At 43.5% G+C, this 71737-nt stretch overlaps 1 protein-coding gene across 2 annotated transcripts; it reads right to left on the bottom strand.

The window, feature by feature from the left end:
- Positions 1-27306: 27306 nt before the first annotated feature.
- Positions 27307-40548, bottom strand: LOC124685323 (protein DETOXIFICATION 16-like). 2 transcript variants are annotated; one of them, XM_047219669.1, is made up of 9 exons: positions 31572-31926; positions 31091-31336; positions 28983-29530; positions 28805-28891; positions 28654-28710; positions 28335-28573; positions 28093-28211; positions 27917-28003; positions 27307-27765 (listed from the first exon to the last, which is right to left on the bottom strand). In XM_047219669.1, the coding sequence occupies exons 2-9, from the start codon at positions 31334-31336 to the stop codon at positions 27706-27708; spliced, it is 1443 nt and encodes a 480-aa protein (XP_047075625.1). In that variant the 5' UTR covers positions 31572-31926; the 3' UTR covers positions 27307-27705. The 2 variants fall into 2 exon arrangements, with proteins under 2 accessions (XP_047075625.1, XP_047075624.1); XM_047219668.1 differs by lacking the exons at positions 31091-31336; positions 31572-31926 and adding an exon at positions 40159-40548.
- Between the last annotated feature and the right edge of the window lie 31189 nt (positions 40549-71737).

Raw genomic sequence — 71737 nt, 5'->3', positions numbered from 1 at the left:
ATAAACCCTAATTTGAAAAAGTTTAATTTTCTATTTTCTTAAATAATAATAAATCAAGAAAATATTAAAAGCCAATATTAATTTGGTAGCTTAAATATTGTGAACTCAAACATTTTTAATTAACAAGTTATTATTTGTATAAACCTAATAACACTTGTTAAACCCTAATTTTTTAATTAAACCTAATTAAGAGTTAATCTAATTATTAACACTTTTAAAAATTAACAAAATGTCAAACCATTATTAATTTTGTTTCAAAGTAATTAGTAACCACACCTATATTATTAATTATCATTTTAAGAGTTGTACCATAATTTAGAAACCCTAGTTTTAAGTAAGACCTTGATTGCATTATTTTATGTGTTCATCCTTAATAATTGCAATCCTAAAACCCTAGGGGTTTAGCCATATGATTATATAAGCTTCACCTATACCTATAGAACCCTAGTTAGAAACAAATGCATGCATGATCATGATCTATTAACTTAAAACAAAATCATTTCACATGTGGTTATCATTTCATGTCTTTATTTTTGGTTAACACCTATATGATCTAATTAGTGCCACCTAGGTATAAACCCTAGCTTGTTAATATGTTAGCACCATTGATCGTCATGCCAGACCATTAAAATCAACCTCAACCATCATATCCTAGTAGAACCATAGTGATAAACCCTAATACCAATCTTGTGTAGTTATGCACATCAGATACTCCTATTCAACTAAACCTACTTAAGGAATCTTAAGCCACCTAGCTTAGAAACCCTTAGTGATTACTTAGTGAATCAAATAGGAAGATATAGTAAACCCTAGCTCATAGCACCACCTTGACCATCATCCTTTGATATGATGCTTATGAGAAACCATAGTAATGAACCTACCAATACTTGCTACATATAACCCATTCTACTTAAGAACCCAACTAATCCCTATTGGAGAACTAAAAGAATCCAATAGTAAACCCTAGAAGCCATAGCTCCTATTTGTAGTAGTTCTTATTCTTATTTAACCTCGTTCTTCAAAAGTTATTCTTTTGAAGTAGATATCAAGTAAACCATAGAAGGCCATAGTTCTTATTTGAGATACTTACTATCTCTTAATCAATATGTTCTTCAAAAGATGTTCTTTTGAAGTATAATATAAGTAATCATCAACCATGTCCCGTAGAACTTAAAATTGACAACTGCTTTGTACATATTGTTCAACTACAAGTCCTTTATGTATGTGCTTGTTATGATGTCTTATATATCATTTGTTATGATGCATTATATCACTTGTTTATGCTATAATATAACCAAACCCTAATAAGAACCTTGTTTGAGAACCATCCTAAAAGTGCAACACATCCTAAAGAAATATTTACAATTAAATCAAACTTAAATCATCGAGGTTAGGTTACGCTCGGACGATTGCATCTCATACTATACATTATAGCATCTTTGCCAGCTTTTAAACATTGTCTTTACCGGACAATGATGGTATTTCAGAATTTGGAGTTCTCACGTATCGAAGCTTTTGCCTCGCATAATCTTGCAATCAAGAAAGGCAAGTTCATCGCTTGCTCATGTCATTTGATTATTTTTATCAAATTATATGCAAAGTACTATACTTATCACTCTTGCATGGAAAAGCAAATATTATTTTACAATTATGAATATGACTATGTGGTGGGCAATGGAACCATGGTATGTGATGATTGGTGGAGGTTCCATTGCACGGGTACTATTCATCTAGGACTAAGTACCAATGCCGTCCAGATGATTCTAGCGCCGTACATACCGCGTTGACCATAAGATCTATAATGGCTCCGGGGAAGCCAGCTGTATCTTTTCCCTCCCGCACGCCAACGGACTTGATAGAGCCCGGCGGGGTGCCGGAGGCACCGCCGTAGGTTGGGATAGCCTTTAAAATCCCCATCCGGACGTTTGGATGAGAGGCTCTACCGTCTATGAAGGATTGTCCGACGTACACCGTGGGTAAAGCCGTATGATCGGGAGATGTCTACCGGGGTGTACGGATGGACAAAAGGGTGGGTTTGCAGTGGTCGCGGAGAAGGCGGTGTGGGCTTGGATCTTTATACCTGGCCTCACACCAAGGAAGTGTGAACGGGGGCAAGTCCCCGCGGATGGCAAAAAGGGTGAGATCTCTTATGGGAAAAGTAACGCACCTCCGCAGAGTGTATCAAATTGTGGCTGTCACTCCCTGTTCCGGGAAGGAACTGCGAACGCGGCAGAAAGGAACTCCGTGAAGTTCTAGTCAACCTCGTGAAGACCGACGGGCATAGTTTTCGGAATAAAATAAACCTTTTGAAGAAATGTTTACGAAAACTTGCATTGCCTATGACTTTCTCGGTCCGTGGCTGTAGCTAGTGCATGATACACTTATTTCCCTAATATGAACTTGCCGAGTACGCTCGTACTCATCCCACTCTTAAATCCCCGCTTAGCTATGGAGGCACCGGAGGATAAACTACCGTGGAACTCGAAGACAAAGGAGTCAACTCGCAACAAGACGAAGAATCCAAAGAAGTCAATGAAGTCAACTCGCTGTAGCAACTAGAGTGGAAACTTAGACTAGTAATAGAAGGGAGCCTTTCCCTAATCTTAGCACCTAAGTAGCTAGATTTCTATAGCAAGCCTTGTGCTCTGAAGCTTTAGTTAGCAATAAGTTAGACTACGAGTCATTCTTCCGGAGCTTTATTTGAAGTTTTACCTCACCGTAAAGTAGGAGGCTGTGTTGATCTTCTGTAAACATGCTTGTGTATCCTTCTATAGACATACCTTGGACTCGCATATGTTTCGTTGTACCACTCGAGGGATGTAATATGAGTGGAACGGTGTTTCACTTGTGTTATGTCAACGACTTGTGTACTACACCATGCGAGTGGTACGCTGGGTCACCACAGCTGGTATCGTAGCAAATGCTTTGACCCTAGGATTAAAACCCTTTAAAGGAGACCTATAGGTTTGGTAGTGTCTATAGGAAGTTGTATTAGCCAAGTTAACTATGCTAAACCAACTATTCTTTTGACTTGAGATGGGTATTCACTTGAGAATAATCCTGACACACTTAAGTCAAAAAATTCTTATCTATCTTTCTTAAGTAAAGTTAGTTAGTTATCTTGCTTCATTCCAAATAATTAGAACACCATTGGAGCTTAAGATAATGGGTGGTAGTAGACCACAGCTTGGTATACAATACATGGTAGTCCAAAGAGAGGATACAACCATAAGGAAGATATCCTATTGGAAGAAGTATACCAACGCAAGTTATGGTTAAGTAAGAGTCATTTAAAATGTCAAATGACTAATGTTAAGTAATGTAGATAAGTAATATGAGGTAGTATATGCCTATGATGAGTCAATCATAGGAGGTAAGGAAGAGTGATAGGAGTCATATAAGTCTACTTTTCATGGTAGAGTTGGTAATCATATATGATTCACTTGAGAGTCATGATGTGATGGAGTAGAACATCATAAGTACGATAACAGAAGTATGATAAGGAGTAGGATTTAAGGAATAGTTCGAAAACTTAGGCCTTAAAATCATGTTAACTATGTCAAATATGCTAGAACCATAATCCTTAGTTTAAAGAAGGCTTATTTAGAGCATATCACATAGAGAAATCCTGGAGTTATAGGTGGTATATTCTAAACAAACATGTGCTTAGAGTAGACATGTTAGAACTAATTGTATTATAGGAAGTAGTCCTGAATAGCACATATATATGATATCCTATTTTGTTAGTACTTCCAAAGAAAACTAGGTTAACTTCAACTATCCCAAGCCATTTTGTTTCAAGTTTGTCTCATTGCAAATGTGCAATTAAGATAAATGTTGAGACAAATAGTAGAAATTCACGTATTTGTGCTAAGTATCACAACCAAAACCTATCTTATGTGGTGTTATATACTACACATCCGTGCCCGATGTTTAGGGATGTCTTACCCAACTATTATACTCAGTGCCTATAAGGATGTGTATTATAAGCACAAAGCTGGATTTTCTTGGATTTTATTGGATTTTCATTGATTGACTAGATCCATACATGAAGTTTGACTTTGATATGCAAATGCATGTTGCTATATCAAGCTCTTACTTGATGTTATAGGTCTAGAGGGTAAAGGTATTCGTGTGAGGAAGTGACGAATTCGAAGATTTTGAAGAAAAATGAAGGTTCACTAGAAGAAGGAAGTAAAGTTGTGGGAAGTCACCACAATAATTTGAAGAAAGGACCAATCAAACCTCATTTTTATCCTCAATTGAGGAGTACTTCAACATGGAAGTACCATGAAAGTGAGAAAATAGTGAATATGGAGCAAGAGGAGTGGAGCCATATTCATTATGAAAGAAGGTAATGCTAATGAAGTCACTTAAGATACTATTTTCATAGTGTCAACAAGTGGTTATCTTGCAAAACAAACCTTAGAAGAAGGAAAATAGACAAGTGAAGTCGCAGCTGGTATCATCAGACCGCAGCTGATATAGGATAATCATGAAGAGAAAGTAGGTGAAGTGAGGTATATCTTAACTAAAACCATAAAAGTATCCGCATCTGGTAGGTAGATGTGGACTAGAACCATAACATAGCCACAACTGGTATCCAATAAGCCACATCTTGTGTTAGATAGCTTGCAGCTGGTAACAAATAGTCCACAGCTTAATCGTTCTTTCACTCTAAAGGAAAGAGGGATTCCGTAGCTGGTATTCCGTAGCTAATAAATATTTAGTCGGAGGATTCACATCGGATACCCACAACTGTGTGGATACACCGCAAAGAATTCTTCGTGAGACTTTAGAAAGGTACAAAATATAAACCAGACTTAAACCAATCTTCTACCTTGGAGTTTAATGATTAGAAGAAAAGGAGTTGCAGATCATTAGTAAACTCCAAGGGGGAGAGGAAGATTGAAGGAGAAGTATTAAGATATGATTTGGAGTATGAAAGAAGAAGAAGAAGGTCTGAACTGAGAGGAAGTCCGATCCTATTTTCATAAGATTGGTGGAAGTATCCATATAATAGTACTCTCAGGAGGTTGTCAGACCAGAAGCCGAGGTTCATATCTCGAGGAAGTAAGGGTTATACTTTAACTTGAGTGGGTAATTGATAATTACTCGTAAGCGTAAGAGCTCAAGTAAGTCTAAGCTAATGAAGTTGGATGAAGAAGATGTCGGAGGACAATCAAAGTCTAAGATAACAAAAGACCGAAGGGTTTGACCATACCAAAACATAAGCCTATTAGAAAGATTCCTTTCATGGAACCTAAAGAAATCGAAAAGGAGGATAACTAGCATAAACTAGAAGCCCTGATTGGATGGACTAAATAAATCCAATCCATTCGTAGGAATAAACCTCAAGACCATGCCTATTGTAAATACCTTACTAAGTACCATTACTTTCGTTATGGTAGTAAGGGAAAAACAATACCTTACTTTAAACCAATCCTTTAGACTTAAGGTTTGGGCACCGCAGCTGGATTACCGCAGCTGGTAGAACCAAGCTTTGAGTACCCAAATAGAAAGATGTCACCACAACCATTAGTAAAATCCATTAGCATAATAAGATGTCCTAATCCAAGAATCTTTGGAGAGTAAGCCTATAAGCTTAGAGTGTTGGAAGAAATCATAGAATTGAAGAAAGTATCAGTGCTAGACATCAGAAGACTTCATGAAGGATCGAGACAAGGGATATATTCAATTATATCTAATGAGATCACTAGGGAGTTTGAAAGGATTGTGATCTGTTCAAGTCAGTTCCACATTCCGAAACCTGAGAGCGTTCGAACTTCGGGACGAAGTTCAGTTTAAGGGGGAGAGGCTGTAATATCCCAGGTTTAGAGGCTATAAAATGAGAGAAGACCAAAGTGTGCATTGCATTCATGCATAGAAAATCCGGGGAATTTTCGCGCTTTCAAATAAAACTTACCACAGTAACTGAAGTTTCACTTGACTTGCTGGAATTGAAGTAGATCATCAAGTCAAGCGCTATAAACTTCACTGTGATATTTACTAAAACCCTATTTTGGGTAGAGAGGATTTGATCTATGAGTTAGATCAAATGGATTTAGTTTTATAACAAACAACACCTTAAGTAAGGGTCAACTACAAGATCTTATAAAAGATCTCAACATGGCATTCCTTACTACAACACATCCTTTAAGAATCAAACTCTAACTTAATAGTGCTTAAGAGTTAGCAACTATCTTTGGGTGTAATTTAATTCACTTCTAAATAAGGTAAACCATAGGGTTTAAAGTGCATAAAAGCCACACATTCTTAATTAAATCATAACTTATTAGATATATGGAATATCATAAAACTGAATCCATTTACATTACAAGTTATAGTTCAAACTATTTGAATAAATTACTCATGAGTATTTTGAAACTCATATGATCATGCCTTGGTGCAATCAAACACCAACTATTCAAAATTGAGGAATAACCTTCAACCTTGATTTTTTGACTAATATTATAATATAAATCCAATCAAATATGATATAGTGACTCATCCACAATAATAAAACCATCCACAAGATATTTAGTAACAAATGCCACTTGGCTATCCAAATATAATTCATATGAGAGGATAATGATCATGCCACATAGGATGAAAATATCTACATGACTTGCATCCCAAGACTTGCCACCTCATGCTCAATGGATTGCTATGGATGAGGGCATGACAACCAAGCACCTTACTCATCAAAACAAAACAAGAGTCACCCACCTATGTGTCATGACACTAGAGCTTGCCCAAGCCTATAAAAGGAGCCACACTCTTCATCCATTTGATCATCTTGTAGTATGATACAAGGAAACCAACCCATAGAGCCACTCCATACATTAGCTAGGATCAAGATGAAGAAGCTAGGAGGTGGAGGCATACCACAAGATGCAGGTTTATCGTAATTCCGGAAGAACAAGCTACATAAGATATCAAGGTAGAAATTCCTAGGCAAACCATGAATTTAGAGGATCATATCATCATCTCTTGAGTAGGACCTTAGGTTATTAAAAGACATTGAGAAGTGAGAGAGATTATAGATGCTAACCATATCCATGACTATCTTAGAGAATATTAGAGTAGTATTAAATCTTACTTGTTCAAACCAGCCTTTAATCTTGGAGGTGAGAGCCATGCTCTATTAGTGAAACTACTAAAACCCTAGACCTCATTTGAATTTCAATCCAAGTACCACTTTGGATCATAAATAGAACCCTGCCATACCTCATGCCTATTTATACTTCAATTTAGTGAAGCTTATGCAAAACCCCGAACCTTTCACATAGGATTCACTCCACATAAAATATTAAGCCCTAACTTGTGCATCATGGATCACAAGTATAAACCAAGCAAGTTATAATTAAGCTTAAATGATATTTAAGTGATTAGAATGAAACCAATATCTAATTCTATTTTGCCTTCCAAGTACTTTGGTTAGTGGACCAAATAAAATAATATGTTATAGCTTGGACCATCATTTTAGAGAGTTAATTGACCATGATAATTATAGGATCTACCCTAAGTAATCCAAGCTAGAATTTGCTAAGCATGATTATTAAAGATAGAGTTTCTCCAACTATTTCTAAAACCTTTAGAAACAATTCTCCACATAAAATCATGAACCAATCCCATTCTCAATATCATCTATTTTAAAACTTTAGCCATAATTAAAATATATAGGAACAATCAATAGTGTTAAGTAATAACAAAACCTAATAATATGTTTACCATGCACCTGGTTATAAGTTTCAAATCAATTAAATAGATCTGGTTCCTAAGTTAAAAGGAAATTAAAATAAATACCTAAATCAATTTTATTTTATTCAAGTCTCACAAGATCTCAATTAAATCCAAACCAAACTAGTTGTTTAAAATAATAAAACCATTCAGTAAGTATGATTATCAAATTATCTTGATACTCAAATATTTTAGAACCTGCAAAACAAAACAGAATTCAAATTTGAATTCAAACAACAAAATAGAAAACAGAAAATATAAAATAGAATTTGAAAAAGGAAAAGAGAGGGAAACTTACCAGACCTGGCCGCAGCAGCCCACCGCAGCAGCCCAACAGTCAGCCCAGTAGCAACCCAGCCCAAACCAAATACCGTTACGCTTGCTTTAAGAATCGTGCGTGGAGAAATGACTTCACCGTCGTCGTCTCCGAGCTCGACAGCGCGGCGGAGCCAGTAGGCCACGACCTCGTCGTCGATAAGCATGCCCCGGACGTCGCCGGACACTCGAACCACGCCCAACCTCTCTCGCGTCCGAGCTTATCCGCGGACGAGCAAATCCTTGCCGGATAGAAGCTTCCGCGAGACCGCCACCTCCCGACCATGGCCGTCACCGTGTCGAGGCCACAGGGCTTCCCTTGACCTATAAATAGGTGGAGGGCATCGCCGTGCACGCCTTGCTCGCCTCCGCCACTTCAAATCTTCTCAGACGATCCCTATCTCTCAAACTCGTCCACTCTCTGTCACCGGAGTCGAAGACGAAGCCGACGGAGGAGGCCACCCCAGCCTCCGGCGCGTGGTCCAGGAGGAGCGCATGGACTCAAGGAGCATCTGGGAGGAGCCTAGCATCCAGGGGAGCCGTGTGGAGGATCAATTTCCTTGTTCCCTTCTGCAGCACATCGCCGGGAAATCTCCAATCCCCGTCGTCTCCGTCGACCATCGCCGGAGCCGACCACACCTTGAGCTTCGGTGGTGAGTTTGCGCATCTCCGTAACCCACTAGTTCTTCCCGCCATCGTCCGTAGCCTATTTTAGCATGTTGGCCGGAGCTCACCGCCGCAGACACCTCTCGCCGGAGCTAGTTCCGATGATCCCCCGAGCAAACCACCACCACCATTCGATTCGTCGTGTTGTTCTCGTTCGTAAACACCTAGCCGCACATCCCGGAGGCCGTAAATCGGCGGCGCCACCGTCCGCCGACCGCCGGCGTTTAACCGCCAGGTGAGGTCAAAGGTTCCGGTCAACTTTGACCAGTCCTTGCTTGCGTGGCAGCCACCGTGGAGACAAGCCCCACCGATCGGTGTCTAGGGCTAGATCCGAATCGGTACATTTAGTTTTTCTGTTTAATTTTAAAAACCGATAAATAGTTGAAACTTTGTAAAATCATATAAAATTCATTTCAACTCAGAAAAATATGAATAAGATATCAAAATGCTCACAAAAATAAACTCTATTCAAATAAAGTATAAAATAAAAATGTGTGTCAAAATAAAAATTCACTTATTTTATTCTTTGTTAATTATGTCTTTCTAATTGTTTTCAAAACAAATTGAATTCAATAAATAATCAAGTTTCAAAAATTAAATTTTAACTATTTAAATAACTAAGTAAAATATTAAGATAAACTTTCTTTATCATATTGCATTAACTTAATTATTAGTGGTAATTCATAAACCCTAATTTGAAAAAGTTTAATTTTCTATTTTCTTAAATAATAATAAATCAAGAAAATATTAAAAGCCAATATTAATTTGGTAGCTTAAATATTGTGAACTCAAACATTTTTAATTAACAAGTTATTATTTGTATAAACCTAATAACACTTGTTAAACCCTAATTTTTTAATTAAACTTAATTAAGAGTTAATCTAATTATTAACACTTTTAAAAATTAACAAAATGTCAAACCATTATTAATTTTGTTTCAAAGTAATTAGTAACCACACCTATATTATTAATTATCATTTTAAGAGTTGTACCATAATTTAGAAACCCTAGTTTTAAGTAAGACCTTGATTGCATTATTTTATGTGTTCATCCTTAATAATTGCAATCCTAAAACCCTAGGGGTTTAGCCATATGATTATATAAGCTTCACCTATACCTATAGAACCCTAGTTAGAAACAAATGCATGCATGATCATGATCTATTAACTTAAAACAAAATCATTTCACATGTGGTTATCATTTCATGTCTTTATTTTTGGTTAACACCTATATGATCTAATTAGTGCCACCTAGGTATAAACCCTAGCTTGTTAATATGTTAGCACCATTGATCGTCATGCCAGACCATTAAAATCAACCTCAACCATCATATCCTAGTAGAACCATAGTGATAAACCCTAATACCAATCTTGTGTAGTTATGCACATCAGATACTCCTATTCAACTAAACCTACTTAAGGAATCTTAAGCCACCTAGCTTAGAAACCCTTAGTGATTACTTAGTGAATCAAATAGGAAGATATAGTAAACCCTAGCTCATAGCACCACCTTGACCATCATCCTTTGATATGATGCTTATGAGAAACCATAGTAATGAACCTACCAATACTTGCTACATATAACCCATTCTACTTAAGAACCCAACTAATCCCTATTGGAGAACTAAAAGAATCCAATAGTAAACCCTATAAGCCATAGCTCCTATTTGTAGTAGTTCTTATTCTTATTTAACCTGTTCTTCAAAAGTTATTCTTTTGAAGTAGATATCAAGTAAACCATAGAAGGCCATAGTTCTTATTTGAGATACTTACTATCTCTTAATCAATATGTTCTTCAAAAGATGTTCTTTTGAAGTATAATATAAGTAATCATCAACCATGTCCTGTAGAACTTAAAATTGACAACTGCTTTGTACATATTGTTCAACTACAAGTCCTTTATGTATGTGCTTGTTATGATGTCTTATATATCATTTGTTATGATGCATTATATCGCTTGTTTATGCTATAATATAACCAAACCCTAATAAGAACCTTGTTTGAGAACCATCCTAAAAGTGCAACACATCCTAAAGAAATATTTACAATTAAATCAAACTTAAATCATCGAGGTTAGGTTACGCTCGGGACGATTGCATCTCATACTATACATTATAGCATCTTTGCCAGTTCTTTAAACATTGTCTTTACCGGACAATGATGGTATTTCAGAATTTGGAGTTCTCACGTATCGAAGCTTTTGCCTGCATAATCTTGCAGTCAAGAAAGGCAAGTTCATCGCTTGCTCATGTCATTTGATTATTTTTATCAAATTATATGCAAAGTACTATACTTATCACTCTTGCATGGAAAAGCAAATATTATTTTACAATTATGAATATGACTATGTGGTGGGCAATGGAACCATGGTATGTGATGATTGGTGGAGGTTCCATTGCACGGGTACTATTCATCTAGGACTAAGTACCAATGCCGTCCAGGTGATTCTAGCGCCGTACATACCGCGTTGACCATAAGATCTATAATGGCTCGGGGAAGCCAGTCTGTATCTTTTCCCTCCCGCACGCCAACGGACTTGATAGAGCCTGGCGGGGTGCTGGAGGCACTGCCGTAGGTTGGGATAGCCTTTAAAATCCCCATCCGGACGTTTGGATGAGAGGCTCTACCGTCTATGAAGGATTGTCCGACGTACACCGTGGGTAAAGCCGTATGATCGGGAGATGTCTACCGGGGGTGTACGGATGGACAAAAGGGTGGGTTTGCAGGGTCGCGGAGAAGGCGGTGTGGGCTTGGATCTTTATACCTGGCCTCACACCAAGGAAGTGTGAACGGGGGCAAGTCCCTGCGGATGGCAAAAAGGGTGAGATCTCTTATGGGAAAAGTAACGCACCTCTGCAGAGTGTATCAAATTGTGGCTGTCACTCCCTGTTCCGGGAGGGAACCGCGAACGCGGCAGAAAGGAACTCCGTGAAGTTCTAGTCAACCTGTGAAGACTGACGGGCATAGTTTTCAGAATAAAATAAACCTTTTGAAGAAATGTTTACGAAAACTTGCATTGCCTATGACTTTCTGGTCTGTGGCTGTAGCTAGTGCATGATACACTTATTTCCCTAATATGAACTTGCTGAGTACGCTCGTACACATCCCACTCTTAAATCCCCTGCTTAGCTATGGAGGCACCGGAGGATAAACTACCGTGGAACTCGAAGACAAAGGAGTCAACTGCAACAAGACGAAGAATCCAAGCAATGAAGTCAACTGCTGTAGCAACTAGAGTGGAAACTTAGACTAGTAATAGAAGGGAGCCTTTCCCTAATCTTAGCACCTAAGTAGCTAGATTTCTATAGCAAGCCTTTTTGCTCGAAGCTTTAGTTAGCAATAAGTTAGACTACGAGTCATTCTTCTGAAGCTTTATTTGAAGTTTTACCTCACCTGTAAAGTAGGAGGCTGTGTTGATCTTCTCGTAAACAGCTTGTGTATCCTTCTATAGACATACCTTGGACTCGCATATGTTTCTGTTGTACCACTCTGAGGGATGTAATATGAGTGGAACGGTGTTTCACTTGTGTTATGTCAACGACTTGTGTACTACACCATGCTGTGGTACGCTGGGTCACCACAAAGAGTTACCATCAGTGCTGTGGAGTTTGCGTACCACGCCTAACAGGTCGACGCAGTACACCCCATTTTTTTTGGTACATGGAGCCGAAGCAGTCTTACCAGCTGATGTTCGATTCGAAGCACCTCGAGTGACGGCATACATAGAAACTTCCTCCAACATCGCACTGCAAGATACTGTAGACCTACTAGATGAAGCTCGAGACATTGCTTTGGCCAGGACCACGGTATACCAGCAGGCACTGAAGAACTACCACATACGACGAATACGCAATCGATGCTTCAGCGTTGGAGATATGGTACTGCGGCTGAAACAAAAAAGACCCTCGAAACTCGAGTCTCCATGGGAAGGACCTTACATCGTCACCGAAGTGATACCAGGAGGAGCGTACAGGCTCAAAAATCCAACTTCGGGAAAAGATGTCGAAAACCCATGGAATATCGCACACCTGCGACGGTTCTATACATAGGGCACGATTGTTTTTATTATTTCAATAAGCCTTCAAGGTCGATTTTTCTTTATGAATAAAGTTTTAATCAGGTTCTCTGCCTCCTTTTTCTTAAATTTAGGCCCTACCACCTGAACAGGTCGACTACGGCCCCTACCTTCGGCTCTTACTCCCATCGGAAGCGCTGGCCTAGAAAACACGCAGTGTCATTAATTAAATACTCTCAACGGGAGCTAAGATTAATGACACACGAAAAGAAAACAACCAATCCAAGCCTCGAGAGAATACGCGAGTGCTGCAGTCGATGGTTACATTACCACAAAATAAGGCTCAAACCGGTGCACCGTGTGATGATGCCAAGCGTCTAATTCCCTCGACTAAGTCGACGGGTCTCGCTCTTACAAAACTGATCACTCAGCCGGCCCCGGCAAATGAAATATCAATCGAATTAACATAGCGTACAACGTATGCGATAAATTTATACAAAATAATCTTGTGCAGGAATTAAAGCTATCACATTCATAGTCGGGCTCCTCGGTCCCAATGGGCCTTCAGATCCTTCTCAAGGCACGACTCCATTCGGGAAACAATGGTGTATGCAGGACCTCTGGCGGCATCATAATATTGGCCCAAGTTCTTGTCAGTATTTGCTACGACTTCCAAGTCTAGAGACGGGTAACATGCCAATATTGAAGCAAAAGCAAGCTCCGCACCCGCAAAGAGTTCCTTCCGCACCAATTGCCGAATCCTTTCGGGAGACTTGAATCGGGTGAACAGAGCAGATAAGGTTTCAGGTGCTTGGTCTAGGGGAAACAAGGTGTTCCAAACCATCGTGAGATGAGCGTGGAACTTATCAAAGTAATAATGTGCCTTCCCCACCCGATACTTGAACTTCGCCATGACGACAGCCTTCGGACGATGCAGCCACAAGCCATGATTCGGGTGCGCAACGTCAGTCATTGCTTCAACCTCTTCGTGGATCTTTTTGTTCTCCTCAGCCGCATCTGAAGCTACAACTGGAAAGGAATAAGAACCAGTTAAGGGAATATTCGAAACTGTTACAGAAAGCAGAAACATGGGTTAATACTTACAGCCTAAACTTTCGGTAGCAACATGGAGACCATCAAGAGCATACTGTTCGATAGTTGTCGCCATCTCCCCTTTTTTCTTCACCAAGGCCGCCAATGCACGAAGAGAAGTAATATCTTTGTCTAAACTAGACACCTGGTCACGCAAGCGGCGAACGAGGCCGGATTCATCATTACTTGAAGGATTCGACAAAAGCCCGGGACGAGAAGAAGACGGAGGAATCTGCAAGTGCAATCTTTAATTCGGACTAAGTTTCAAAGTAAAACTCCCATCGGGAGCGCTGGGTATATCAGATACATTCAAAAGCATGTTCAAATTGGCAACAGAGCCGAAATAAAGTTGAACTACAACGAAGTTACGACTAGTCTTATTTACGACAAGTCAAATAAAAAGTTCAAGGATCCGCTGATGACGAGCCAGGGGCGGATTCGGGAGCAGGCTTGGCTTGAGCTTCATCTACCAGCTTCAGAAGTCAGTTCGCACAAGTAACTGCTGAACGCTTGTTAGGTTCAAGATCGATTAAGTTATGGTCATCGTCGGCAGGCAACGTTTTGGACAACTCCTCCAAATTTGATCCCATCCCATGACCCATGAGCAATTGAAAAGTGAGAACCGCCCCAAATAAATGGCTGCGGCGTTTCAATACCTCCACAGGCTCGGAAGGATCAACAAGGAAAGAAGCCGCCATATCATCAAGAGTCTTGTCCTCCTTCATCTTCGGGAAGATCATCGAGTATAACCTTGACAGCGCCCCTTTGGCCTTTTTCAAAAGACCAAGCACTTGGATGTTAGACTCGGTAGCAAGCGACAAGGCATCGGCTATAGAGTCCTCTCGAAGCTGATGACGACGGGTGACAGTTAAGTCGGCAGCATCTGAGAAAAAGACAGATCAATAATCAATAACGAAATACCAAGACAAAAAATAGCGAATTACGGGTTTTACCTAATAAACTCTTGACGGACTCGCGAAGGGCGCCTTCCTTTTTGTCGATTACAGCCGCTGCTGCGTGCTTGGCATCTTGCTCATCCTTCAGCCGCTGCTTTAATTTCTTCACCTCCTCCTTCAGTAAGACGTTCTCGTTCTTGGCATCGGTGGCAATCCTGTTTGCTTCCAGCACCTGATCAGCCGAAGACCTAACAGTCTTTCGAAGTTGGGAGTTTTCAATCTCTAGTCGGGTGAATTCTTCGGCGAACTCCACTACAGCATCGACTGTGGCATAGATCGGCTGCGGCAAGATAAGATCATAAGGATACAGCCGATAAAAGGGAATCCAGCGAAATGAAGCAAGTTAAATACTTACATGATCGCGACTAGTCGATGAAGCAGGAACGTCGCCAGGAGGGATAACTGTTGACATTAGAACCTTCTCTACGGCCGTTCGCGAAGGAGGCGTTGATTTTGCGGGTGAAGGGTTAGATTCTTTTGCTGATACGGCTCTTTCAGAAACGAATTTCGCCCTCTTTGCAAGAGGGACTTCATCATCATCATCAGAGCTACTTAAAAACAGTGCGCGGTTAGCATACGAGATGACAAGGAATAAATCAAGGAGGGAGTAACAAAAACTCACAGGTCAAGGTCATCTTCACCTGCGAAGATACTTGTTGAGCTCTTCTTGGCAGGGGGAGGCGCGGAAGCGTCGTCGGCATCATTATCTCCTCCGTGAGGACTTGATTCAGCCGAAGTGATAAGGTCATCGTGTATCTGCTTCCGACGCCTACTCGTGACGAAAGCGTCATCTTCAGTAGCCTCTTCCCCTTGGACATCGCTGTCCTCGAGGACATGAGGGGCGTCCTCGGTTCCGTCGGAATCTTCGTCATCATCCTCTAATACCACACCGCTTTCGGGTGTAGGGGGATAGCATCGGGCAGCTGCAAGCGCCTTTCAAAGAAAAGGAGATTGATGAGATACAACAGAAAAAGGGATGACGGCAGTAAAAACAAACGAAGGATTACCTCGGTTGGAGGATGGTTGGCATCATAAGAAGGACGAGCTGATATCAGGACGATATTGTCATTCTTGCTAAGGCACGTCAAGCGACGAACTTCGTCTCGGAGATCATCAGCCGAAAGATCGGCAGAGCTGACCCTGGACTCATCATCCTTGCCCGAATAAAGCCACAGTTGATGGGGGCGAGACATTAACGGTTGCACTCGACGTTGCAGGAACACTGAGACAACCTCAGTGCCGCACATTGTCAAGCCTCCCGTGTTTTTCAGAATAACTATTTGATCGAACAGCCTGTCGGCTGTCAATCTTTCGTCGGGAGAAAGGGTGTTTTGCCAGGATTTCTTCGGCTTAGCAATCAGTTTGTCCTCAAAGGGAGGAAGGTTTGAGCATCACCCAGATACTGAAGGATCTCGTAGATAAAACCATTTGTTGCGCCAGCCCTGGACAGACTCCTTCATTGGGTAATCAAAGTAGTCGACCTCCTTCCTGACAACAAAGCCGACGCCACCGACGACGGGGGGGCCGTTGCTGTCGTTATGGCGCTTCACGTAGAAGATCTTCCTCCAAAGACCCCAGTGAGGGTCAATGCCGAGGAAGGCTTCGCAGACAGTGACAAAGATGGATAGGCGCTTCACGTAGAAGATCTTCCTCCAAAGGAACTCGTGCGCCGGAAGGGAGAGGCCACGGAACAGAAAGGCAGAAAACATAACAGTAAAGCCCCTCGGGGGCTTTGGGCGAGAAACCGCACCTGGAAGACGGATATCATCCTCAGATGCATAGATGAATCCAAGGGCTCGCAGCTTATTGATGTCACGGTTGGAAATGGCGGAGGCACACCAATCGCGGCTAACTTTGGCCGCGCCCGAAGAGCTAGTACCCTTCTTTTTACCCATGGCGCTTGAAGCTCCTGAGAGAACGATGCGGGAAGAAGGAGAGGATGCGCGAGGAAGATGAGCAGTAGGAGGTGTAAAAAAGTAAAAATGAGGAAGCCCTCTATTTATACCACAAGAATTGACATCAGATCGTGGCCATAACTCCGTGGGCGTCGTGGGAGGTGGAGCGAATCCAGCTGTACACGTGGCACTAGAAAACAGGATGGAACCGGCGGCCCATTATTCCCACGTCGCGCGAAAATCGAGGAAACGCCTCGGTCGCTGCGCGTGCACTGGTCAAAACCTAAAATATGCCTGCGCAGAACTAGGGTGGGCCCGGAGGGTCAAGTCTTGTCAACCGGGTCACAACAGCAGCGTGTCATCAGTGACGTCATGGGCATTGTTGATTGCATACGAAGAGAAAAGAAAGTGTCGGGTGACTGACTTGAGCCTATGCGCGGGTTGCAAGCACCCGCACCTAGGCTCGGGGGCTACTCCCATCGGGAGCGCTGCCGCGCACCCGACATAATGAGGACTCGAAGGAAATATGTGACTCGAGTCTGCACCCGGGCGTAAAACGCCCGTGCCTAGACTCGGGGGCTACTCCCATCGGGAGTGCCGGACGCGCACCCGACAGAACTTTTTTGACTTTTTCTCGCACTCCAGGATCATGCCCGGGGACTTGATTCTGTGTAGGGTAACGATGTTTTGCCATCGGCAGTTAACCAACAAAATTTGGGCACGTTATTTGCTATCCCTTGCATAAACAAAATATATCGGATGGTCTATAAAGACTTGCAGGAAAAACTTCGGCAGAAGAAGATGTTCGAGTGGTGCAACTTGAGTCTACGCACGGATTGCAAGCATCTGTACCTAGACTCGGGGGCTACTCCCATCGGGAACGCTGACGCGCACCCGATAGAAGACAGAAGGAAAGCAAGTATGATCAAGGAGAAGGACTTCGGAAGAAGATATGCTTTAGTCTCTACCCGAACTATGATTCGGCTAGACACTCGGGGGCTACTGACGTGGGCATTACCCTTCGGTTAACCAATATTGCTCTACCCTATACGGTCCAGATGGAGGCCCATGAAGGTACCCGAAGGGAAGATGGGCCACTAGGACGATGCGGCGGAAGATTACTTGAAGTACAAGATACGGAAGAAGCCGAACAAGGAAAGATTAGAGATAGATCTATTGTAAGCCTACTCGTACTCGATTAGACCTCTCGGGACCTGGCCACCTATATAAAGGCCGGGAGAGGGGCTATCGAGGGACACAATCAATCTTAGCGACCTTAGCCAACAGAAGATTAGAACTAGGTTACCCTAGCAATTGGCTATCTCGACGAGACCACAGCCGAACTATTCGGCACCCCATTGTAACACTGTTTTCATCATAATCAAGAACAGACAAGCAGGACGTAAGGGTTTTACCTCATCGAGGGCCCCGAACCTGGGTAAATCGATCTCTCCGCTTGTCTACGTACCGATGTCTCGTGTCAGCTTGCAAGATTCCATCAACCCTAAGCCCCTATCGGAGGGCATTGCCGAGGAGCACCCTCGACAATGAGCCAACTTGAAGAGATCATATGCTTGAAGCTTGCCATGAAGAAATGAAGTGACAGTTCAAGATGAGCCAACTCGAAGAGATCATAAGCTTGAATCTTGCCATGAAGAAATGAAGTGCAAGTTCAAGATGAGCCATCTCGAAGAGATCCTTTGCTTGACTCTTGCCATCCATATGGTGATCATGGATATGTGAAGATGCGCCAAAGAAGAAGCTCTACCATGGTGGATTATGGGGGAGCAATCCACAAGACTTCGTCAAGCAAGCACAATCAAGAAAGGTGCTCCATCTTGTTGAGGTCAAGATCGTCATCATCGAGCTCAAGTGGAATGCGCAAGTATAAGGTTTGCTCTTGATAGGGTTTCTTTCTCACCGGTCTCATAGTGTAGTTGGAGATCGGTTCATAGTTTAGTTGCCGTACTATCAAGAGGGCTCTCGAGTGAGTAACTCGATCGTATCGTTCAGAGAGAGCTCAAACCTTTGCATCCTTGCATCATCTTTCTTTGTTGTTATTTGGATCTTATCCATGTGATGTTTTAGAGTTTGTGCTTATTCTCATGACAAGCTCTAGTTCATCGAAAACGGATTTCGCATAGATCACTTGTTGAGTTTTCGAGTTTGGTGATTTTCTCGGTTTCTCATGTTGAGGTGTTGCACCTCTAAATATAATAGAAAATCACCCCCCCCCACTTGTTGGGTATGCTCTTGTCGTCCTCTTTCCAACAAAATTGGTTTCACTCTATTCGGAGCTACCAATTTTAAGTTTTGGATTTTACAAGGTAGCAGGTCTATATCACCAGGACGGATTTTCCGGGCCGGATATTTGCAAAATATCCGGGCCCTGAAAATCGGCTAAGGACTTTTGGCGAAGTGGCTCAGTAATACCCTGGATAGGGGCCGGATTTTTTGCCGGACTTTTGACCGGATTTTCCCAGGGCCGGATATTTCAGGGCCGGATAATCCGGCCCTAACTTACATCGGATAATCCGGCCCTCGTTTTGTCCCAACGGCTCGATTTTCTTGGGGGGTATAAATACCTCCCTTCTTCCTTCCTGGGCTGTTGCTTCTCTCACTCTCTATCTCCTCCATTGTTGAACTAGAGAAGTTTGCACTATCTCTCAATCCCTCCATGATTCTTGCCCCCATTCAGGGCCGGTCCATACATATTCAGGGCCCTGGGGCAAGATAACATAAAAGGGCCCTTGTTGACAAAAAAACTAAAATTATTATCTATCTCGTTGGTATCAAAATAGGTCCAGCAAAATAGCCTCCACAATAATCAGTTTGCTGCTCTTTAACATTTACTAGGAGTTTCTCGAAGAACTACCAGTTCTAAAAAAAACTTACCTATTGAACCTCTTTGAAATTATACCAGCTCATCTCTCCATTTTTCTCCTCCTTTTTTCATTGCCTTTTTTTGAGATTCAGATAGCTTTATTGATTAAGTGATAGCATTACAATCACTCCTTAGAGTATCCCTTTTCTCATTGCCAGATTAACAATATTTTGCATAAAACTGTTGATACAGGAAACAAAAGCACCTGGATATGGGCATATGGCTCGGTGTCGATTTGTTGAATCAGGGAACAAAAGCATATGCAGCCTGCAACAGTCAGTCATCCCCTCTTCTTCTCCGAATATGTTCACTACTCACACTCGGATCCAATCATGGAAGAGCCCAAGAATAAATCTAGGCAGAGAAGAATTGGAGATGTGGAGCAATCAGAGACAAGCGTGCTATTTAACAACAATGAGGCATGATAAGGGGGAGGGAGAGAGATGTACCATCTCTCATCTCTGGTGCGGCAATGTCTCTAACATCTAGAACGGCCGGAGAGATAATTGGGGAATAAAATATCACCGTTAGCGAGCCGACGAACACGGATTTGGAATGGCAGGCAGGTGGGAATTGGAGAATTTGGGAGAGTCGGGGAGGAGACGAGCCGACAACGCGCGTGTACAGAGGAGATTTTACTGGAAGTAATTGATCGATTAGATTTGGCATACCAATCCATTGAGGTCCTTCTCTGCTAGCTACCTGGTGGGCTTAGGCCATGTTTCGCTTCTTCTAATTTTTCTCTCTTGTCTTCTTGGGCCAGATTAATACACAAGTATCTTTGTACTGAACTGCAACCTGGGCCGGGGCCCCTGCCTCGCGAGGGCCCAGGGCGGTCGCCCCGTTGCCCCGCTTTATGGGCCGGCCCTGCCCCCATTTGAGGGGAAAGAGAGAGGAGATCTAGATCTACATCTTTACCAATCAAATCCATCTCTTTGTGAGTGGAATCCTCTAGATCTTGATCTTTGTGTTATTTGTGAATTCCTTTGTTCTTCCTCTCTTGTTCCCCCAATAGCTTTTGTAGCTTTGGTGGAATTTGAGAGTGAGGGACTTGCCATTGCATTTGGTGCATCGGTTTGAGTTCTCCACGGTGATTCATGGTGGTGAAAGAAAGAAGGTTGTTACTCTTGGGTTCTTGGAACTCTAGACGGATTCTAGACCTTTGTGGTGATTTGTTGGGAGCCTCCAATTAAGTTGTGGATGCGTGCCCCAACCTTTGTGTAAGGCCCGGTTTCCGCCTCGAAGGAAATCCCTTAGTGGAACCGTGACCTAAGCCTTTGTGGCGAGGGTCACCGGAGATTTAGGTGAGGCGCCTTCGTGGCGTTCGGTGTGTGGTGTGAGTACCGCATCTTGGGGTGAGGCCTTTGTGGCGTTGATGTGCATCGAGCAACCACACCTCAAGGTGAGCCTCTTGTGGCGTTCGGGAGCACTAAGCCACCTCACCTCTCCACCGAACATTAGCACTCGCAAGTGTGTGAACTTCTGGATAAATCATCGTCTCCCGCGTGCCTCGGTTATCTCTATACCCAAGCTCTTTACTTATGCACTTTACCTTGTGATAGCCATCGTGCTTGAAGTTATATATATCTAGCTATCACATACTTTCTTGTATTGCTTAGCATAAGTTATTGGTGCACATAGGTGAACCATTGCTTAGAATAAGTTGTTGGTGCACATAGGTGAACCATAGTATATAGGCTTTGGGCTTGACAAAGTAAACGCTAGTTTTATTCCGCATTTGTTAAGCCCATCTCGTAAAAGTTTTAAACCGCCTATTCACCCCCCTCTAGGCGACATCCGTGTCCTTTCAATTGTGTCATGATCATGAATGAATCACTAAACATGTACCGTTACTTTTCCCTTTTCGTCACCGAGATTACGCGGTAGCACGCCGTTCTCCACTCATCCAACCTCTTCCCTTGATCGACTTGAATGACATGGGTACTTGCAGATCATCAAAACACGACAAAGAGACAAGGATACAAGATTGCAAACCTCCTATTCAATCCGTACACATAATATAAGATTAGATGCACATGAACGCTGCGAGGGTTCATCCCAACCCGCAGTCCGTGAGGAGTACTCACACATAATATCAAGATCACATACAAAGATAGAAATCATTGCGCAAAATACTTAAACTGAAATCACAATATTCTTACAATGGCCACCAATTCTCAAGGATATCTCTATTACAATGGTGATGGCTATAGCTGTGGAGGAGATGAGAGATGGGATGGTTGAATTATGGTGGTGGATCCCTTCGGTATGGTGCAGCTGAGTCTAGTGGATGGCGGTTCTGTTTGCGACGAATGAATCTCCTTTCAGCGTTGGCCCCTTCACGAAATTTATAGGGTTTGACCTCGGGAATGCTGCGGCACACGGTACGGGCAGACGGTACGGGCGGGGCTTGCTCGTACCGATGTCCGTTAAAGCTCCAGGAATCGCCTTTCCGAGCATAGTCAGCTTTGCCATGCTCCTGACATGATTTTCTTTAGTAATTGAAGGTCCATTTGTCATTATGACATTATTTCCTGCACAACATCTAAAAATAAAAGAGATTGCCCATCTTTGCATGAATTAGTCATTAGTGACATGTTTAGTGACATGTTTAGAGGTAAACTTAGTTAATTTCTTGACTTAGCTAAGAGTTTAAACGCGAGAAAAAGTGGGGTATTTCACAGCCATCAGCGTCATAGACGATTTGTTCAGCTCCATCTCCCGACATGGTGCCGTTAACTGATGCGGGTCTAGGCGACATAAAGTCCCACTTTTCTTCAGCACGGGCATGCCGAACAAGATTACCATGGCAACTTGACATGCAGCAGATTTGCATGCTTGATGTCTCCACTATCCACTAGTTCTTGACATTTGGTTGTTAAAGAGGCTGAATGTAATTGATATCTTACTAATATTAATATATTCCTAATATCGAAAAAACAACAATTACCTAGTTGTCGCACACTCCACCGTGGTAGTTGTTAGGCACAATAGTGTAAACTAGAATGAAAGAACAATCAAAAAATATTGCAGTAAACGTTTTTGTATTTTAAAATATTTTAGTATGTAATTTAGAACATCGGTACAATTAAAGTGAAGCCTGTTTCTTATGTGTAAAAAGTATTCAAGCTTATGGGTTCACTTGATCTCTCCCACAACTATCCACAACAATGTTCCACTTCCCTTCTACCATGATCATCCATCACCCGGTATCCTGTTCTTGCTTACCGAGCCAAAACCACCCCTGCCACCTCCAGAACTTCCCCTCACCATCACGAGTCCCATCCTCTCCAAACTTCCTCTGTACATGGCCTGTTTTCAAGCTTGAACCGTATTCAAACTTTTGATTTGTGATATCAAGTAGTACAGTTCTCCTTCATGTGCCCGGGCCTACAACAGAGACAATATAAATCCGGAAAGAACTCATGTTGAAACAGATATAAACCCTTCACCTTCTCAATCCACTCCACCATCTCAGACTCATCAATTATCCATTATCCGAAATGGTATCTTTAGAACTCTAATCCTACATGGGGTGCTGATGAATTTGAATTCCTCAAGGGTCTATGCCTGATGGAAATCCACAAGAACCAACATCTCCCAGTTGAACATCCATAGTCCTCTTCCAAGGCTTGGAAATTGTAATCACATAACCACTAAGATTTTTTTAGTTTGACATGTACTGAATTATTCATTGACACCATGTTTTTATTATGATTTGACACTTCATACTGTTCCTTCTTCATTTTAGCCCTTTTTTATTGAACTCTCATAAATAATGAGCGCATCTTCTTCTACTAAATTGCCATACATAATGAGCCATTTCTTCTACTATTCTATCATACATAATGATATTGTCACTTATTCAGGGCACATATTAAATTCAGGGGCATTTGTTTTGGAATAGCGGCGGTTTTGGGGATACGGCAAAACATTTGTTTGTTCGTGAAACCTTTCAAGAACATAAATTAGACTTCTTTGCGATCTCTGAAACTGGAAGAGATTCTTTTTCCGTACCATTCCTTACACACCTCGCAGGGGGGTGCGATATTCATTGGTACTGCCTACCACCGATCGGGCGCTCGGGTGGTATGCTCGTAGGCATAAATAATCATACAATAAAAATTAAAAATGTGACGGCAGGTGATAGATGTGTAAGATTTCACGTCGCAAATAAATCTGATAATTTTGAATGGGGATTAGTAGCTGTTTACGGAGCGGCCCAGGACGCTCAGAAAGCAGATTTTCTGGCGGAGTTGGTGCGCTTTTGTGAGGATGACTCTATACCGATTATAGTTGGAGGAGATTTTAACATTATTCGTAGACAGGATGAGAAGAATAATGACATTTTTAATGGGAGATGGCCTCTCATGTTTAATGCAATTATCGAAAGCCTACTTTTGAAAGAGATAGCTTTATCAGGAAGGCAATTTACTTGGGCTAATCGCAGAGACACGCCCACCTTTGAGAAGCTTGATAGAGTTCTAGTAAGTGTGCCATGGGAACTAAAATTCCCTTTAGTGTCAGTTCAAGCACTCGCTAGAGCGGGGTCAGATCATACACCTCTCTTGTTAGATACTGTGGAGCAGGCACATTTAGGGAATAAAAAACTTTTCTCATTCGAGCTAGCTTGGTTAAAACATGAAGGTTTTCAAGATTTGATAGCCACCGAATGGTCACAAAAAGTGCCTGGGAAAATGTCCATTGAGATTTGGCAAAACAAAATTCGCAATCTACGAAGATTCTTAAGAGGATGGGCAAAAAACTTGAGTGGGGTTTATAGAAATGAGAGAGATAGATTAGTTAAAATCATAGAGGAACTTGACCTGAAAGCGGAAACTTCAATTCTTACCGTGGCTGAAAATTCTAGATTGAGGGAAGCCAACGATCTATTGGAAAAGCTCAGGAGAGACGAGGAACTAAAATGGGCGCAACGTGCAAAGGTTATGCATGTGCAAAAGGGGGGGAATAACACGAAGTATTTTCACCTCATTGCAAACGGCAAGCATAGACGCAAGAAAATTTACCAACTAGAACAAGATGAGGGAACTATCATAGGACAGGAAAACCTCATGAGGTATATCACTGATTATTACAAGAGTCTTTTCGGGGATCCTGAACAAAGCAATGTCTGTCTAGAAGAATCGGTGAATGCTGACATTCCTAAGTTAACTAACCAAGAATTTTTTTTTCTAATCACCGACTTCACAGAGAAGGAGGTTCATGAGGCAATAATGCACATGGAGAAGAATAAGGCCCCGGGACCGGATGGATTTCCAGCTGAATTCTATCAGTCATTTTGGGAGATTATTAAACATGACCTTTTAGCTCTTTTTTCTGATTTCAAACAAGGAAGGTTACCGCTGCACAAATTGAACTTTGGGAACATCATTTTGCTACCGAAAAAAGAGAATGCAATTCAGATTCAGCAATACCGCCCAATATGCTTACTAAATGTCAGTTTTAAGATTTTTTCAAAGGTAGGTACAAATAGAATTACGGGCATTGCGCACAAAGTGATTAGGCCTACACAAACGGCGTTCATGCCAGGCCGCCATATCTTGGAAGGAGTCCTGGTGCTCCATGAAACTATTCATGAAATTCATCGTAAAAAATTAAATGGAGTAATTCTGAAACTAGATTTTGAAAAGGCATATGATAAAGTTAAATGGGACTTTCTTCAACAAGTGTTACACATGAAAGGTTTTGATCCGACATGGTGTCAATGGATCAACCAGTTTGTGAGTAAAGGAAGTGTTGGAATAAAAGTTAATGATCAATTAGGCCATTACTTTCAAACTAGAAAGGGACTAAGGCAGAGTGATCCGCTATCACCAATTCTTTTTAATATCATAGCAGACTTTTTGGCCATCCTAATTGCAAGAGCAAAAGAGGATGGACAGATACGTGGCCTAATTCTAGACTTAGTTGAAGGAGGAGTCTCAATTCTTCAATATGCGAATGATACGATTATTTTCATGGAACATGATTTTGATAAGGCTATGAACATGAAGTTGATACTTAGCTTTTTTGAGCAACTATCGGGACTAAAAATAAATTATCACAAGAGCGAAATTTTTTGTTTTGGTCAGGCAAAAGTAGCAGAAAATGAATATAAAAATCTTTTTGGATGTGAGGCAGTCTCATTTCCACTAAAATATCTAGGCATACCTATTCATTACCTTAAGCTCAAGAACAGTGAATGGAAACCGATTGAAGATTGCTTTGAAAGGAAGCTTGAGAATTGGTTGGGTAAACTTTTATCTTATGGGGATAGATTAATCCTTATTAACTCGGTTCTCACAAGCCTACCAATGTTCATGTTATCTTTCTTTGAAATTCCTAAGGGAGTACGAAAGAGATTAGACTTTTTCCGTAGCAGATTTTTTGGGAATGCGATGGTCTGAAGAAGAAGTACAGACTTACAAAGTGGAATATTATTTGTCGGCCAAAGGATCAAGGTGGTCTAGGTATTGAGGTCTTAGAAATTAAGAATAAATGCCTCCTTACTAAATGGTTATATAAAATACTTCATGGAGACGGGGTATGGCATGAGTTAATCATGAACAAATACTTGCATTCAAAAACACTATCTCAGGTTCAAACAAAAGATTCGGACTCGCCGTTTTGGAAGGGTTTAATGAAAGTGAAAGATGATTTTTTCAGTAGAGGTCAATTTCATGTAGGAAATGGGTTGGAAACTCGTTTTTGGGAAGATTCTTGGTTGGGTAATGAACCTCTGTCCTTTCAATATCCCTCGTTATATAACATAGTGCAAAACAAAAATGTCACGGTAGCCTCTGTCCTAACTAATACCCCTCCCCTTAACATTCGGTTTAGGAGAGGCCTTACAGGAAATAAATGGGAACGGTGGCTACACCTTGTTGAGCGGCTCATGCATACCCAGTTAAATGATCAAGAAGATAATTTTACTTGGAAGTTGACAAGTACTGGTGTTTTTACAGTAAAATCATTGTATTTAGATCTCATGAATGACAACACTCAATATTTGCATAAAGATATTTGGAAGTTGAAAGTACCACTAAAAATCAGAATTTTTATGTGGTTTCTTCACCGCAAAGTTATTCTAACAAAAGATAATCTAGCGAGGCGCAATTGGCACAGTAGTTTGAAATGTTGCTTCTGTAATCAAGACGAAACAATAGAACATCTCTTTATATCTTGCCCGCTGGTTAAAATTATGTGGCGTATAATACACATCGCTTTGAATATTACACCTCCAAATAATATTACTCATCTCTTCGGTGACTGGCTGTTGGGTGTTAATAAACATGAAAAAATGCAAATCCAAGTTGGAGCTTGTGCGCTACTATGGGCTATATGGAACACTAGGAATGACTATGTGTTTAACAAATCAAACAAAATATCCTTTTTGCAGGTTATTCCCCTCACTACACACTGGATCCGTACGTGGTCCTTGCTACAGCCTGAGGAGCGGCGACAGGATATGGCTATTGGGTCCAGCCATTTGGAGACGGTTGCTCGGGATTTGTTTAACCAGTTCAGCTGGCGACCTGTTTTTAGAGTGACATGTTGATCAGACACATCAAGTACCTCTTAGTTTTATTTCGATGGTTGATTCTTGTAGCGACTTTATGTGATCCTTGAACTGTAACAGACATGTTCCTAAATAATGAAATAAATGAGGCCATATGCATCAATTGATGCAGAGGCTGGGTATCCCCATTTCGAAAGAAAAAAACATATTTTCACTACTCAATACAACAAATAAGCCTAAATTTAAAATCTAAAAAGGACAAGAAAAATAGCTTCGAGGATATCTCCAGTTTTCCAGTGCAATCCATAAGTGAGCTTCTTCATAAGCTGAAGCTAAAAAGAAGTAACCATATGTGTGATATCTTTGTGTTCGGCTTCTACTCTTCTAGGACCTGGTTTACGTATTTGTCTCACCTTGAAGTATTAATAAAATAGCTATTTCCAAAAATAGATCTCGACCTGCTCCGCATTATTTTCTTGATGCCATGTGAATTCCACCGTACTCAGCATCCAAGTGGTATTCAACACCAAATCAGCAATTACCAATGCTCGTTAAGTGGCTTGCTTCGCACCCGGAGCGTCATTCTTTTGAAGGTCCTGGGTATTTCATGAGTATATATCTTTATGTCGCGAGATCTGTTGGCAGGGCAGAACAGAGGACTCTGTCCTTCGCCTTTGTTGCCTATAAACACATGGATACATATGCGGTTCAGACAACCATGAATGTATATATGTAGGTCAGGATGACATAAATCACTTGCGCGCATGAACCTAAGTAATCCACCAGAACAGAAAAATGCATAATAAAGCTACAAGATTTTTGTATAAAATACCTCCTTCTCCCAGTCGGTGCATAGTGTGATAGCTAGGAGCAGCAAGTCCTGTACCAGAATGCCGCATATGATTCCCATCCAAAGACCCTGGTCATGCATTATTTTCACAGTATTTTCAGGTTATCAAGCAGAAGAGATACATGAGTCGTGGAAAAAATTCAAGGAGAATTGAGCACCATCCCGCCGATGTGCAGCACGAAGGCAAAGAGGTAGGCTGCCGGGATGCCGACGATGTAGAATGCGCCGAGGTTGATACATGCGCCGATCTTCTGCCATCCACATCCTCTAGCCACACCTAGAGGTCAATTAATCCATGAGCCGTCTCTACTAGTACTTGTATTTATGGAAAACTACTTGGCAATTAAGTAGCCAATGCATGGCCATTAATTTCTGTGATTTGTATGTACTCCCTTGCTACCTGAGAGAATGGACTGGATTCCATCAAGGAGGCTGGACACTGCAATCAGCAGCACCATTTTGGCCACGTACGTGACCACCTCCTCCTGATCGCTGTAAACATGGCCCCAGACGTGGCGCACAGAGATCAGGATCATCGCCATGACCAATCCTTCCGAGATGGCAAAGAACATAGCGACACGGACGGCGAGGCGGGCAGCCCGTGGTCGGGCCGTGCCCAGCTCATTTGAGACGCGGGTGCTGCATGAGATCAGATAATGCAAGAAACCATGAGAAGGACCGCATGAGAAGGATCGAGCAAGTTTCGCTGGTTCGTTTACCTTATGGCGGCTCCGAGGCCAGAGGGTATCATGTAAAGGCAGTCCGCCGTGCTGAGTCTGTCGCAAAAAAAAAAAAAAAAAAAAAAAAAAAACTAGTAGATGTGAAGATGAAGAGAATAAGTTAAAATCGCTCGTACTAGGATTGTATTACGTGATTGACAGGACGGATGTTTCCAGCTTTGCATTAGGAAGAAGGCCTGAAAGCAGTATGATGGTCTCGAACAACCACCACTCCGAGCTGCATTATCAAGACATATATCGATCACACTTGACAACATCCAAAGAATAACATGGTCGATCAGAGGGAGCTCAAATTTAACCTCACTCACCAGACCATCAGAGCAGAGGGCACGGCAACCCTGAAGAAGACGAGAGGGTCATGGAAGGCTTCCATGGAGAACCCCGTCCACGTGTTCTTGCAAGAGCTCGACACCCTCACGTACACGGCGAGTATGAGCACGTTGATCCAGTAGGAGATGGAGATGCTGATGGCGACACCCTTGCTACCCAGCCCGAGGCCATGCACCAGCACCCAGCAGACGGCTAGGTGGAAGAGCACCGTCGCGGCAGCGCTCAGCATCACCGGGAACACGATGTTCTGCATCTGCAGATACCGGACTTGGCACTGCAGCAGGCCGTAGGCGAAGAGCGCCGGGATCATCCACCGGGCATAGGTGCCAGCCTCCATGGCGATGTCCTCGTCCTTGAGGCCGAACAGGAGGAGGATGCTGCCGGCGTAGAACCACACCACGGCTAGCGGGACGCTGAGCAGGGTAAGTATAAGCATTCCCCGTTGCTTGTGTACGCACACGAGGTGGTATTGCCTCGCTCCAAATGCTTGGCCGCACAAGGTCTCCAGACCACTTGCCAAACCATTCTGATCAAGATTGTAGAAAACACAAAAAATATTAAGTACACTTTGAAATAGGAGAATTTCGTGTTAAGATTTGGTGTTTGGGCCATATCTGAATTAGATGCCAAAATTTTACTATGAATTGCAAATTAAGTGAAACGGTTCGGTTAGTTTTTATCTAGATGTAGACACGTTTTATTGTGTAGACTCGTTTATCTGAAAAGAGGACGTGACTAGTTCTCAATCAACTCAGAACTAAGCTAGTTTAGCTATTAGTTCTTAGTCAGATGATGTCGTTAATTTTTAGTTGCCACAACTAAGAGCAGGTCTAACAGGCCCCTTATAACCCGCCCACCCCGTAAAATTCCGGCGATATACGGGGCAGGCGCGGTTGGGCCGTCTAGCAGGCCCCGTATTCGGGCCGACCCGTTTCGGCAGAATACGGGGCCCAGGAAATCGGCCCCTCCGCCCACTATTTATATTGGCCGCAGGTGCGAGTGAGGGGTTAACCCCTCACTCGCTACCCTAGCTCCGCCGTGCGCCGCCGCCGCCTCCACCCTGCTCCGGCGAGCAATTCCTTCCTCCCCCGCGCCGCATTCGACCCCAGCTCCGGCATGGACGCCCGCCGCCGCAGTAGCGCCTCTCCGGTGAGCGGATCGAAGCGATCCCGCTCGCCAGACAACGTGGACGACGCGTGGCGCTTGAAATGCAAGCGCTCCGCCGCGGGTAGCCGCCGTGCGGCCTGCAAGTACGCCGGCGCGTACTACATACCGGAGTCGCTCCGGGACTTCGCCGCCGGTGGGCGGTGGTACCGACAGGATCCGCCGCTCAAGCCGATGAGCGGCGCCGACTTCGACGCGTGGCGCGCTGAGTGGGAGCGCGACCGCGCGGCGAAGGCGGCATGGGCGGCGCGCATCGGCAGCACGAGCGGCGGAGAAGGCGGAGGCCGCGCTGAGGAAGAGGAGGCGGCAGCGGAGGAGGAGGCCCTGCCGGCGTGCGGTGGCCGAATCCGAGGCGGAAGCCGCCGAGAAAGCTCGGCTGGAGGCAGAGGACCAGGCGGCGGCCATCGCCGCCGTCCGGGAGTTCGAGGCGCGGAAGGCGCGGGAGGCGCAGGAGGCGCAGGAGGAGGCGGCCTCCATCGCCTTCATCCCCGTCGTCATCCTTGACGAGTAGACGTAGGTTATGTAGTATGATCCGTAGTATGATCGGAATGTTTGTATGATCCATAGTATGATCACTGAAGATGAACTTCCCGGGGTTTTTATTTTTGAAAATACGGGGCGAAATACGGGGTCTGCTAGACGGAATGGCTCGAAATGGAGCAGTTTTTCGATACGGGGCGAAAAGCGAGCGTTATACGGGGCAGCGGAATACGGGGCCTGTTAGACATGCTCTAATAAGTAGCACAAATTATGAAGCAATCCAACAGTTCAAGCCGCTTACAACCTATGTTGCAACATATAACTAGCACAAATTATAAGGCAATCTAACAGTTACGAAATTATAATAATTTATTTTTAGCATACTTGGTGACAATTCTAAAGCCAGTATGTAAACGAAATCGGCGGATGGTATGGTACGTACAAGAAGGCTGAATCCTGTGAATCCCGCGAAGGAGGTGGCCATGGTGGCGCCAGCGAGCGGCAGTTCGCCGAGGTGGCCTAGGAACATGATAGAGATCATCTGGATCAAGTTCCGCATCAGGAAGCCGACGATTAGCGGCCCGGCCAGCCACAGCTGCCTCTTCACCTCCCCGCTCACCGCCGAGCTCTGCTCGTCCTTGCGCCCCAGGCTCCTCAGGGGAAGCGTTTCCTCCAGGCTTGCCTCCATGTCGGATTTCTTGAATGCGTCGTTTTTGGGGAGTCTGTATTTCAGGTGTTGTTTTGGTGGTGGATGTATTGCTGTTGTTAGGCCCGAGATACTGTAGCGGGACTTTTGTTTCTTAGTTTTCTTTTCCTTTTTTTGGCTGTGTGCATCCGTAGTGCCATTAGGGTGGTGCGTTGTTGCAGAGGCTGGGTGTAATTGGTATCTTTTGATATTAATATATTCCTTTTATCGAAAAAATGTCGGATTCTAGGGGCGGCGACTAGCTTTCTTCTCACGGGCCTTATTATGTGCGTATGATTTCCCTTGGCCTGGGAGTGTGTGCCAGAGCGAGATGGAGTGGAAGGATCCACTCGTGTTCAGACATCAGAGTGTAGGTAAACGCACAGCCCACACCATACGCAGCGTGTAAGCAAGCTCGACCTAACGGAATAATTGGACGGATTTCTCCACCTTTTCTTTAGGGTAAACGTCGTCTTTTATTGTTCAATCATCAGAGGTACAATAGAAGTATCAGACGAGTTCACAAGCCAGACATTGCGGCCATGTTCTAAGAAAATAGTAGAGCAAGCTAGATTGTGAGCATGAGTACTAAAACATCTCTCATGACGGAACCTAGAATCTGGAAACTTAGCGTGATGTTGATCGATCTCACACAGGACTGAGTAATAGTTGCATCTGTTTGAATCTCTAATGGCATTGATTACCTCCAAACAATCTAAAGCAATGTAAGGGTATTGAACATGTAAATCAGCAACAAGCCATAATCCCTCGCGGCATGCAATTGCTTCTAGCGTAGCGGGATCAGAAATGCCCGGTACTGCAATAACCGATGCTCCAAGAAACTGGCCCAATCCATATCTACATACAGCTGCAACAACTCCTTTGTTGCTTTGTTTGGTCTGGAGGAGGGATCCAGGTAACAGTCGATGGCATGACATCCATCTGATGATGTGCTGGCTTAGCAATATATGCAATGTCCAATTCAACAAGGTAGCTTGTGGTAAGCCCATAGATCGATAGAGGGCTCTGAAATATCTTCTCATGTATCGCTTTTCTTGTTGCACACCATACTGCTCAAAGTGTAACCACGACCTTGGTGAATTTCTCATGAGAAAATGACTCAATAAGGAAGAAGACCATTCCTTAGCCTCTCCACATTGGTTAATGGGATATGTTCAATTAACTCTTCATCTAACAGTGCCCATACATAAGGAGTTGTTGTGCAGTCCATTAACGAATGTCTCCAGTTATCATTTGTAGCTGCATAAAACGGACACCCCGGTGCCAGATTTCTATGATGACAAACAGAGGCCATGGGTAGTGATTGGTGTGCTAATTTCCACAAGAACACTCTTATCTTGCTTGGTACCTTTGTTTTCCACATTTTATACCACATCTTTTGTTCTGAACCGAACGAGAAGCTTGCTGCACGGCCCTCTAGCCAATCATCCCTAACTTTCTTGGTCGAAACCAAAAGCCTGTACATTGATCGGACAATGAATAACCTAAAAATCGTTCATAATGCCAACCCCATGAATCTGTTTGGTTGGCTGTGGTAGGTGGGATTGATTTGATGAGCTCCATCCGCGTCCATTGGATAAAAAGCTCATCAAGAATATCATATCTCCATTCTAAACTTGTTGCATCAGTTAGTTCTGAAACTACAAGTGGAGGGTGAGCAGCCTTTGGCGCATCTGGTCGTAAACGTGTACTTCTGGGGAGCCAATTTTCATTCCAAATAGAGGTGGTCTGCCCATTGCCTAACCGCTTGATGAGTCCAACATTCAGAGCATCCCAACTGCCCAATATTGCTTTCCAAATTGGTGAGATTCTCCTTCCCATAGGAAAATCAATATTCTTGCACTCAACGTTCCTGGAGTGTGGAGTCTGTATCAGACGCCACGCCTTTTTTGCGAGAAGGGGTAAATTGAAGAGCTCCATATCCTTGAAGACATCCCATGAGACCCAAGGAACCTTTCTCTTTCCATTTTTTCTTCCCCACTAAAACCCCCGAATTACCGAATCCATATACTGACATAAGCCTCTTGGGAGTTTGAAGCATGACATATAAAACGTTGGTATAGCCTAAGCCACGGCTTTGATCAACATCTCCTTGGCTCCTGCTGATAGGATCTGTTCCATCCAGCCCTGAATATATTTCGAAAACTTATCTCTTAATATTTGAAAGATCCATTATTTGATTTTCCTACATCAGTGGGCATACCAACATACCTTTCTGATAAGCCGGTACGAGATTGGTTATCGCGGTGGTCTCTGGTAGATCTCGCGCGGTGGACATGCAGGCCTCTGGGTTGGAAGCCAGCTTATGTGAAGTATCCGCCTTGCTCTGCTGCTTCATGTCAGTGCCAACAATCGCCCTTAAGTAGTCAAGGTCGATCTTGTCGTTGTCGTTGGCCAGGAGCTCTGATGCTTTCTCCATGTTGTCCTTTGGAGTGGCCATCGGCCTCCGGTGTGCTGCGCCATCGAAGTTGATGTTGCGAGGCTTGGATCGCATCTCTCCGGCTCGTCCTTTTCTTCTCCAGGTCCTCCTGGGTTCGCTTAACTTGCGTCTCCATCTGGACCTTGAGTGCTTCCGCTTTCTGGTAGGCTTCCTCTGTGTTCTGCTGAAAGATGCGGGCTTGCTCGTACCCCTGGTTGATGGCAACCTTTTCTTTGAGGATGTCCGAGTTAAGCTTTGCGAGTTTTTTTTGTCTTCGGCCAGGAGTTCTTGTTGCTTTTCTTCGAGGGCATCCAGATCTGCCACCTGATACAGCATGAGGGGATTGGTTAGGATCTCCTCGTGCACAATTCTCTCCCCGTTTTCGCCTGCCAACCGCATGATTGCTTATGCTGTCGTTTTTTCCGCAAAATCTAGGATCCGGCCTATTGGTTGATCCACCCATCGATGATTAATTCGTGGCAGAGCGCCAGAAACCGTTGGTTTCGGTATTCCATCAGATGGAGTTTGATCTGATTCGACTTCCTCTTCGTCCAGGCTAGCAATGGTCGCGAAGACCTGCTTTGGTGGAGATATCGTCTGGAAGTGGGCTGAGATCTTCGAGTATGGATTCATCAGTTTCTCCGGCACCCCCCATCTGGCCGGATCCGATGCCCTCTTTCGGAGAGGCGGATCCTGACGTATGTGCGAGGAAGTGCACGAAGTGACACCTCTGTTTTTCTAACACCTGGAAAACCCAGGTGGACCTGCGTTGGTCCTACAGCGCTTTTTTCTACTCAGGGCGGATTGGGTGGGTTTTGAAATTTCCAGATCTAAGGCGGAATCTTCCTTGGGAAGCTCCAGCAGCTTAGATCGGACATGTGCAATTGCGCCCAGCTCAGCGACAAACGCAACTGCACTACTTACCAGGGCGTTTCCGTCGGAATTGACAATTTCGCCGATGAAGATGTGTATCCTGCCGACCGGGATGATGGAGAGTTTGACTGTGTCCTTCCTAGCAGGAATCTAGCACTCGTCCGGCGGAATGATCGGAAAACCTCCGGCATACAGAACGTGCCCCACGGCGACCGTGTCGCTGATGCCTGAAAAGACGGAACCCGTCCGGTTCTGGCATCCAGACGGCGCTGGCCCCATGCTAGGCACCAACTATCGTTGCATAGAAGACAATACCCGAGAGGAGGTATCCTCACGAGGGAGGGAGAAGATGGGGCCATAGGGCGAAGAGCAACCGGGACGGTGGTACACGATTTACCCAATTTCAGATCACGTTGCACGATGGCAGAGGCCTGCTGCCTATCTGGAATTATCTAGGCGTTTGCGCGTATTACAATGTGTTGTGGTTGTGCCTCTAGGGCTCCCAGGATCCGTTTTATATAGGCGCCCGTATCCTAGGGTTTCTACAGAGAGTCCTACCCGAATACAAGTTGCCTATCTACGAAATATTACATTGCCGTGCACGTCAAGGATCCACCTATCCTAACTTATTGTATTGGATCCGGTTTCCTTCATGGGGCCTCCACAGATTTGGCTTCTTGCATAGGCCAGGTTGGATCCGGCTCCTCATTAATGGGTTTGACATCTTCCATCTTTAATCAAAAACAACTCGGTTGTCCAGTGGGCCATATGCCATCACCACCATCTGTGGGCCACCCGGGATTGCCAAAATCAGGACCATATCATGGTACACTTAGTTGCCATATCCCCAACACACATGCATCCATGACCTCCCACATATGATCTTTCGAAAAGAGTAGGAGACGGGTATGCACAATAGATTTTTTATTGGACCACACCAAATGCTCACTCGATATCCTTCTGCAAGCTTCCTGGGACTAAGCAAACCAATATTTTTTTCCTCAATAGGGGTTCTCACAAATGTTGACCATCTTGGATAGATGTCATCCGCTAGGAAGTATCCCTTGTTGTGCTCGTGTCCATTGATCATATAGTTCGTCGGCGAAGCATGGCCTTCAACAAACTTGGCGAACACGGTCGAGCACTGCAGCATGTTGTTGTCATTGTGAGATCCATCCATACCAGAGAAAGCATGGAAAATCCACATATCACAATCTGTCACTGCCTCAAGTACCACACTTGAAGCTCCTTTATGACCTTTGTATATTTTTTGTCAAAAAATGGACAGTTCTTCTTCCAAACATCCCAGGAATTTCTCTAGATGTGCTATGTGGCAGGATTCCGGCAGTGTCTTCTGCATTGGGTATTTTCAAGTAAGTTGGTTCAAACACTACACCACTGCATTGCCGAACTTGTACACACACCATGGTTGTGGACTCGGCCATGCGTAGATAGTGTTCATGTGTATCACTAGGAGCTCCATAGGCAAGCACCCTCAAAGAAGCAGCGCACTTCTGGATTGAGGAAAAACTTACCATGCCGACACAATCTTTCTTGCAAATGAAGTAGGTGTCACACTCCCTTGGGTTCATTAATACCTTTGGGTTCATCCTAAAACGGCGTTGAATTACCACCTCGCCTTGCAATGGATTATCGGCAAAGTAGTCAGCGTACATCGTGCAATAGCGCTCCAAATCTTCCTTGGTTTGCTCTTGCGTCGCCATGACTTCGAACCTCCATGCCGCTGCTTTGTCTCCCTGGCGTACAAGCCTAGGAGACAAGAGAGGATCTTCATATGCTCATGGTCGGGGGTGGCAACATATCAGATTCTTCTCCAGCAGAGCTGCGATTATCTCTTCGTCGTCGGAATCCATGGACCATGGCCCAGGTAATTCACCGAATACCTCGTATGCAAGATGGCCGTGAGGGGCTTAGAACTATTGACGGGCGCCAAAGTACAGCGGATCGGTGGGGACTGGGCCAAGGAAAGTGGCGAAAAGGGAGGATTTCTCCTAGAGGTGTGAATGGAAAAAATTGGTCTCACAATACAAAAAAGGGCTATGGGAACGACTGAGCAATATTTTTCATCTTCGACGTCTACATAAGCTGTTTGGGGTATATGAGGTAGCCGACCGAAGATGCTCTTAACACGTGGATTACGAGATAAAAAACAACCGCACATGTGGACAATATCGGTGGCTGGTAAGGGCATCTTCAACGGGGCGACGCATTTTGAATGTCTAAAATGTCTGGTTGTGTCTGTTTGCGTCGGTCCGCGGATGCCATGCGGCCTAGCTGGGCGACCGTTTGCGGCATGGGTATCCCCAGCGGTGCGGGCGTACTTTTTTAGCGGAGACAGCGTCAAGGTCGTTAATGGCGGTTTAACGTCCCGTCGAGGCCTGCGGACAGCGATTACCGGTTCACGCGCGACAACGGTCGTTCCAGCACTTGCCCAACACAATGACAAGTTTTGCCGGCATTTCCCGCGCGCGGGAAACGACCTGCGCCGCAAAGCCATTTCCCGCCCCGCCGTGACTATATATGGTGGACACCGGCGGGGTGACGGGCACACCTCAAGCTAAACCCTACCATCCATCCATGGCCGAGCACAACCTTAGCTGAGATCAGGTTGTTCAGATTGGCGCCAAGCTCACCCGGACGAGGACGAGCAGCTAGTCGCCGACGCATTTCAGGCCGAGCAGCTGGACCTGGAGGCGGCGGAGGCGGATGATGCGGAGGCGGAGGCGGCAGAGCGTGCACAAGGGCGTGAGCGCCTCACGGCGGCCAGGGCGGAAATCTCCGACGCCAGGGCCGAGCTCGCCGAGGCCAGGGCGGCGCTCGCGGAGGCGCAGGCGGTGATGGTGGCCCCTCCGGTGGCCCCAACCGCGGATGCCGTCATCCACGACATCGCCGCCGACGACGACGTCGTACCCAGCCGCTTCGAGTGCGCCGTCGACCAACAGGTTCTGCTCGTGTCCTGCGAGACCCTAGCTGAGGACGCCCTGCGCCGTCAGGCTTGGGCAGCGGAGGAGGAAGCCCACAGCTATGCGGTCGCCATGGCTCGGGGGTACATGTGCTCCAACCTGGATTCACTCCAGTAGAGGGGCCATTCTCCCGCGCGGGTCGAGCAGGAGAACCGGGAGCTGGCGGACGCCATCGTCACCAGGGACGCTGCGGTCACGGCGGCAGCTAGGGACAGGGCCCGCTACCACGCCCAGATGGTGGCGTTGCAGGCGGCGGGCGCGAATGCGGAGGCGACTGCGGCGGAGGCGACGGCGGCGGAGGCGGCCTCCTCTTTGGCCAGGAGAGTCCTGTGGGACTCCTCTCTGGCCGAGGCCCTCGAACGCCGCAGGCGGCAGGACGAGGTGTCTGATCGCCGACGTGCGCGGCGCGCGGAATGCGTGAATCGCTCGCGCTTCGACGACGGCGCCGGCCCCTCTGATGACCAGTAGCAGGCAGCACGCCCCGGTCGTGGTAGGCCGCATAGGTACGGCCGTTGTAGTTTTAGGTTAACTCGAGTAACCATCTCTGTAAAGATGGTCATTTTGGTCAATCAATAGTAATGAAGAAATATTTCGGTTACCTAATCACTGCCTACCGGGCCCAGATGCAACCAACGCGGTCACTTTCCACGACCGCGCAACGTCTGCGGAGACGTAAACCTGACAGATATTTAAATCAGATTTGCGTCGTTGCGGATGGCCCAATCACCTTGATCGCCCTAGCGGGACGCATACGCATACTCGGTCTCCACGAACTGAAACGATGCGCGCGTGTGTTTTGTTCGCCCCGTTGGAGATGGCTAGATACAGAGTTTCATGCATGTCTGTTATCTCTGCCAACTTACAATTAAATTACTCTATATCCGTATCCATCGCTGGCCCGCTGCAGGAGAAAAAATGGAGAAGAGCACATGCATGCGTAGGATGGAAAGCAGCTTATCGGTACACGAATGTTTTATGCGTGAAGACCTACTTTTTCGCAGTTTTGATTACAAAACACCTGTAAAGAAAAGATGGCTTGCCATCTTGTGGCTTTCGGCACGTTTTCTAAACTTGTAGTAGGAAGGTTGATAAGTTTATAAATTAAAGCATCTTCAGCAACTTGCTCATAATTTAATAAGCCAGCCAAAACATGTACAGGGTATCCAAAGTATGCATAAGTTTCGCAGCATATGTTGTTACCAACTGGATACCCTTTTTTTGCACACACTGACATGTGGGTCCACGCACACGGGTGGGGACGAGCGGCGACCAAGGGTAGCGTGTCAAGATGGGATCCCGGTGGGATGTCATTTTATACTATGTAGTTCAAATTTTGATGTCAAAATTTGTACTAAAAAAGTCAAATTATACTACAAGTGGGACAAAAGTGGGATCCCATTTGACACCCTTAACCAAGGGCCATATTCGGGCATGTCGAAGTATAGAACGGACAGGTGGATGACACCAACACTCACGGAGGAGTTGCACCGGTCAAGAGTGAACCGCGCTCATCGGACCCCATGGTGACGCGGGAGGAAAGAGGAGGATGGCAAAGGGACTGTGAAAGGCGTGTACGAGCAAGCATGATGGAGCCCGGCGGACGGAATTGGCGAGAACGGCTGGTCAAAGAAAAATTCATTCAAATTTTGAGGAGCGAAAAATAATAATTTCAGCAAAAAAAATCTGGTTAAATTTAGAAATATTCCAAACTTGACGCTTTCTAAGAGGAACAAAAAAAAAGTAATTGACACCAACGTCGCATTACTGCAGTGGTGGAGGGTCTATCCGGTTGTACACTTCAGCCTGAGTTCATTTTTGGCCGAAATACCCAAGTTTACCCGGATAGGTATGCTGCTGTAGATCATTTTTTACAGAATAGCAAAGCTTCAGAGTTTTTATATCTAAGCCAAATATGAGTGAATTGTCGAATGGAGGGATGCTCGGAAGAGTGTCTCTTGTATACGGAGTGCCTGGTCTTGTATAAAGAGCGGGGATAACAAAGCCTCGTACTACAGTATATAATAATTTCCGTAGCGACGTACATACAACCTTCTTAAAAGTACATATTTTTGTTTTCACTAAAAAGCAATTCCGACGCGCGGGCAACTTTTTAAATTAATTCCTATTATACAAAAGCGCTACGGCTAGCGACTGAAAAAATGCGGTTTGTATTGGTTTTCTATTTATGGAATCGTATTCTCCTTCCGCCCCACCAAATTTATTTTCACTTTATCAAAATTTAAATGTATCTGTATACTATCTAGTAGGTAAATCTCTAAATTTTGATAAAGTTGAAATATTTTTGGTGAAACAGAGGGAGTACTTTAAATTCTGCTTCTGAATAATTCTGCTTCTGAATAGTTGTGATATGAAGGTGTCATATTGTATCGACTGGGCTAGCATGAACCGCAGGAAAAAAAAAATGCTCCCAGGAAACAACAAAAGGAGTCCGGGCATGAGGATATGATATCTAGGGATAGTTCCAAAGCGAGCATGTATACGAAGTCGACGGACGGTATGGTACATACCAGGAGGCTGAATCCGGTGAATCCGGCGAAGGAGGTGGCCATGGTGGCGCCAGCGAGCTGCAGTTCGCCGAGGTGGCCTAGGAACATGAGGGAGATCATCTGGATCAAGTTCCGCATCAGGAAGCCGACGATGAGCGGCCCGGCCAGCCACAGCTGCCTCTTCAACTCCTCGCTCACCGCCGAGCTCTGCTCCTCCTTGGGCTCCGGCCTCCTCGAGAGAAGCGTTTCCTCCATGCTTGCCTCCATGTCGGATTTCCGTGCGCGGCGACTAGTTTTCCCCTCACCGGACTGATTCTGTGCGTATGGTTTCCCTTGGCCCGGGAGTGTGTAGCCGAGAGGGAGAGGGAGATGAAGTGGAAGAATCCACTCATGTTCAGACAGACTTTACTGTAGGTAGAGACGCACAGCCTACACCGCACCACACAAGCGTGTAAGCAAGCGCGACCTAACGGAATAATTGGACGGATTTATCTGGCTATGATTCCAAGTTGAGCAGACCCATCACCGGTCGCTATCGGCAGGGATATGTCAGCTCTGATGCCAATGATGACAATCAACCGTTGGATGGTAGCTATTGTATTATTCAATTTTTGTGTGCATAATACTTCTCCTCTTTATGTCATCTCCATCTGCCTTAGGCATTTTAGTTACTAAAAATAACCCTAAGTGTCCGTTTGTGTCGGGCCGTGTACGCGAAATCCGGTGAAAAGAACCGGCTGACAGTTCGAAACCGAGGGTGCCCCCAGCAGCCCGACGCATTTGTTTCCCCACAAAAACGTTATTGATGAAATAATTTACATCATGCTAAAAAACATGAAAATATAAATGGCCATGGCCTGCTAACCCTAGCCTACGCTTCGCCGTCATTGGGCACCTGGGTCATGTCGACGAGGTTCGGGATAACCCATGTCCAGTCGGGAACCGGCGGAGCAAATGTCGGGGCGGTCGGTGGTGGAGGTGGAGCGACCGCTGCTGCCCACAGGTCCCACGAGGGCAGAGACGGCGGCACTGATGCCTGCAACGTCAGTTTGAAGGCGTCTCCTCCGACAGGCTGCCAGCATGTGCTCGACGGTGTAATGGGACATCGGTGGAAGCTACGACGGTTCCAATATGAGGATGCCTAGCATCATCGCTTCTCCTCCGTCAGTTCTTCCAGAAGCTCGATTTTCTTGCCCTCCTCCAGCTGAATGTCGTGGAACACGTTGGTGACAAAGTCATCAGAGTTGTTCCGCACCACCCTGCCCGGGATGTCTTCGCCCCACATTTCCTGGGGCGAAGGTGGCGACATACGCGACAACATCCGACGAGGCCGTAGAGGCCGCCCGAAGTTGTATTCCTGGTCACCGAGGAACCCCACCAGCTGCCTCTTGTTGGTTTTGTGTGTCAGCGGTAGTCGTCCGACTCGGGTAGTCGATGGCGTACGCGGGCTCGCCGTGGAGGTCCGACGGGAGAACGCCCGCCTGCGCCAGATCTCTTCAAGCCGCTCCGGGGCGGACCATGGCACTGGCGGGATGGGCACCCGCGCGGTGCTGAGCCGCCACATGCCCGACAGGTGCATATCGTTCTAGCCATCGCAGGCCTGCCGTAGAGTAGTCAGGCGACGCTGACAAGGAGGGGGCCCTGGTTCGAGGTTGCATCTCCTTGTTCACCGGCGACGAGGACGCCTCGTGGTTGTTGTTCTTCTTGCCCATGGCAAGGCGGCAGAGCGTTGTGGTTGTCGTTGTGGTGGGAGCAAGCGTGACTAGAAATGGGGGCCAGGGAGGTGTCGGCGATGGCAGGATGATTGGTGCCATTTTAAGGATGAGCGCAAGACTCTAAGCCGAAGAAGGTACCCGGGGTTTATTGAAGGCCCACAACCCGAAGATTATGTAGCCCGGAAGCCCACTGACGCATCGACTATGGAAAATATAGATAGATTAGGAATAAAGAGATTTGTAATTATACGGAGATCACAAACAAATGCAGTGAACAGGGTAAAAAACAAGGTCTCAGACTCAGAGTCACACTAATCTAGTTGAAAATGGTGACCAGGCAAAAAATATATTATAATACGAAATACCATCATAAAAAGCTTCGACCTAACCCCGCATCAGTTGATCCAAAAGCTGTAGACGGAGCAAATACCAAACCACATGTTTCCCAGCCACTTGTTGCCAATCTAGTTACCCAAGAACAATTCACATCAGACCCAGTTTCAACAGCAGGTTCTCAGCACCTAACTAATCATGATCGCCCGCCGACCTTTAGTCCTGCGAGAGACAACTTCTTCCTTAAAGATGAGGATGGAGCCGAATTAGGTATGTGTTCCTAGGCTTGCAGTTACATGCTCCTTTACATACATACCTTGATAGCTTGATGTAATGCTTAAATTTGCAGTTGCACCACGACCAAGAAAACGAAGGGGGCCAACGACTTTGAAATCACTTAAAAATAAGATTGCCCGAATGGAAACAAGATTTCCCATCACATCAGTTATAGCAGGTATCAGAAGGCCACTGGATCCACAAGAATCATCTAATATAGCGTCGATCACAGGCGTTTTTGTCAGGACTCAGATTCCTATCTTTCCATCATGGAAACAACACGTAAACACCCCTTCCCATTTTGAAGGTTTACTGCACATGTTACATGTAAGTCATTTTCGTAAACAATACCATGTTGCTCGTTCACATGCCCTCTAGCTTGCTGTTGGTTAGCTATCTAACACATGAACGGTTCCCATTGTTGTAAACATACATGTCTTGAGTTTGATGATGAAATGAAGAATGTAATCGTAGTTATCAGGAGCATATTCTTTTCAGTGTTGCGCTAGGAGCGCCATAGGCTAAAGATGAGATACTTTGGTGGGAGCACTCCTAGCGATATTCCAACAACATCTCCTATACTACAGATGACTGATGATCAATGGTGTGATCTTGTTGAGTATTGGTCTGCTCAAAAGAATTTGGTATGTTGTGTGAAGACAGTGAGACAAGATCACATTACTGATTCGTTTTTAAGCATGTGTCTCACAAATCTTCATTTATAGTTCATCGATCGAAGTAACATGCGTGCTCGTAATAATGTACGTTTACAACAACGTACATGATCTCGTAGCTTGATTGGACACCTCTACTGTATGGTAAGAAATGTTATTTGTACAGCTATATTTAAATTAGTAAATCATTTAGAATTTATAGATGCATAATATACATCGTAAATTGATGTCTCTGTTTTATTTATAATACTATTTTTTTAAAACTTTAAATTGTCGCATGTCGGCATGTGACGTGGTTGTGATACTAATTTATATTTTCTTTTACGAAAATATTAGAAAGCATGGCAAGCATACTGTGAGAGTACAGACAGAGAGATGAGTCTACTTGAGCAATTCAAGGTGTGCCAGACGAGCAGAAATGGTTTGACTGGACATTTTGCACAGAGTGTTATTGTAAGTATTCTCTACTAATGTCAGTTATGGTTTTCAATTGTATGCAGAAATATCTTGTCATATTTGTCAAGCTTCATGCACTAGCCAACACAACCAAATGTCCGAACTGGTGGAAAGGGCTAGTACAATTCCTTTATATACTTCTCAGCAATATCATGCACATTACGAATTATACACATGGATCCATGCATATTTTTATAGTCCTGCTATTACGTGTTAGCAATAGAAGACATGTCAATATGATGTAACATGCTCGTACTAAAATGTATATGCGATGTAATCATCCATGCCAGTTTGTAGGATTATTAGAGGTAGTTCTTACACATGTCTTCACATTATAATCTCTTCTCTTACACATGTGTAACAACTGAAAACTCCTCAGTCTGACATGAAAGTGGAGCTGGCAAAACCAAATAAATATGGTATAGAAAAAACCCAAAAAGAATGTCTGAATTCATATTCCAAGGTACTACAATGTCATGGTATAGCCAACAACACATTCCTGCGTAATGCTGGGTTCACAACTAATTTGTCGAGGTCCAAGTCCAAGTTAAAGCCCAAGCGCAGGTCAAGGTCCAAGTCATTGTCTGTTTATGTTCTCGAGGAACAACTCAAAGAAGAACGAGCAATAGTGGCTAGACAAAGAGTGGTCATCCACCATATAATCGCAGGATTAGAAGCAAGTCAAGTCCACCTGGGCAACATCCTGAGATAGTGTGGGAGATGCTGAATACCACAATGAACACTGATAGTCAAAGGTGTCCCTTGGTTGTGTGAAAGGGTTTGTGATGCTGAACTATTTTGTTGGTGCTTCTATCTGCACTTGTTATGTACCTGGTGGTTATTTCTTTGGTGATGTGGATTTAATGAAAACTGAATGGATTGAATGCACCAATATTTAAGCAAGGTTTAATCTGATTTTTAGTATTTTTTTATATTGCGCTGCATGGTGAAAAGCATAAGTATTAGTTGGCCCATTGGTGACCATTTTCATACATCTTTCTATTCTTAATAGGTGATTTCATTTATCTTCACATGCAGCATATCCACCTCATCAAGAATATTTGTGCAATCATAGCTTGACATGTGTCATCAAATTGCCACCCCAGCTAAACAAATATTACTTCCTAAATAATTGCCCGATGTCATCCTTTGATGTTTCTGTTTCCTAATTTATTGATCATGCAGCAGTAATTATCTTCGCGTTCTGAAACTGAAAAGACACCTCTTCACATTCCATAAATCGCTCCACCTCCCTCCTCGCGATTTCATCTCAACTCGCAATACGCTGCTCTGGCTTCCGGCTATACGTCTGCTCTCCTTGATCCTACAAGCACCAATCGAAGCCAACGTAAATAGACCTCTCTGTTGTTCCCTTCGACATCCTCAACTGTGCCGGCAACATCATCGACAGATTCTTCTCTCGGATCGACGCCACGAACGATTAATTACATCTTTAGCCACAGTTGTGGTGATATCTGAAAGTTTATTTATGTATTTTCTAACCTCTACCCACTCAGCATACTCTACGCCCCTCGCGTCTGTGTGTTCAATTTATTTGAACGGATTTGTGTGTTTACATTGCAGTCACGTGTGCCCACTATATGATTTCTCATTGGTTTTTGCATATCTCATTTGGAGAAGTTGGTTCTGCTTGGGTAGGTGTCCATGTAAGCAGTGGATACATTGATAATAGATGCCTGAATTTTTTTACCTTCTGTTTTGTATTTTCAGGTCCACTATTGCTGCTTCACGTCATGCACATTCAGTGTGTAGATGCCTGAATTTTTTACCTTTTGTTTTGCATTTTCACTGCTTCACGTCATGCAAATTTGGTGTTTGATAAAATTTCAAGCCTCCAAAACTTGGTGTGTTAGAATTGACTTCTCTTAAACATGGCAACTATTGATATTTCATGTCATGCACATTCAGTGTTTGATAAAATTTACAGCCTCCAAAACTTAGTATGTTAGAATTGACTTCTCTTACACATGGCATATCCTACTGTTAGATCCTCAAAATTTCAGCAACACGTTTGCCTAGGCACTTGCCTGGTTGTTAATTTGTACAATTGGATCTATTACAAGGTCCCATCTTCTTCTTCTTATTTGTTGTGGCATCAATTGTAACAATTTATCTTCCAACTTGCATCAATTGTAACATCCCAAATTTTTAAAACAAAGAAGAAATACAAATTTCCTTTTTCCAAATTTTGGAGCCAACAAAAACTTTATTTGAATCACTTGATATGCATAGTATTCAAGTATGTATGATATGATTTTGGCCATGATGGTTGGTTTGATGTATTGAACATGTTTCTAAACACTAAACCATACCATATTCAAAACCAAAGAGGAACAAATAAAAAGAAAATAAAATAAAAGAAAAAGCATATGTGGGCATATAGCCATAATTGCTAATCTTGGCTTATGCCATTTTTACTTTACCTCAAGGGTTTGAAACCCTTAACAAACTTAACCTAACACTAAATGAATCTAAAACAATGATCATTTGGATCAAAGAAAAAAAAGAAAATGAAAAGAAAAATGAAAAGAAAAATGAAAATAACATCACATATGTGCTTATGGCCATTTTTGTAAATCTTTAACCTAGGCCATTTTGAATTGTGTCAATGGTTTGGAAATGTTACTAAACTAATAAGAATCACTTTTGAATCAAAGAAATGCAAATCAAATCAAAAGAAAAATCAAAACCAAGTTACATGTGATAATGGTCACATGTGACAATTTTAACATCTTACCCTCTTTGAGCCCATGTATTAAGAAATTTCTAAACCAAAGTCTCTCAAATCTTTGCACCTCATCCAAGACCTCATCAAGGTGAACAATTTTGGTGTTGACCAACTTGACTAATTCCTTTTCAATTACTTAATCTAAGCATGCAAAGTTGCAACATTGAAACAGATTCTAGATCATACACATTTTGGATTTTCACAGAACCACTCAAATTTGCAAACCAACACCACCACAAGGTGCCAAACATTATTTGAGACACACTCATAAAATTTTGTGCCAAAATTCCAAATTAAGTTTCTTTCGGCCATTTCCTCAAACACCTTGTGTGCAAAATTCTGGATTTGGCATACCCTCTTTTACCCACTGGTTTTTAGACTAAACCATCACACCAATGATCAGCATTGACCTCTTCTTACACCACTTGAGCAAAGCCAAGCAACTGTACCTCAGATACTTGGATATTTTTGACCAAATCATGCCATGCCGTGGCATCATGGCACCACCATGCCACTCCTCACCACCTGCTCTCTCTGGTCCCTATCACCATGTCTTTCCACTCGCCCACACTCCACTGAGCACGCCCGTACCCGCCATGGTCGAAGAGGAGACGTGCACAGCCCTGGCCAGCCCGCGCCCATGACGCCCAGACCATGCCAGAGCGCGCACGGACGCGTCACTGGACACGCCAGAGCACGCCTTCGTCCCATCGACTGAGACCACCTCATGACCTCAGCCTCCGCAAGTAGCATCGCCGAGACACCAGGAAGACGCCAGACACGACCAGTCCCTCTCCCCTGCCCTGTCGCCATCGCCATCATCGCCGATCTCCGCTGGACCCGTGACAGGCATCATCGTCGCCCGCACGCCCCCGTCCCCCTCCTGCTGCGCCATGACGCGCGTGATGATCGCCAGGCCATGCTGCATCATCCTCGCAACTCGCCTTGCCCCTTCGTAGCCCGTAGCGCCGTCGCCACCATCCACCTGCACGCACCCCCTCGGCCACCTCGCAATCCTATAAAAGGAGGACGCCCCAGCCTCCATCACCACTCGCCTCCCCTCTCCTCTCTGAGCCTCCTGGACCACCTCCCTCTCCACATTGTCGCCGGAGCCGCTCCAATTGCTCGCTGGAGCACCGCCAGTACCGCAGCAAGGGCACCGTCGATTGGAGCCACCTCAGTCGACGCCACCAGTACCAGAAGCTCCGCCGCCGTCGACAACGTCGCCGCATCCCCTCGCCGATGATCTCCGGCCGCCGGTGAGCCCTCCAACCCCCTACCCTCGCCGCTGCTAGTACACACTCTCGCCGAAGACGACGATGGCTGTGAGCCGTTCGATCCATTTCTAATCTAACGCACCTTAGTCACGCGTACCGCTTCGGGTGTTAAGACCCACTGACGGGCGGGACCCAGTGTCAGGCGGCCCGCATGTGCGAGACACACTGCCGGGCCGACCCATTTTCTTTTTCTCCCCTGGCCCAATTCGTTTTCCCGCGCAACCCAACAATTCAAATTCGAATTATTTCGTTTAACTGAAATTCAATACTGGTGCTTGATTCAAAATTTAATAGAATCAAATCGACTGAGCCAAATTTGATGAATTTTATATTGTTGGAAAGCTTATGAAATTATCTAGCAAACCCCACTGGTCTCAACCCTAGATTTAATGTAGAACTTATATAGTAAAAATAACAAGGCAGGGCCTTTTCAAATTTCAAAAATTTATTAAAAATCAACCATAAATGATTTTGAGTTGATTCCAACTCTCATAAATCACATTTCAAATGATCTACATGATTATGTAAAAATATAGCATTAGTATTTATTATGATCATGGGCTAGAATAAGTAATGGCTATGTGGCTATTTCTAGTCCATTTAAATTACCTCAATTAATTAACTAAAATAGTATGAGGGGTATTCTCTCATTTAAATCATGGTCCTAAGTAATTCAACAAGAGGAAATGACCTTAGTCTATAGAATCTTCTATTTTATTACATAGTGATATGAAATTATTAATATAGTAGTGTTAAATTGCATGAGGTGTAATACCTCATTTAAATCATTTTCCCAAATGATAAATATGAAGTGTTGACCTGGGTCAACATGTATTCATACCTTATTATTATTTGAGGAGATTAAATATTAACAAGATTCAATGAGAGGAAATTATGTCTCAAGGATAATAAATAGAAATCCTAATAAATATTTCAATGAGAGGAAATTATTTTTATTAAAAAGGAAACAAAGTCAACCACCATGTTAATAAGGATGTGATGCTAGAATAGCTTGTGTGAACCATTTGTGTGTTTAAACTAGCCCTTGATGTCTACGTGTGCTTCTATTCTTGTGTTGGGCCTCCAAGAGCAGAGGTTTGTAGAACAGCAGCAAGTTTCCCTTAAGTGAATCACCCAAGATTTATCGAACTCAGAGAGGTAGAGGTCAAAGATAGTCCTCTCAAGCAACCCTGCAATTAAGATACAAGAAGTCTCTTGTGTCCCCAACACACCTAATACACTTGTCAGATGTATAGGTGCACTAGTTCGGCAAAGAGATAGTAAAACACAGGTGGTATAGATGGTGGTAATATTGCAGGAAGTAAAGATGCGAGTAAAACAGATAAACAAGCGATGTTTGCGGTATTTGGAAACAAGGCCTAGGGATCATACTTTCACTAGTGGACACTCTCAACATTGATCACATAATAAATAAATAACTTCTCCTCGCTTGTGCTACATACACTCTCTTGTTTGATAACAAACACCATTCATTGTGTAGGGCTACAAGAGCTCCCTCAAGCCGGAGTTAACAAGCTCCACAACATTCGGCATTCATATTTAAGTAGCCTTTAGAGCATAATAGATCTTTGCAATTTAGACCGAGTACTAACATAGCATACACACTGTCACCATTACACTATGAAAGGGGGGATAGATCACATCAATACTATCGTAGTAATAGTTAACTCCATAATCTACAAGAGATTACAATCATGACCTATGCCAAGTACTACATGATGCATGATGGCGTGTAACTCACACGTTCGTTGGGAACCCCAAGAGGAAGGTATGATGCGCACAGTAGCAAGATTTCCCTCAGAAAGAAACCAAGGTTTAATCGAACCAGTAGGAGCCAAGAAGCACGTTGAAGGTTGATGGTGGCGAAATGTGATGCGGCGCAACAACGGGGATTCCGGCGCCAACGTGGAATCTGCACAACAAAACCAAAGTACTTTGCCCCAACGAAACGAGTGAGGTTGTCAATCTCACCGGCTTGCTGTAACAAAGGATTAAACGTATCGAGTGGAAGATGTTTGCAAGAAAATAATAAAACACAAGTATTGCAGTAAAATGTATGCTATGTAAAGAATAGGACCGTGGTCCACAGTTCACTAGAGGTGTCTCTCCCATAAGATAAAAGCATGTTGGGTGAACAAATTACAGTCGGGCAATTGACAAATAGAGAAAGGCATAACAATGCATATACATGATATGATAAATATAGTGATATTTAATTGGGCATTACGACAAAGTACATAGACCGCCATCCAACTGCATCTATGCCTAAAAGTCCACCTTCAGAGTTATCGTCCGAACCCCATTCGGTATTAAGTTGCTAAGCAACGAGACAATTGCATTAAGTATGGTGCGTAATGTAATCAACAACTACATCCTTAGACATAGAATCAATGTTTTATCCCTAGTGGCAACGACACATCCACAACCTTAGAACTTTACGTCACTCGTCCCAGATTAAATGGAGGCATGAACCCACTATCGAGCATAAATACTCCCTCTTGGAGTTAAGAGTACAAACTTGGCCGAGCCTCTACTAATAACGGAGAGCATGCAAGATCATAAACAACACATAAACAATAGATTGATAATCACCATAATCATAGTACTCTCTATCCATCGGATCCCGACAAACACAACATATAGAATTACATATAGATGATCTTGATCATGTTAGGCAGCTCACAAGATCCAACAATGAAGCACAACAAGGAGAAGACGACCATCTAGCTACTGCTATGGACCCATGGTCCGAGGGGTGAACTACTCACTCATCACTCCGGAGGCGATCATGGCGATGAAGAGTCCTCCGGGAGATGAATCCCCTCTCCGGCAGGGTGCCGGAGGCGATCTCTCGAATCCCCCGAGATGGGATTCGCGGCGGCGGCGTCTGCGGAAGGTTTTCCGTATCGTGGCTCTCGGTGCTTGGGGGTTTCGCGACGGAGGCTTTAAGTAGGCGGAAGGGTAGGTCGGGGGCCACACGAGGTGCCCGGGGGTAGGGCCGCGCGGCCGGGGCCCGGGCCGCGCCGCCCTGTCCCCTGGCTGCCTCGTGGCCCCACTTCGTTGACTCTTCGGTCTTCGGAAGCTTCGTGCAAAAATAGGACCCCGGGCGAAAGTTTCGTCCAATTCCGAGAATATTTCCTTACTAGGATTTCGAAACCAAAAACAGCAGAAAACAGCAACTGGCTCTTCGGCATCTTGTTAATAGGTTAGTTCGAGAAAATGCATAAATATGACATATAATGTGCATAAAACATGTAGGTATCATCAATAAAGTAGCATGGAACATAAGAAATTATCGATACGTTGGAGACGTATCAGCATCCCCAAGCTTAGTTACGCTCGTCCCGAGCGAGGTAAAACGATAACAAAGATAATTTACGAAGTGACATGCCATCATAATCTTGATCATACTATTTGTAAACATATGTAATGAATGCAGCGATCAAAACAAAGGTAATGACATGAGTAAACAAGTGAATCATATAGCAAAGACTTTTCATGAATAGTACTTCAAGACAAGCATCAATAAGTCTTGCATAAGAGTTAACTCATAAAGCAATAAATCAAAGTAAAGGTGTTGAAGCAACACATAGGAAGATGAAGTTTCAGCAGTTGCTTTCAACTTATAACATGTATATCTCATGGATATTGTCAACATAAAGTAATATAACAAGTGCAATATGCAAGTATGTAGGAATCAATGCACAGTTCACACAAGTGTTTGCTTCTTAAGGTGGAGGGAGATAGGTAAAGCTGACTCAACAATAAAAGTAAAAGAATGGTCCTTCAAAGAGGAAAGCATCGATTGCTTGTATTTGTGCTAGAGCTTTTATTTTGAAAACATGAAACAATTTTGTCAACGGTAGTAATAAAGCATATGAGTTATGTAAATTATATCTTACAAGTTGCAAGCCTCATGCATAGTATACTAATAGTGCCCGCACCTCGTCCTACTTAGCTTGGACTACCGGATCTTTGCATGCCATGTTTCAACCAAGTGTCACAAAGGGGTACCTCCATGCCGCTCGTACAAAGGTCTAAGGAGAATGCTCGCATTTTGGATTTCTCGCTTTTGATTATTCTCAACTTAGACATCCATACCGGGACAACATGGACAACGGATAATGGACTCCTCTTAAATGCATAAGCATGTAGCAACAATTATTATTCTCATATGAGATTGAGGATATATGTCCAAAACTGAAACTTCAACCATGGTTCATGGCTTTAGTTAGCGGCCCAATGTTCTTCTCTAACAATTTTGCATGCTCCAACCACTAAAATGATAGATCCTTCGAGACAAGACGGACATGCATAGCAACTCACATGATATTCAACAATAGTTGATGGCGTTCCCCGAAGCATGGTTATCGCACAACAAGCAACTTAATAAAATATAAAGTGCATAAGTACATATTCAATACTACGATAGTTTTTAAGGCTATTTTGTCCCATGAGCTATATATTGCAAAGGTGAATGATGGAATTTTAAAGGTAGCACTCAAGCAATTTACTTTGGAATGGCGGAGAAATACCATGTAGTAGGTAGGTATGGTGGACACAAATGGCATAGTAGTTGGCTCAAGGATTTTGGATGCATGAGAAGTATTCCCTCTCGATACAAGGTTTAGGCTAGCAAGGTTATTTGAAGCAAACTCAAGGATGAACAAGTGCAGCAAAACTCACATAAAAGACATATTGTAAACATTATAAGACTCTACACCGTCTTCCTTGTTGTTCAAAACTCAATACTAGATATTATCTAGACCTTAGAGAGACCAAATATGCAAATCAAATTTTAGCAAGCTCTATGTATTTCTTCAATAATGGGTGCAAAGCATATGATGCAAGAGCTTAAACATGAGCACAACAATTGCCAAGTATCACATTATCCAAGACATTTTAGAATTACTACATGTAGCATTTTCCAATTCCAACCATATAACAATTTAACGAAGAGGAAACTTCGCCTTGAACATTATGAGTAAAGCCTAAGGACACATGTGTCCATATGCAACAGCGGAGCGTGTCTCTCTCCCACAAAGTGAATGCTAGGATCCATTTTATTCAAACAAAACAAAAACAAAAACAAACCGACGCTCCAAGTAAAGAACACAAGATGTGATTGAATAAAAATATAGTTTCGGGGGAGGAACTCGATGATGTTGTCGATGAAGAAGGGGATGCCTTGGGCATCCCCAAGCTTAGACGCTTGAGTCTTCTTAAAATATGCAGGGGTGAACCACGGGGGCATCCCCAAGCTTAGAGCTTTCACTCCTCTTGATCATAGTATATCATTCTCCTCTCTTGACCCTTGAAAACTTCCTTCACACCAAACTTCAAGCAAACTCATTAGAGGGTTAGTGCACAATTAATAATTCACATGTTCAGAGGTGGCACAATCATTATTTTCACTTCTGGACATTGCATAATGCTACTGGACATTAATGGATCAAAGAAATAAATCCAACATAGCAAAAGAGGCAATGCGAAATAAAAGGCAGAATCTGTCAAAAACAGAACAGTCCGTAAAGACGAATTTAAAGCTGGCACCAGACTTGCTCAAATGTAAAAACTCAAAACTAATGAAAGTTGCGTACATATCTGAGGATCACGCTCGTAAATTGGCAGATTTTTTCGAATTTTCTACAGAGAACTGTGCCCAGATTCGTGACAGACAGCAATGCTGTTTCTGCGCAGCGATCCCAAATATAACATCAACTATAACATAGAAACTTTACTTGGCACATAAACATGATAAGGAGAGGTTGCTACAGTAGTAAACAACTTCCAAGACTCAACAAAACAAAAAATTGCTGTAGTAAAAACATGGGTTGTCTCCCATAAGCGCTTTTCTTTAACGCCTTTCAGCTAGGCGCAGAAAGTGCAAATCAAGTAACATCGAGAGTAGAAGCATCAACATTATTATTTTTCATGCAAACACAACTTGTTGCAGAGGGTGCTTTAGGTGCTCCATTATCTAAATTAGGGGTTTTAGAATTTTTAGGCCTATAATAATTCTTTTGTTTAGGCACTTTAGAGGCGTACATGAATTTTTGCTCTTTACCCACATAAGCTTTCTCATTATACTTGAGAGAAGAAAAGGTTGAACCCAAGGTTCCCATAGCTTTTTCAAGTTCATCAATCCTATTAGTTTGATTATCATGGACTACACAAGTTCCTAGGACACTAATTCTTTCATCAATTCCTCCTAGGGATTTATCAAGTTCATCGAGTTTTATCCAATAACATTTCCAATTTAGTTTCAATACTTGGAAAATTTTTCTCTATGGTTTCCAATTTTTTCATAACATCCTCAAGAGAGATTTCAATTTTAACTTCATTAACAGGTGGTATTCCAACTAGACTCTCAATGATGCAACTAGCTTCTAAAGCGGGAGTACCTAGGAAATTACCTCCCGAAAGAGTATCAAGAACATATCTATTCCAACTAGATAAACCAACATAAAAGTTCCTAAGAAGGATAGTGGTGGAGTGTTTCTTAATGCACCTATGATGAGCATTACTAATTCTATACCAAGCATCTTTAAAACTTTCTCCACCTTGTTGCTTAAAAGAACGAACTTCAACTTCGGGATTACTCATGATAACGATAATAAAGTAAACTAGGCAAATAAAGTAAATGCAAGTAACTAATTTTTTTGTGTTTTTGATATAGAGAGCAAGACAGTAAATAAAGTAAAACTAGCAACTAATTTTTTTGTGTTTTGTTTAGGTGCAGCAAACAAAGTAGTAAATAAAATAAAGCAAGACAAAAACAAAGTAAAGAGATTGAGAAGTGGAGACTCCCCTTGCGGCGTGTCTTGATCTCCCGGCAACGGCGCCGGAAAAGAGCTTGATGGCGTGTAACTCACACGTTCGTTGGGAACCCCAAGAGGAAGGTATGATGCGCACGAGTAGCAAGTTTTCCCTCGGAAAGAAACCAAGGTTTAATCGAACCGAGTAGGAGCCAAGAAGCACGTTGAAGGTTGATGGTGGCGAAATGTGATGCGGCGCAACAACGGGGATTCGGCGCCAACGTGGAATACTGCACAACAAAACCAAAGTACTTTGCCCCAACGAAACAGTGAGGTTGTCAATCTCACCGGCTTGCTGTAACAAAGGATTAAACGTATCGAGTGGAAGATGTTTGCAAGAAAATAATAAAACACAAGTATTGCAGTAAAATGTATGCTATGTAAAGAATAGGACCGTGGTCCACAGTTCACTAGAGGTGTCTCTCCCATAAGATAAAAGCATGTTGGGTGAACAAATTACGGTCGGGCAATTGACAAATAGAGAAAGGCATAACAATGCATATACATGATATGATAAATATAGTGAGATTTAATTGGGCATTACGACAAAGTACATAGACCGCCATCCAAGCTGCATCTATGCCTAAAAAGTTCACCTTCGGAGTTATCGTCCGAACCCCATTCGGTATTAAGTTGCTAAGCAACGAGACAATTGCATTAAGTATGGTGCGTAATGTAATCAACAACTACATCCTTAGACATAGAATCAATGTTTTATCCCTAGTGGCAACAGCACATCCACAACCTTAGAACTTTACATCGCTTGTCCCAGATTAAATGGAGGCATGAACCCACTATCGAGCATAAATACTCCCTCTTGGAGTTAAGAGTACAAACTTGGCAGAGCCTCTACTAATAACGGAGAGCATGCAAGATCATAAACAACACATAAACAATAGATTGATAATCACCATAATCATAGTACTCTCTATCCATCGGATCCCGACAAACACAACATATAGAATTACATATAGATGATCTTGATCATGTTAGGCAGCTCACAAGATCCAACAATGAAGCACAACAAGGAGAAGACGACCATCTAGCTACTGCTATGGACCCATGGTCCGGGGGTGAACTACTCACTCATCACTCCGGAGGCGATCATGGCGATGAAGAGTCCTCCGGGAGATGAATCCCCTCTCCGGCGAGGGTGCGGAGGCGATCTCCTGAATCCCCGAGATGGGATTCGCGGCGGCGGCGTCTGCGGAAGGTTTTCCGTATCGTGGCTCTCGGTGCCGGGGGTTTCGCGACGGAGGCTTTAAGTAGGCGGAAGGGTAGGTCGGGGGGCCACACGAGGTGCCCGGGGGTAGGGCCGCGCGGCCGGGGCCTGGGCCGCGCCACCCTGTCCCCGGCTGCCTCGTGGCCCCACTTCGTTGACTCTTCGGTCTTCGGAAGCTTCGTGCAAAAATAGGACCACGGGCGAAAGTTTCGTCCAATTCCGAGAATATTTCCTTACTAGGATTTCGAAACCAAAAACAGCGAGAAAACGGCAAGCGGCTCTTCGGCATCTTGTTAATAGGTTAGTTCCAGAAAATGCATAAATATGACATATAATGTGCATAAAACATGTAGGTATCATCAATAAAGTAGCATGGAACATAAGAAATTATCGATACGTTGGAGACGTATCAATGCACACACTGTCACCATTACATCATGAAGGAGGAATAGACCACTTTAATAACATCACTAGAGTAACACATAGACTAATAGTGATACAAAGCTCATCATATGGATCTCAATCATGCAAGGCAATTCATGAGATCATTGTATTGAGGTACATGAGAGAGAGATTAACCACATAGCTACCGGTAGAGCCCTTAGCCTCGAGGGAGAACTACTCCCTCCTCATCATGGGAGACAGCAATGGCGATGAAGATGGCGGTGGTGTCGATGGAGATGGATTCCGGGGGCCGTCCCGGTGGCGTGCCGGAACAGAGACTTCTGTCCCCCGAACTTGACTTCGCGATGGCGGCGGCTGCATAACTTTTCTCGTCCCGTGGCTTATCTTTTTAGGGTTTTCGAGTCGGAGAGACTTTATAGGCGGAAGGGCAGCCTCGGAGGGGACCTGGTGGTCCCACACCATAGGGGGGCGCCCCCCCTTGGCCGCGCCGCCTTGTGGGGTGGGGCTCCCCTCTGGTGCCTCTCTGGCTCTCTGGAAGCTTTCGGGGAAAATAAGGTCCTGGGCATTGATTTCGTCCAATTCCGAGAATATTTCCTTTGTAGGATTTCTGGAACCAAAAACAGCAGAAAACAGGAACTGGCACTTCGGCATCTTGTTAATAGGTTAGTTCCGGAAAATGCATAAAAAGGATATAAAGTGTGAACAAAACATGTAGGTATTGTCATAAAACTAGCATGGAACATAAGAAATTATAGATACGTTTGAGACGTATCAAGCATCCCCAAGCTTAGTTCCTACTCGCCCTCGAGTAGGTAAACGATAACAATAATAATTTCTGAAGTGACATGCTACCAACATAATCTCGATCAACATTATTGTAAAGCATATGAGATTAATGGAGTGATTCAAAGCAATAGATTGCTAACAAAGAGATAATGACTAAACAACTGAATCATATAGCAAAACTTTTCATGAATAGTACTTTCAAGACAAGTATGAAAAAGACTTGCATAAGAGCTAACTCATAAAGCAATAGATTCAAAGTAGAATGTTTTGAAGCAACACAAAGGATGATTAAGTTTCAGCAGTTGCTTTCAACTTGTAACATGTATATCTCATGGATATTTGTCAACATAGAGTAATATAACAAGTGCAATAAGTAAACATGTAAGAATCAATGCACACAGTTAACACAAGTGTTTGCTTCTAAGATAGAAAGAAGTAAGTAAACTGACTCAACATAAAGTAAAAGAATAGTCCTTCGCAGAGGGAAGCATGGATTACTATTTTTGTGCTAGAGCTTTTATTTTGAAAACATAGAATTTTTTTTGTCAACGGTAGTAATAATTCATATGTATTATGCATAAAACTTCCTACAAGTTGCAAGCCTCATGCATAGAATACCAATAGTGCCCGCACCTTGTCCTAATTAGCTTGGATCTACATGGATTATCATTGCATAACATATGTTTCAACCAATTGTCACAAAGGGGTACCTCTATGCCGCCTGTACAAAGGTCCAAGGAGATAAATCGCATTTGATTTCTCGTTTTTAATAGATCTCAACTTAGGACATCCATACCGGGACAACATAGAAAATAGATAATGGACTCCTCTTTAATGCATAAGCATTCAACAACAGATAATATTCTCATAAGAGATTGAGGATTAATGTCCAAACTGAAAACTTCCACCATGATACATGGCTTTAGTTAGCGGCCCAATGCTCTTCTCTAACATATGCATACTCAAACCATTTGATCATGATAAATCACCCTTACTTCAGACAAGACGAACATGCATAGAAACTCACATGATATTCAACAAAGGTGTAAAAAGTTGATGGCGTCCCCAGAAACATGGTTACCGCTCAACAAGCAACTTATAAGAACTAAAACACATAGCTACATATTCATCACCACAATAGTTTTTAAGCTATTTTCCCATGAGCTATATATTGCAAAGACAAAGGAATGAAATTTTAAAGGTAGCACTCAAGTAATCTACTTTGGAATGGCAGAAAAATACCACATAGTAGGTAGATATGGTGGACAAAAATGGCATGAGTTTTGGCTCAAGGTGTTTGGATGCACGAGAAGCATTTCCTCTCAGAACAAGGCTTTGGCTAGCAAGGTTGTTTGAAGCAAACACAATTATGAACAGGTACAGCAAAACTTACACAAGAACATATTGCAAGCATTATAAGACTCTGATGTGTGTAGATGTACACGTCCGTTGGGAACCCCAAGAGGAAGGTATGATGCGCACAGCGGCAAGTTTTCCCTTAGAAAGAAACCAAGGTTATCGAACCAGTAGGAGCCAAGAAGCACGTGAAGGTTGTTGGTGGAGGAGTGTAGTGCGGCGCAACACCAGTGAAACCGACGCCAACGTGGAACCTGCACAACACAATCAAAGTACTTTGCCCCAACGTAACGGTGAGGTTGTCAATCTCACCGGCTTGCTTGAAAACAAAGGATTAAGCGTATCGAGTGGAAGATGGTGTTTGTTTGCAAAGAACGAGTAAAGAACAATGATTGCGAGTAGAATGTATTCAGATGTAAAAGAATGGACCGGGGTCCACAGTTCACTAGTGATGTCTCTCCAATAAGATAACTAACATGCTTGGGTGAACAAATTACAGGCGGGCAATTGACAAATAAAGATTCAATACATATCAACGATGATTACTATGTGATTTAATCAGGGCATTACGACAAAGTACATAGACCGCTATCCGAGCATGCATCTATGCCTAAATAATCCACCTTCGGGTTATCATCCGAACCCCCTCCAGTATTAAGTTGTAAACAACAGATAATTGCATTAAGTATGGTGCGTAATGTAATCAACACAAATATCCTTAGACAAAGCATCGATGTTTTATCCCTAGTAGCAACAGCACATCCACAACCTTAGAACCTACTGTCACGATCCCAGATTCAATGGAGGCATGAACCCACTATCGAGCATAATTACTCTCTCTTGGAGTTACAAGTATCAACTTGGCCAGAGCCTCTACTAGCAACGAGAGCATGCAAGAACATAAACAACACATATATGATAGATTGATAATCAACTTGACATAATATTCTATATTCATCGGATCCCGCCAAACACAACATGTAGCATTACAAATAGATGATCTTGATCATGTTAGGCAGCTCACAAGATCTAAACAATGATAGCACATGCGGAGAAGACAACCATCTAGCTACTGCTATGGACCCATAGTCCAAGGATGAACTAGTCACGCATCAATCCGGAGGCGGGCATGATGATGTAGAGCCCCTCCGGTGATGATTCCCCTCTCCGGCAGGGTGCCGGAGGCGATCTCCTGAATCCCCGAGATGGGATTGGCGGCGGCGGCCTCTCAGTAATGTTTTCCGTATCGTGGCTCTCGGTACAGGTGGTTTCGCGACGAAGGCTATTTGTAGGCGGAAGGGTAGGTCAGGGGGCGACGCGAGGGGCCCAGACCACAGGCCGGCGCGGCCAGGGCCTGGGCCGCGTCGCCCTATGGTCTAGCCACCTCGTGGCCCCACTTCCTTTCCCCCTCGGTCTTCTGGAAGCTTCGTGTAAAAATAGGACCCTGGGCGTTGATTTCGTCCAATTCCGAGAATATTTCCTTACTAGGATTTCTGAAACCAAAAACAGCAGAAAACAACAACTAGCACTTCGTCATCTTGTTAATAGGTTAGTGCCGGAAAATGTATAATAATGCTGTAAAGTATCAATAAAACATTCAAGTATTGTCATAAAAGTAGCATGGAACATAAGAAATTATAGATACGTTTGAGACGTATCAGACTCTACACTGTCTTCCTTGTTGTTCAAACACTTTTACCAGAAAATATCTAGACCTTAGAGAGATCAATCATGCAAACCAAATTTCAAGAAGCTCTACAGTAGTTCTCCAATAATAGATTTAAACTACATGATGCAAGAGCTTAAACATGATCTATGAGAGCTCAAAACAATTTCCAAGTATCAAGTTATTCAAAACCATATGAAGCATTTTCTGTTTCCAACCAAATAGCAATAAGTGAAGCGATCAACTTTCTCCATTGAACATTAAAGCATAACTAAGAACACAAGTGTTCAAATGAAAAAGCGGAGCGTAATATCTCCAATACAAGGATTGTGGGATCCAACTTTATTCAAACCAAAACAAAAACAAAAACAAGCAGACGCTCCAAGTAAAGAACATAAGATGTGATGGAATAAAAATATAGTTTCACTAGAAGTGACCTGATAAGTTGTCGATGAAGAAGGGGATGCCTTGGGCATCCCCAAGCTTAGATGCTTGAGTCTTCTTGAAATATGTAGGGATGAACCACGGGGGCATCCCCAAGCTTAGACTTTTCACTCTTCTTGATCATATTGTATCATCCTCTTCTCTTGACCCTTGAAAACTTCCTCCAGACCAAACCTAAAGCAAACTCATTAGAGGGTTAGTGCATAATCAAAAATTCACATATTCAGAGCTGACATAATCATTCTTAACACTTCTGGACATTGCACAAAACTACTGAAAGTTAATGGAACAAAGAAATCCATTCAACATAGCAAAAGAGGCAATGCGAAATAAAAGGCAGAATCTGTCAAAACAGAACAGTCCGTAAAGACGAATTTTTATGAGGCACTTAACTTTCTCAGATGGAAAAACTCAAACCTAATGAAAGTTGTGTACATATCTGAGGATCACGCATGAAAATTGGCAGATTTTTTTGATTCTTCTACAGAGAGATCTACGCAAATTCGTGACAGATAGAAATCTGTTTCTGCGCAGAAATCCAAATCTAGTATCAACCTTCTACTAGAGACTTTACTTGGCACAACAATGCATGAAAATAAAGATAAGGAGAAGTTGCTACAGTAGTAACAACTTCCAAGACACAACAAAACAGTAGAAAAATAAACACATGGGTTATCTCCCAAGAAGTTCTTTCTTTATAGCCATTAAGATGGGCTCAGTAATTTCAATGATACTCTCGCAAGAAATAAGAGTTGAAGCAAAAGAGAGCATCAAGAAGCAAATTCAAAACACATTTTAAGCCTAACCCACTTCCTATGAAAAGGAATCTTGTACACAAATAAATTCAAAAAGAACAAAGTGACAAGCATAGGAAGATAAAACACGAGTAACTTCAAGATTCTCAACATAAAGAGGGGAAACTTAATTTTATTAAGATGCATATAACCATGTTTCCCTTTCTCATAATAACTTTCAGTAGCATCATGAACAAACTCAACAATATAACTATCACATAAAGCATTCTTGTCATGAGCTACATGCATAAAATTATTACTCTCCACATAAGCATAATCAATTTTATTAGTTGTAGTGGGAGCAAATTCAATAAGATAGCTATCATTATTATTCTCATCACCATAATCATCATATATAGGAGGCATATTGTAATCATAATTAATTTTCTCCTCAATAGTAGGTGGACTGAAAATATCATATTCATCATTGTAAACATCATATATAGGAGGTAAAGTATCATCAAAGTAAATTTTCTCCTCCATGCTTGGGGGACTAAAAATATCACAACCAGCTTCCCCAAGCTTAAGTTCTTCCATAGCATTTGCGATAATAGTGTTCAAAGAGTTCATGCTAATAACATTGCTACAACTATTTTGCAAACAAAGTTCCTTGGGTTTTTTAATTTTCTCTTCAAACACCTCATGTCCTAACTCAAGATAAAGTTCATAAAGATCTCTATTTTTTTTTGTTGTTTTCCATTAAGCCTAACTAGTGAAAATAAAAACAAGAAACAAAAAGATATAATTGCAGAATCTAAAGGAGATACCTTCGAGTACTCACACACCGGCAACAGTGCTAGGAAATAGCTTAGTAGTCGGAGGATGTGAATACCTTTTACTTTACCTCCCCGGCAAGGCGCCAGAAAATAGCTTGATGTCTACGTGTGCTTCTATTCTTGTAGACAGTGTTGGGCCTCCAAGAGTAGAGGTTTGTAGAACAGCAGCAAGTTTCCCTTAAGTGAATCACCCAAGGTTTATCGAACTCAGGGAGGTAGAGGTCAAAGATAGTCCTCTCAAGCAACCCTGCAATTAAGATACAAGAAGTCTCTTGTGTCCCACACATGTAATACACTTGTCAGATGTATAGGTGCACTAGTTCGGCGAAGAGATAGTAAAACACAGGTGGTATAGATGGTGGTAATATTGCATGAAGTAAAGATGCAGTAAAACAGTAAACAAGCGATGTTTGCAGTATTTGGAAACAAGGCCTAGGGATAATACTTTGACTAGTGGACACTCTCAACATTGATCACATAATAAATAAATAACTTCTCCTCACTTGTGCTACATACACTCTCTTGTTTGATAACAAACACCATTCATTGTGTAGGGCTACAAGATCTCCCTCAAGCCGGAGTTAACAAGCTCCACAACATTCGGCATTCATATTTAAGTAACCTTTAGAGCATAATAGATCTTTGCAATTTAGACCGAGTACTAACATAGCATACACACTGTCACCATTACACTATGAAAGGGGGAATAGATCACATCAATACTATCGTAGTAATAGTTAACTCCATAATCTACAAGAGATTACAATCATGACCTATGCCAAGTACTACATGATGCACACACTGTCACCATTACATCATGAAGGAGGAATAGACCACTTTAATAACATCACTAGAGTAACACATAGACTAATAGTGATACAAAGCTCATCATATGGATCTCAATCATGCAAGGCAATTCATGAGATCATTGTATTGAGGTACATGAGAGAGAGATTAACCACATAGCTACCGGTAGAGCCCTTAGCCTCGAGGGAGAACTACTCCCTCCTCATCATGGGAGACGAGCAACGGCGATGAAGATGGCGGTGGTGTCGATGGAGATGGATTCCGGGGCAATTCCCGTCCCGGCGGCGTGCCGAACGGAGACTTCGTCCCCGAACTTGACTTCGCGATGGCGGCGGCTGCGTAACTTTTCTCGTCCCGTGGCTTATGTTTTTAGGGTTTTCGAGTCGGAGAGACTTTATAGGCGGAAGGGCAGCCTCGGAGGGGACCTGGTGGTCCCACACCATAGGGGGGCGCCCCCCCCTTGGCCGCGCCGCCTTGTGGGGTGGGGCCCCCAGGTCTCCCCTCTGGTGCCTCTCTGGCTCTCTGGAAGCTTCCGGGGAAAATAAGGTCCTGGGCGTTGATTTCGTCCAATTCCGAGAATATTTCCTTTGTAGGATTTATGGAACCAAAAACAGCAGAAAACAGGAACTGGCACTTCGGCATCTTGTTAATAGGTTAGTTTCGGAAAATGCATAAAAAGAATATATAGTGTGAACAAAACATGTAGGTATTGTCATAAAACTAGCATGGAACATAAGAAATTATAGATACGTTGGAGACGTATCAGCCCTTAAGATTTGTTTGGTGATTGTATCACTCGTATCCGTTATAGAAGCTAGTACCGAGGACTACCAGGAGGAGGAGGTCTTCTACGAGAAAGAAGAAGAAAACTTTGATCACTGTACCACTCAAGGCAAGCTATACTCTTGCAAGCTACCCTAATGCAAAGCTCTACTAGAGCAAGGCACCATTACAATATTATTTTGTGTCTAAAGATCCAATCCCAAGCTTTATTCTTGCAAGATTTTACTTTGATTATCAAAGCTTACTTTTATAGTTAACTTTGGTCTAAGTATAGAGTGTTACAAGAACATCAAAGTTAGCCTAGAAAGATACAAGTTAGTTAGCACCCCTCATGATTAGTTGCTAGTGCTAAAACTAAAATGACTACTCAAGATGGGAACATGTGAATAAAATGACTTTTAAAACCTTGGAATGATGAGTTATTCTAGTGAAAGATTTTGAAGGTGAGTATGACTTGAATGGCATGGTGACTTTGACAAAAACTGATGATTGGGTTCGGATGCGATACCATTCCAATTTTAGAGCATCCCCACAATACCTGATTATGGGTAGGGCTTAACTGGAAGTTTACGTATTTTAGTATGGGTTCCCTCTAAACAAGCGTCATAGGGGTTATGCCGAGGCTGCCTCCGTGAAATGTGAAATGACGTGAATATGAGGTGAATATCCTACCCAAGCCATGTGCAGTTCCCAGGATGGCGGTTTGCTATCACTGGGAGGCCAAACTCATGGGGAGAGGTGCCTATACTAGGGTATGTAAGTGAAAGGTTATGGTTGATGATCCGCATACTGAGTATGATTATTCAGGGCTATCCCTGATGGATGTAATCAAAAGTTGTGGCACAAGTGTAAAACCTTGTCAGAGTGTAAACCTATTCGAATAGCCGTGTCCACGGTTATGGACGGTTGGAAAGGCCATACTCTTCCGTCATCAGAACTTTTCAAAAATGTTACATGTGACTGGTGACTTGTGATTTGAACTTGAAAGATGAATTTGACTTGAATCACAACAGAGTTGTGGGAATGACACTAATGTTCCCACTTGAGTTAGTTAGGCAAATAAAGAGTCTTTTACCACTAAGTGCTTATGAAATAAAACTGGCTTTATGCAAATGAATCCTAGAGCTTAGAACCCCCTTACTATAGTTGATAGTGCTTACACTAGTATTAGTTTGTGAGTACTTTAAAAGTACTCATGGCTTTGTCCCTGGCTATTCAAATGGCCAGATTATGAAGGAGAGCAGCAGTACCAGGATGATGGACAGCAAGACGTCTATGATAACTAGGACTACTCCTGACGTCAACAGTTGCATGTGGAACAGATGGACCGCTACTATGTTTCTTCCGCTGTGTGTGTTTTGTAATTGATCATTAGATCAACCGTTGTTGTAAGACTGGATCATGTGATCCTTTGATGTAAGACAATTATGGTTTGTAATGAATGATGTTCTGTGATATCAATCTATTATGTCTCGCAAAAACAATATTCCTGGGATTGTGATGTACGACATAATAGGTATCTGGACTTAAAATCCGGGTGTTGACATCAATCCTCTGGTGTATCAAATATTCTCCTCCATCCTAACATTTCAGTAGTTTTCTTGCAGGGATAATCTTTCAATAATTTTTGTGTACTATGAAGATTTGGAGCAGTGCAAGGAGACTATGTCAATCTTCATTTAGACCGAATAGAAATACTACAAGATTTTTCTTTATAAATGATCTATTTAAACATCTTGATTAAGTTCTTATGGTATCATCAACCCAACAACAATAATGTTTTGAGTACTTCTCTTTATATTTATTTATATGGTGCAAGAATTATATATCTGGATGTTACAAGATATCATTGATGGTGCTTTGGCCCTCAACACCTCTCTCTAAGGGCAAGGCTTTGCCACACTCAAAGTCGGGTTACTTGGACCAACTGGCTCAATGTCACTCGAACTCAGGATACACATTGTCAGCAAATGTCAACCACCCTATGTCGTTCCCCAAGGCTTCTTGGCCCTGGCGGCATCATCATGGATGGGTTCGATGGCAGTGGCATCTCTTTTGAAAAAAGAAGAGCTGTCCAACGGCCACTGCAGCTTCATGCATGGATGAGCGTCTTGGGGATGTGTCTGTTGTTCTTGAGTTTCTCCTGCGCCATTTATAACACAAAATCACAGTGTAATCATTCTGAAGGGTGCTATACCGAACATGTGATTTTACTATGGTAGTATAACGATTGCAATTGAACAATTGTTGTAAAACTTTCCCGCTGCAACACGCGGGGTATCATCTAGTTTTTTTAGTTGATGGGTCCTTGTCCTTGTATCCCTGAAAGGAGGTAGTATTACATCAAGCTACCAATTTTTCTAGTACAATATTGTTTTAGCGCCAACCAAATTGAAAATCTCTGTCAAGCGCTACAATCTCCCGCCAATAAAATCAATAATATTCGCTACGTGTTTTGAATTTGAGTTTTTTAGGAGATAGTACATGGGAACTGATTTCGGTTGTGCGTATGACTTGATGTGACCGTAGGCCTTGGATTCTTGAACAGAGGCACTACGCCGGTCTACCATTTTTCTAGTACTAATATTGCTTCTACTGTACCAAAGTTCGAAGTTCAAAATGTCAGTCAAGAGGCAACCCCCCCCCCCCCCCCGGAAAATGAATCTGAAATACTTCAGACGCTTTTTTGAATTGGAATTTGGAGAACTTAGGTGTATATGATTTTATGATGATGGCTTGATGTGACCACTGGCCTTAAATTGCTGAACAGAGCTACTAATACTAGTCATAGTGGAGAGTAACATATAGTAGTGTCATGCATATGACACTACTCTACAAAAGAAGCCTGGTGACCGGGTGTATACGTGAGCACGTGGTGCGTGTCCGTGGCTAACACCGTTCAGTAAAGCATTAAGTGGGGAAGTGCATGCGGCGGCCTCAGCCTATCCAACATGTGCTGCCTGATTTTAGTCCCCATCACACAATCTTATCCGTTCACACAAGCTGGAGGCGTGGCTGCTAGGTGCGGCGGCGGAGCCTCTCCTCGTCCCCGTCGCTGCCCTCGCACCACCACCGGTGCTGCTGGAAGTTGCTGCGGCGATGGGCGAGGTAACCGAACAGGGAGAGGGCTTCGCGGCCTACTGCCGCAAGCGCAAGGGACGAGAGCGCCTCGAGATGGAGGACCGCCACGTCGCCGCCGTCGCTCTCGGCCTCCGGCACAGGACGAGCCACGAGCTGCCCCTGGCCCCTTCGTGCTGAGCTATGTCGAAGGGATCAGGGCCGACGGTGGTCGACGGTCAACGGAATCACCCGATGCCCACTTCTTCCCAAGCCCCGGCATGCTCAATCTCCTGCCGGCGAGTCCGTTTGCATGCTCCTAGATGGAGGGCACGCCGCCGCTGCCGTAGCTTGCTCCGCCCGCGACTGGGAAGCAGCAGAGCGCCCACGGGGCCAGCAGCCACATCGGGAGCAGAGCGCCCATGCTCCTCCTCTGCTGGCGCGAGGCAACCGCCGGCCGTGCATTCGACGTACCACAGCGGACGCGGTTGTCATTCGTTCTCATCCACGACGTGGATGTATGCCCCTCTGATGTCTACGGGTGCTTCTATTCTTGTAGACAGTGTTGGGCCTCCAAGAGCAGAGGTTTGTAGAACAGCAGCAAGTTTCCCTTAAGTGGATTACCCAAGGTTTATCGAACTCGGGGAGGAAGAGGTCAAAGATATCCCTCTCATGCAACCACCGCAACCACAAAGCAAGAAGTCTCTTGTGTCCCCAACACACCTAATAGGTGTACTAGTTCGGCGAAGAGATAGTGAAATACAAGTGGTATGAATGAATATGAGCGGTAGTACGACGCGCGGAAAATAGCTTATCGGCGTGCGATTGATGGTAGTAATATTGCAGGAAGTAAACAAGCGGTAGTAACTCAGCGAGTAGTAACGCGATAAAACAGGTAACAAGCAGCGATAGCGATATTTAGGAACAAGGCCTAGGGAATAGACTTTCACTAGTGGACACTCTCAACATTGATCACATAACAGAATAGATAAATGCATACTCTACACTTTTGTTGGATGATGAACACATTGCGTAGGATTACACGAACCCTCAATGCCGGAGTTAACAAGCTCCACAATAATGCTCATATTTTAGTAACCTTTAGTGTAAGATAGATCAAAAGACTAAACCAAGTACTAGCATAGCATGCACACTCGTCACCTTCATGCATATGTAGGAGGAATAGATCACATCAATATTATCATAGCAATAGTTAACTTCGCAATCTACAAGAGATCATGATCATAGCATAAACCAAGTACTAACACGGATGCACACACTCTGTCACCATTACATCGTGCGGGAGGAATAAAACTACTTTAATAACATTGCTAGAGTAGCACATAGATAAATTGTGATACAAACTCATATGAATCTCAATCATGTAAAGCAGCTCATGAGATTATTGTATTGAGGTACATGGGAGAGATGAACCACATAGCTACCGGTACAGCCCCGAGCCTCGATGGAGAACTACTCCCTCCTCATGGGAGCAGCAGCGGTGATGAAGATGGCGGTGGAGATGGCTGCGGTGTTGATGGAGAAGCCTTCCGGGGGCACTTCCCCGTCCGGCAGGGTGCCGGAACAGAGACTCCTGTCCCCCGGATCTTGGCTTCGCGATGGCGGCGGCTCCGGAAGGTTTCGCGTACCGTGGCTTCCTCCGTAAGGGTTTTCGATGCGGGGGCTTTAAATAGGCGAAGAGGCGGCGCGGGAGGGTCGAAGGGGTGCCCTCACCACCAGGTGGCGCGGCCGGGCCCGGGCCCGCGCCCAGGTGTGGTGTGGGGCCCCCCGGCCCATCTCCGGCCCCTCTTCGGTGATCCGGAAGCTTCCGGGAAAAATAGGAACCCGGGCGTTGATTTCGTCCAATTCCGAGAATATTTCGTTACTAGGATTTCGAAACCAAAAACAGCGAGAAAACGAGAACCGGCACTTCGGCATCTTGTTAATAGGTTAGTTCCGGAAAATGCACGAATATGACATAAAGTGTGCATAAAACATGTAGATATCATCAATAAAGTAGCATGGAACATAAGAAATTATCGATACGTTGGAGACGTATCGGCATCCCCAAGCTTAGTTACGCTCGTCCCGAGCGAGTAAAACGATAACAAAGATAATTTCTTAAGTGACATGCCATCATAAACTTGATCATATTGTAAACATATGTAATGAATGCAGCGATCAAAACAGTGGTAATGACATGAGTAAACAACTGAATCATAAAGCAAAGACTTTTCATGAATAGCACTTTCAAGACAGGCATCAATAAGTCTTGCATAAGAGTTAACTCATAAAGCAATAAATCAAAGTAAAGGTATTGAAGCAACACAAAGGAAGATTAAGTTTCAGCGGTTGCTTTCAACTTGTAACATGTATATCTCATGGATAGTTGTCAATGCAAAGTAATATAATAAGTGCAATATGCAAGTATGTAGGAATCAATGCACAGTTCACACAAGTGTTTGCTTCTTAAGATGGAGAGAAATAGGTGAACTGACTCAACATAAAGGTAAAAGAATGGTCCTTCAAAGAGGAAAGCATCGATTGCTATATTTGTGCTAGAGCTTTTATTTTGAAAACATCAAGAGAGCATAAAAATGAAGTTTTGAGAGGTGTTTGTTGTTGTCAACGAATGGTAGCGGGCACTCTAACCCCCTTGCCAGACAAACCTTCAAAGAGCGGCTCCCATTTTATTTTATTTTTGGGTGGCACTCCTTCCAACCTTTCTTTCACAAACCATGGCTAACCGAATCCTCGGGTGCCCGCCAACAATCTCATACCATGAAGGAGTGCCTTTTTATTTTAGTTTTATTATGATGACACTCCTCCCCACCTTTGCTTTCTCAAGCCATGGCTAACCGAATCCTTCGGGTGCCGTCCAACAATCACATACCATGGAGGAGTGTCTATTTTTGTTAATTAATTTGGGACTCGGGAATCCCATTGCCGGCTCTTTTTGCAAAATTATTGGATAAGCGGATGAAGCCACTAGTCCATTGGTGAAAGTTGCCCAACAAGATTGAAAGATAAACACCACATACTTCCTCATGAGCTATAAAACATTGACACAAATCAGAGGTAATAACTTTTGAATTGTTTAAAGGTAGCACTCAAGCAATTTACTTTGGAATGGCGGAGAAATACCATGTAGTAGGTAGGTATGGTGGACACAAATGGCATAGTGGTTGGCTCAAGGATTTTGGATGCATGAGAAGTATTCCCTCTCGATACAAGGCTTAGGCTAGCAAGGTTATTTGAAACAAACACAAGGATGAACCGGTGTGTGGAGCCCCGGACTAGCTGTCCGAAACACCCGTTATGCATACACATTCACGATCCCATGATCAGTGTGTCGTGAAAGCATAACCGAACTGGTATCAATTACATCATCCATTACAGTACCGAATAAGAAGATTACAACAGGTCACATGACCAATAATAACATAAGAGCCACAATGGCAGGAGATCAACAATCACATTGCGGAAATACTTCAGACGAAAGCGTTCGCATGGCCCAAGTCATGCCATAACCCTACAGGCAACTGACTGGGAAGACGTTCCTAGCTCACATAGACGTCGTTGACTCCTTCTTCATCTGTCGGATTCCACCAAGTCTGGCCAAGTAAATAGCCAGGACAAAGCCATGAGTACATTATGAATTGTACTCGCAAACCACCTTAGAGAGAAGTAAAGGATATGAAATTTGGCAGTAGCAAGGAACGAGGCACTAAACTAGGGCGACAAGGAGCGAGAGGTGGTTCCTCTCGGGAGTATGACATCTCAATATCTTTGTTGAAAACCTTTTTGAATTTTTTTATATTTCTTTTGAAGACTAATAAGTAAGGGTGACCCATTTCTCTTTCCGGCCATCTCAGTATGACCAAAACAACTTTTCCAACTTTCCACCGTACCTCCCAGGTACATTTTTCCACCAGTCCCACTGGCATCCTTTTCCGAAACATTTTTGAGAAAACACTTTATAAACCAAAACTCCTTTTGATACTCAGCACTTCCTTTCCCACGTCCATTGCCGCGGACACGGCTATTCGAATAGATTTTTACACTCGCAGAGGTTGTACACTTTCCCCACAAGATCCGAATACTCATCGTGTGGGCATCATCCCTGCATAATAACCAATGCCACGACAAGTACCCGGTCGTAGTTTTTCGCCTGCTCGCCTTAGCCTAAGACATGCCGCCCGAGTTGTACCTCCCAACACCGCGAGTCCGAGGGGTCGTTTACCTGGGAGTAGCAAATTCCCCGACCAGCTCGACCCTCCGGAATGCCGCGACCAACTGCGGGACATTATTCAATGGGAGCTCATAGGTTGTACCCCTGCCATCGATACGCAATGGAAAGGCGTTCCCAGTTCGTCGAGAAGGCCACGGTCGATAGGTGTCCATGCTCGGACTACCCCTTACATTTGTAGGACCCAAACTAAGGCGAGACAAACTACTACACTACGCCCCGTCTCACTAAAGGGTAATGTGGTCGTACTGGCTAGGTCCGGTGATGTACTCAGTCAACAAAAGGCTTTCGAAAACAATTTTTCTTCATTTCTCTTGCTCCAAGCAAGTCTTTTCTGCTTAAAAACATTTAATCAAACCACACTTGGATAGGGCTACCCTGTTCCAAGGTTTTCCAGAAAAACCTTGTTGCTTGAAAACAATTTTCACAAATATTTTTCCAGGGCTCCCAACCTATAGTCCAATTTCTCTTTGAAAAGAGGCGACAAGTGTGATGAGGTGGTAAGCACCATATCACTAATAGAAGTGTGATCAGTAGGTATCAACAAGGGCTGCACCCTAAGGGTGGATTAATAAAACTCCGGGTGGCACTAACCACCGACAAAATAAAATAAAAGACATGCACTTTCATAAAACCAGTAATAATGCATGAATAAGATATATATAGGATCAGAGATGCATCAAGAGGTGGCTTGCCTTTGTTGGCTATTTGTCCCTGGACTTCTTCTTCATGAACCATCTGCTCTTCCTTCCTCTTCGAAATCCTCACCAAGCTCATCTCCTTCTTCTCTTCGATAGTACTCACATTCTAACGTCGCAAAATAAAAGAGAGCACACAATCACCATACAATCCAAACAACACACAAACAATTATACCCAAACAAGTAATATATAACCAAGCAAACAGTACAAAGTATTGATAAGCTCGCACCAGGCT

Source organism: Lolium rigidum, chromosome 1 (genome assembly GCF_022539505.1).
Source record: "Lolium rigidum isolate FL_2022 chromosome 1, APGP_CSIRO_Lrig_0.1, whole genome shotgun sequence".
Lineage (NCBI taxonomy): Eukaryota > Viridiplantae > Streptophyta > Magnoliopsida > Poales > Poaceae > Lolium > Lolium rigidum.
The sequence above is the reverse complement of the archived record's forward strand: the minus strand, read 5'-3'. Positions and strand labels throughout refer to the sequence as shown.

Coding starts and splice junctions, on each gene's coding strand:
- LOC124685323 (XM_047219668.1), bottom strand. CDS start 40,404: ATGGAGGCAAGCATGGAGGAAACGCTTCTCTCGAGGAGGCCGGAGCCC. Junction 28,711..28,804: donor ACATCCGTCCTGTCAATCAC/GTAATACAATCC, acceptor TTTTTGCGACAG/ACTCAGCACGGCGGACTGCC. Junction 28,574..28,653: donor GGCCTCGGAGCCGCCATAAG/GTAAACGAACCA, acceptor GATCTCATGCAG/CACCCGCGTCTCAAATGAGC.